Source organism: Cervus elaphus, chromosome 9 (genome assembly GCF_910594005.1).
Source record: "Cervus elaphus chromosome 9, mCerEla1.1, whole genome shotgun sequence".
In the NCBI taxonomy this organism is placed as follows: domain Eukaryota; kingdom Metazoa; phylum Chordata; class Mammalia; order Artiodactyla; family Cervidae; genus Cervus; species Cervus elaphus.
The window spans coordinates 86,678,669-86,750,757 of record NC_057823.1 but is presented as its reverse complement, the minus strand read 5'-3'; the positions used below and the strand labels follow the sequence as shown (position 1 = coordinate 86,750,757).

At 37.7% G+C, this 72,089-nt stretch overlaps 1 long non-coding RNA gene across 1 annotated transcript; it reads left to right on the top strand.

Annotated features, from left to right (window-relative positions):
- The first annotated feature begins 20,820 nt into the window (after positions 1-20,820).
- Positions 20,821-50,435, top strand: LOC122699110. Its single transcript, XR_006342554.1, has 3 exons — positions 20,821-20,928; positions 35,498-35,584; positions 50,388-50,435. It is a non-coding gene; the product is annotated as an uncharacterized LOC122699110 (long non-coding RNA).
- The last annotated feature ends 21,654 nt before the right edge of the window (positions 50,436-72,089 follow it).

Sequence of the window (72,089 nt, the reverse complement as noted above, 5' to 3'; positions counted from 1 at the left end):
ATGCATGAGTGCTAAGTTGTATCAGTCGTGTCCAACTCTTGGCGACCCCATGGACTCTAGCCCACCAGGCTCCTCTGTCCATGAGATTCTCCAGGCAAGAACACTGGAGTGGGTTACCATGCCCTCTTCCTGGGGATCTTCCCAACACAGGGATCAAACCCTTGTCCCCTACATCTCCTGCATTGGCAGGTGGGTTCTTTACCACTAGCACCACCTAGGAAGCCCCTGAGCATCTCAATTGAAAGAAATCACCCTCCTCTCTACCTGTCTGGCCAGTCTTCCCATACTGTCTGCTTACTTGTTATTTCTTCCTTACCTCTCTGCATCCACTAACTTCATTAAGACACGTGTGAATGTGTGGGGATAAAATCCAAGTTAGCCTTTCAGAGGTTGAGCAAGGCCCTTTCCTCCTTCATTCCCTTTATTTCCTCAAAATATGTTTTAAAAACCCAAAACTAAATTTTAATATTATAAGAAATAATATCTTAATGAATTATGATGTAATAATTGTTATTTATAAAAATTGTTTGGGTTTTTATTTAAAAATAATTTGTGATACACTATAGGTAGCTGGTAATGAGCTATTAATGTTTTTTGATGAATGAGGTTGTAGGTGTGTATCAAAGACTACAGGTATAAAATAATTCAGAGAGATTATTAGAAGTTTATTTTGAGGCCTTGTTAAGTGAGACCCAGGCTTCGTGACACTTTATTCCACACCCCATGATATATCCTGCATGTGGTATCAGGTGTATATAAAAATCAGTAAGTAAAACGTTAGTTGGGTGAAAAATGAGAGCGATGACAGGAAGATGGAAAGATACAGGGGTAGAATTCTGGGGAAGGGCTGAGACAGTTTTGGGTGATGGTGTTTGTATTAGCTCAGGGTGTAGGCATGTTTTGGGGTTTCATAGAATCAGGCAGGCAAAGAACAAAGAGACCTAGAAAGAAGGTCTCCCCATCAAAAACTGGATTTTGGATTTTTTTAGTGATGGAGGAAGGGTATCAAAGGGGAGACCTACCAAGAACACAAAGAAGAGATTTAAGAACTTAACATCTTTGGTAGATCTGCTTTGGAGCATCTCTGCTCATCAACCCTTTCTTTGAGACTCTGTTCTTTATATAGCATGGGTAATAAACAGTCCCAAGTAACCAGTGACTGCCTTGCTAGAAAGCTGGTCTGCAAAAAGAAGGAAGGGGACAGAGAAACTGTGCAGAGAGAAGTAGAAACTAGAAGCCATGGTGAATGTCAAGAGATGAAATAAATTGTCTCAGGTCCTTGATGACTTCAGTTCCACTGAATCCTCTTGGTTCTTTGCAATGGCTTCTGTGTCTAAATGGCATTATTTTAAGCTCCCTTGCTTTATAATCTGCAAGTGAGTGTATTCTGCAATGAAAAGGATCCTGATTAATGCAATTTAAATGCATTAAATATTGATGGTCTCTTCTTGTCCCAAGAACTTAAGCTCTTAGGCATAGATACTTGTTTTGTTCAGTTGCTCAGTCATGTCTAACTCTTGTGACCCCATGGGCTGCAGCACACCAGGCTTCCCTGTCCTTCACCATCTCCCAGAGCCCACCCAACTCATGTCCATTGAATTGGTTATGCCATCCAACCATCTCATCCTCTGTTGTCTGCTTCTCCTCCTGCCTTCATTCTTTCCCAGTATCATAGTCTTTGCCAATGAGTACACTCTTTGCATCAGATGGCCAAAGTATTGGAGCTTCAGCTTCAGCATCAACCCTTCCAATGAATATTCAAGGTTGTTTTCCTTTAGGATTGACAGGTTTGATCTTGCAGTTCAAGTCACTTTCAAGAGTCTTCTCCAACACAACAGTTCAAAAACATAAGTTCTTCAGTGCTCAGCTTTCTTTATGATCCTAGCCCCACATCCATACATGACTAATGGAAAAATCATAGTTTTGACTAGACGGACCTTTGTCAGCAAAGTGATGTCTCTGCCCTTTTATACACTGCTTATGTTTGTCATAGTGCTTCTTCCAAAGAAGCGTCTTTTATTTCATGGCTGCAGTCACCATCAGCAGTGATTTTGGGGCCCAAGAAGATAAAGTCTGTCACTGTTTCCATTGTTTCCCCATCTATTTGCCAAGAAGTGATGGAACTGGATGTCATGATCTTCACTTTTTAAATGTTGAGTTTTAAGCCAGGTTTGTTGCTCTCCTCTTTCACCTTCATGAAGAGGCTCTTCAGTTCCTCTTTGTTTTCTGCCATAAGTGTGGTGTCATCTTCATATCTGAGGTTATTTATATTTCTCCTGGCAATCTTGATTCCAGTTTGTGTTTCATCCAGTCTGGCATTTCTCATGATGTACACTACATATAAATTAAATAAGCAGGGTGACAATATACAGGCTTGATGTATTCCTTTTCCAATTTGGAACCAGTCCGTTGTTCCATGTCCAGTTCTGTTTCTTCTTGACCTGCATGCAGGTTTCCCAGGAGGCAGGGAAGGTGGTCTGGTATTCCCATCTCTTCAAGAATTTCTCACAGATTATTGTGACCCACACAGTCAAAAGCTTTAGTGTAGTCAATGAAGCAGAAGTGATGTTTTTCTGGAAATATCTTACTTTTTCTATGATCCAATGGATGTTGGCAATTTGATCTCTGGTTCCTCTGCCTTTACTAAAACCAGCTTGAATATCTGGGAGTTCCTGGTTCATGTACTGCTGAAGCCTAGCTTGGAGAATTTTGAGCATTATCTTGCTAATGTGTGAAATGAGTGCAATTGTGCAGTAGTTTAAACATTACTTGGCCCTGACCTTCTTCAGGATTGGAATGAAACTGACCTTTTCCAGTCCTGTGGCCATTGCTGAGTTTTCCAAATTTGCTGGCATATTGAGTGTAGCACTTTAACAGTATCATCTTTTAGGATTTGAAATAGCTCAGCTGGAAATCCATTGCCTCCACTAGCTTTATTCATAGTGATGTTTCCTAAGGCCCACTTACTTCACATTCCAGGATGTCTGGCTCTAGGTGAGTGATCACACCATTGTGGTTATCTGGGTCATGAAGATCTTTTTTGTATAGTTCTTCTGTGTACTCTTGCCACCTCTTCTTAATATCTTCTGCTTCTGTTAGGTCCATACCATTTCTGTCCTTTATTGTGCCCATCTTTGCATGAAATATTCCCTTGGTATCTCTAATTTTCCTGAAGAGATCTCTGGTCTTTCCCATTGTATTGTTTTGAAAGGCTTTCTTATCATTCCTTGATATTCTTTGGAACTCTGCTTTCAAATGGGTATATTTTTCATTATCTCCTTTGCCTTTGCTTCTCTTCTATTCTCAGCTATTTTAAGGCCTCCTAAGACAACCATTTTGTCTTTTTCATTTCTTTTTCTTGGGGATGGTTTTGATAACTGCCTCCTGTAAAATGTTATGAACCTCTGTCCATAGTTCTTCAGGCACTCAATTAGGTCTAATCCCCTTGAATCTATTTGTCACTTCCACTATATAATCATGAGAGATTTGATTTAGGTCATACCTGAATGATCTAGTCATTTTCTCTACTTTCTTCAATTTAAATCTGAATTTGTCAATTTGGAGTTCATGATCTGAGCCATAGTCAGCTCCCAGTTGTGTTTTCGCTGACTGTATAGAGCTTCTCCATCTTCATCTGCGAAGAATACAATTAATCTGTTTTCAGTGTTGACTATCTGGTGATATCTAAGTGTAGAGCTGTCTCTAGTGTTTTTGGCAGAGGGTGTTTGCTATGACCAGTGTGTTTTCTTGGCAAAACTCTGTTAGCCTTTGCTCTGCTTCATTTTGTACTCCAAAGCCAAACTTGCCTGTCATTCCAGGCATCTCTTGGAGTGTTCAGTCCATGAGTCAAGGTAAATTGTAAGTGGTCAAACAGGAGATGGGAAGAGTGAACATTGATATTTTAGGAATCAGTGAACTAAAATGGACAGAAATGGGTGAATTTAATTCAGGTGAATTTAATTCAGTCATAGATATAGGAGAACTCTATCTATTCACCTACTTATTTGGAACTAGTTTCCCATTTTCAGTAGCGTGGAGTGTTTGGAAAGTCTACTTACAGTTGGGTTTGATTAAGGTAAGGCAGAGGGAGTTTCTTGTGAGGCTTTGATATAGATTGATGGATATAACATTTAGGGCAAAGGATAATCCTTTGCTGAAACAGAAGGACCCTTCAAGTACAATAGCTCCAATACGATTAAAGTTTATCTCTTCTGTTGAAGTCATAGTAATATGTGAGTTCTTCAATGTAAGGTCAGTTGTCCTTGTCTACATGGTCACCAGTATCATGATCATTTTCCAACCTACAAGAATGGAGAAAGGGCACCAAAAGTGCCCAAAGCTTTTAACGCCAAAAGCTAGAATTATCACACACTACCTACAGCCATATCCCATTGGCCAAAATTCAGTTTTCTGACCATATGTAGTTGCAAGGGAGGCTGGCTGGTCTACTTATTCTCCAGCTTTGTGGCCACATAACCTGCTGGATAATTTTTGATATTCTGTCATAAAAATAATGAAAGAGCAGGTTGGAAGAGCAAGATGGTGGAGGAGTAGGTAGATGTGGAGTACATCTCTCTCTAGGGATACATCAGGAATACACCTTCAGATCCAGAAGTGCATGCAGACCACCAGCTGACAGCAGACAGGAAATACCTGACCAGTGGAAAAGAATATATAGAACCATGCAAAACTTGGTAGGATGAAGGAACTAGGGGGAAAAACAGGAGTATTAGTAGGACTGGACCTGCCCTCAGTGAGTGGGGGAACAGAAGCAGGGGTCTGATCCTCACATCGGGGCAATTATCTGAGTCAGAGGAGAAACATTTAAGGCAGAGAGTGAAACAACTGATCTGCGACAGCCTAAATGGACTGAGAATCAGACAATCCTTGCTGCACCCATACATACCCCAGACAGGGATGTAGATCCCCTGGAAGGTGCAGTGGCTGGGAGCTGGAGTTTGGGGATTGCGGAGCAATCTCAGGGCAAAGGCTGCTGTTGGCTGCAGACAGACGGGGTCGAGGGGATGTGAGGGAGGAGATCCTGGTGGGAAATGCCTGTGGAGTAGAGCCAGGCAGCCAAGGAAGCAAGACAATACTGCTGAGTCATGCACAGGGAGTGGGGCCATCACCATAGCCTCTCTCCCCTCACAGGCCAGCATTGACAGCTGGACAATAGAGAGGCTGGCCCGTCAAATGCCTGATGCACTGAACTACAGAGTGGGACCCCAGCCAGGGGGCCCCCTCTGTGTGTCTGATGTGCCAAACAACAGAGAGGATCCCAGGCAAGGACGTCCTCTAAGTGCCTGAACAGGCGGAGCTACAGAGAAAGACCAGCCAAAGGGGCCTTCTGATCACCAGCTACAAGAGGCTCAGAAAAAGACTGACCAGGGCCATAACCCCTGTGGCAGAGGCAGTTTGTGTCCCTGCACACTTGGTGATGACAGGGTCCCTGCAAGGCCAGCAGCTGGGCCACCTTCACGCTCAACTGTCACTGGGGAAGAGCTGCCACAGGCGGAAAAGGCAGGCAAGGACACAGAGGAGTAGGACCAGATTAGAATCTGAGCTGCCCCATGACAGGTCCAGAGAGCAGCACAGTGTTGGAGGGCATCCAAGAGAGGTAAGGTGGATTGCGACTCCCAGTGAGGGAAGGGACTCGACTGTAGTGACTCAAATATTCTTATGTTTTGACTTGTTCTACAGATTCTTTTGGATTCCCCCCCTCCCTTTTTTTCCCCTACCTCTGTTGTTGTTGTCAGTTTTATTGGTACTATGAAATCTAATTATGTTTTTTTCCTTTTCTTTTTTTTCCCTCAGTCACATTTTTTATTGTTGTTTTATAACAACAATAACCCCTGCCTCTACTTTGGGCTTTTGCAGTTCTGAGGAGTTTTCCTTTTCTCTCTCTCTCTTTTTAAAATAATTTTAATTTTTAAAAACCTATTATTTTTTTTCTACTTCTCTTCCTTTGTTTGCCTTTCCTACTGGTCTTTCCCCCTTGCAGTTAATTTTTAATGTATATAAATCTTTTTCATCTAGCTCTACTTAACTTTGCATAACTATTCTTTCTTTCTTTCTTTCCTTTACTCTCAACATATTTGTTAGTTTTATTTTCATTGCTTTATTCCCCACTTGGCACCTTGCTTTAGTTTTGTTTTCCACTCTGTGCTTTAGTTAGTTTTGTTCTTAACTGGTAAATATAATTTTTGGTTTCTTTTGTTCACTGGATCAATCTATCTTGCTTTTTTTTGTTGGACTGTTTTCACTTTGCTCATGACTATATACATATATGTGTATATTCCATTATTTTAATTATTATTTGCCTGATTTTATAACTGCCATTTGTCTGGGGTTCATCTTTGATTTCTCATTTTTGGATATTTGCTTTAATCTCACTTAATGCCGTTACAAACCACTTGTGGAAACTTTGTTCCTGACCAGAGATCAAGCCCTGAGCCTCTGGAGCGGGAACACTGACTCCAAGACCCTAGACTACCAGAGAATTAACCCTAGGGAGTATCAAATAGTGAGAACTCACACAAGGGAAACCACTTGGTACAAGATCCAGCATCACCCAATCACCAGCAGCACCCTGTGCAGGACACCTCATCTAAACAACAAACAGAACAAAAATACAAACCCAGTCATCAGCAGACAGATTACCACCTCACTCAGCCCTGCCCATGAGAGGAAAAAAGAAGCAAACAAAAACTCAGCACAAATCTCACCCTATACAAAGCTTACACAAACCACTGGACCAAAGGAAGAAAGAATTCAACCTTGAAGGATGGGGAAAGGAGACCGCAAACACAGTAAGTTAAAAAAAAATAATGAAAAGGAAGAGAAATACTACACAAATGAAGGAACAAACTAGAAACACAGAAGTCCAAATAAATGAAGAGGAAACAGGCAAACTACCCGATAAAGAATCAGAATAATGGCATTAAAGACGATGAAAAACCTTGAAAACAAAATGGAGAAAATAGAAGAATCAATTAGCAAAGACCTAGAAGAATTAAAGAAGAGACATACAGAGACAGACAATGCAATTACTGAAGTTAAAAATACTCTAGAAGGACTCAATAGCAGAATATCTGAAGCAGAAGAATGAATCAGTGAGCTGGAAGATGAAATGGTGGAAATAAATTCTGAAGAGCAGAATAAAGTAAAAAGAATAAAAAGAACTGAGGATTGTATCAGCGATCTCTAGGACAATATCAAACACTCCAATATTCAAATTATAGGGGTCCCAGAAGAAGAAGAGGAAAAAAAAGGGTATGAGAAAATTTTTGAAGAGATTATAGTTGAAAATGTCCCCAACATGGAAAAGAAAATAGTTAATCAAGTCCAAGAGGAACAAAGAGTCCCATACAGGATAAACCCGAGGAGAAACATGTCAAGACACATACTAATAAAACTAACAAAGACTAAATACAAAGAAAAAATATTAAAAGCAGCAAGGGAGAAACTATAAGTAAAAACAAAGGAAACCCCATATGCTTAACAGCTGATCTTTCAGCAAAAACTCTGCAGGCCAGAAGGGAATGGCAGGATATATTTAAAGTACTGAAAGGGAAAAATCTACAACCAAGATTACAGTACCTGGCAAGTATCTCATTCAAAATTGATGGAGAAATAAAAAGCTTTTCAGACAAGCAAAAGTTAAGAAAATTCAGTAACACGAAATCAACTTTACAATAAATGTTAAAGGGACTTATATAGTCAAGAAATACAAGAGAAGAAAAAAGATCTACAAAATCAACCCCAAACAATTAATAATATAGCAATAGGAACATACATATCAGTAATTATTTCAAATGTAAATAGGTTAAATGCTCCAACCAAAAGACAGACTGGCTGAATGGATACAAAAACAAGACCCATATATATGCTGTCCACAGGAAACCCACTTCAGACCTCAAGACACACATAGACAGAAAGTGAGAGGATGGAAAAATATATTCCATGCAAATGGGAAGTAAAAGAAAGCTAGAGTGGCAATCGTCATATCAGACAAAATAGACCTTAAAATAAAGATTACAAGAGATAAGGAAGGACACTACATAATGATCAAGGGGTCAATCCAAGAGGAAGACATAGCAATTGTAAATATCTATGCATCCAACATAGGAGCACCTCAATACATAAGACAAACAGTAACAGACATAAAAGGAGAAATTGACAGTAACACAATAATAGTAGGAGACTTTAACACTCCACTCACACCAATGGACAGATTATCAAAACAGAAAATTAATAAGGAAACACAAGTCTTAAATGTCACATTAGATGAGATGGATCTCATTGATATCTTCAGGACATCCCATCCAAATGCAGAATACACCTTCTCAAGTGCACATGGAACATTTTCTAGGATAGACCACATCTTGGGTCACAAATCAAACCTCAGTAAATTTAAGAAAATTGAAATCATATCAAGAATCTTCTCTGACTACAACTCTGTGAGACTAGATATCAATTACCAGAAAGAAACACAATCACATGGAGATTGAATAACATGTTTCTATCTAAATAACCAACAGGTTCCCAAAGAAATCAAAAGTGAAATAAAATAATTTCTAGAAACAAATGACAGTGAAAACATGACAACTTAAAACCTATGGGATGCAGGAAAAGCAGTTCTAAAAGGGAAGTTAATAGCAATACAATCCTACCTCAAGAAACAAGAAAAACATTGAATATACAACCTAACTTTATACCAAAAACAGCTGGAAAAAGAAGAACAAAAACCCCAAAATTAGTAGAAGGAAAGAAATAAAGATCCAAGTAGAAATAAATGAGGGGGGGCGGGGGAGAAAGAAACAATAATAAAGATTAATAAAACTAAAAGCTTGTTTTTTGAGAAGATAAACTAAATTGACAAACCTTTAGCCAAATTCATCAAGAACAAAAGAGAGAAGAATCAAATCAACAAAATTAGATATGAAAAACAGGAGGTTACAACAGACAATGAAGAAATGCAAAGGTTTAAAGGAGATTATTATGAACAACTACATGGCAAAAAAATGGATAAGCTGAAAGAAAGGGACAGATTCTTAGGTAAGTTCATTCTTTCAAGACTGAACCAGGAAGAAATACAATTATGAACAACCCAATTACAAGCACTGAAATTGAAGCTATGATAAAAAAAAATCTCCCAAAACACAAAAGCCCAGGACTAGATGGCTTCACAGGAGAATTCTATCAAACATTTAGAGAAGAGCTAATACCTATCCTTCTAAAACTCTTTCAAAAAATTTCAGAGGAAGGAACACTTCCAAACTCATTCTACAAGGCCACCATCACCCTAATGTTGAAACCAGACGAAGAAAGACAACATACAGAAAAGAAAACTATACGCCAATATCACTGATGAACATAGATGCAAAAATCCTCAATAAAATTTTAGTTGACAGAATTGAGCAACACATCAAAAAACTCATACACCATGGTCAAGTTAGGTTTATTCCAGGAATGTAAGCATTCTTCAATACATGCAAATCAATCAGTGTGATATACCATATTAACAAACTGAAAGATAAAAACCATATGATCATCTCAATAGATGCAGAAAAAGTCTTTGACAACATTCAGCACCCACTTATGATTAAAACTCTTCAAAAAAAGGGCATAGAAGGAACCTACCTCAACATTGTAAAGGCCATATATGATAAGCTTACAGCAAAAATTATTCCCAATGGTGAAAAACTGAAAGCACTCCCCCTAAGATCAGGAACAAGACAAAGGTGTCCACTTTCACTACTATTATTCAACATAGTTCTGGAAGTAATAGCAACAGCAATCAGAGAAGAAAAAGAAATAAAAGGAATCCAGATCGGAAAAGAAGAAGTAAAGCTCTCATTGTTTGCAGGTGACATGATACTGTACATAGAAAACCCTAAATATAGTAACAGAAAATTACTAGAGCTAATCAGTGAATTTAGCAAAGTTGCAGGATACAAAATCAATAAACAGAAATCACTTGCATTTCTATATACTAACAATGAAAAATCAGAAAGAAATTAAGGAATAAATCCCATTCACCACTGCAACAAAAAGAATTAAATATCTAGGAATGAACATTGCAGAGTTCCAAAGAATAGCACGGAGAGATAAGAAAGCCTTCCTCAGCAATCAATGCAAAGAAATAGAGGAAAAAAATAGAATGGGAAAGACTAGAGATCTCTTCAAGAAAATCAGAGATACCAAGGGAACATTTAACGCAAAGATGGGCTCAATAAAGGACAGAAATGGTATGGACCTAACAGAAGCAGAAGATATTAAGAAGAGGTGGCAAGAATACACAGAAGAACTGTACAAACAAGATCTTCATGACCCAGATAATCACGATGATGTGATCATTCACCTAGAGCCAGACATCCTGGAATGTGAAGTCAAGTGAGCCTTAGGAAGCATCACTATGAACAGAGCTAGTGGATGTGATGGAATTCCAGTTGACCTATTTCAAATCCTAAAAGATGATGCTGTGAAAGTGCTGCATGCAATATGCCAGCAAATTTGGAAAACTCAGCAGTGGCCACAGGACTGGAAAAGGTCAGTTTTCATTCCAATCCCAGAGAAAGACAATCCTGAAGAATGCTCAAACTACCACACAATTGCACTCATCTCACACGCTAGTAAAGTAATACTCAAAATTCTCCAAGCCAGGCTTCAGCAATATGTGATCTGTGAACTTCCAGATGTTCAAGCTGGTTTTAGAAAAGGCAGAGGAACCAGAGATCAAATTGCCAACATCTGCTAGATCATCAAAAAAGCAAGAGAGTTCCAGAAAAATATCTATTTCTTTTTTTATTGACTATGCCAAAGCCTTTGACTGTGTGGATCAAATAAACTGTGGAAAATTCTTAAAGAGATGGGCATACCAGACCACCTGACCTGCCTCTTGAGAAATCTGTATGCAGGTCAGGAAGCAACAGTTAGAACTGGACATGGAACAACACACTGGTTCCAAATAGGAAAAGGAGTATGTCAAGGCTGTATATTGTCACTCTGCTTATTTAACTTATATGCAGAGTACATCATGAGAAATGCTGGGCTAGAGAAGCACAAGCTGGAATCAAGATTGCGAGGAGAAATATCAATAACCTCAGATATGCAGATGACACCACCCTTATGGCAGAAAGTGAAGAGGAACTAAAAAGCCTCTTGATGAAAGTGAAAGAGGAGAGTGAAAAGGTTGGCTTAAAGCTTAACATTCAGAAAACTAAGATCATGGCATCCGGTCCCATGACTTCATGGAAAATAGATGGGGAAACAGTGGAAACCATGGCTGACTTTATTTTTCTGGGCTCCAAAATCACTGCAGATGGTGACTGCAGCCATGAAATTAAAAGACGCTTACTCCCTGGAAGGAAAGTGATGACCAACCTAGACAGCATATTAAAAAGCAGAGACATTACTTTGCCAACAAAGGGCCGTCTAGTCAAGGCTATGGTTTTTGTAGTGGTCATGTATGGATGTGAGAGTTGGACTATAAAGAAAGCTGAGCACTGAAAAATTGATGCTGTTGAACTGTGGTGTTGGAGAAGACTCTTGAGAGTCCCTTGGACTGCAAGGAGATCCAACCAGTCCATCCTGAAGGAGATCTGTCCTGGGTGTTCATTGGAAGGACTGATGCTGAAGCTGAAACTCCAGTACTTTGGCCACCTCATGCGAAGAGCTGACTCATTGGAAAAGACCCTGATGCTGGGAGGGATTGGGGGCAGGAGGAGAAGGGGACGACAGAGGATGAGATGGTTGAATGGCATCACCGATTCGGTGGACATGAGTTTGGGTGGACTCTGGGAGTTGGTGATGAACAGGGAGACCTGGCGTGCTGTGATTCATGGGGTCGCAAAGAGTCGGACACGACTGAGTGACTGAACTGAAGGAGACAAAAGAGCTGTACACAGAAAATTATGTCACTGATGAAAGAAATCAAAGATGACATAAATAGATGGAGAGATATTCCATATTCCTGGGTAGGAAGAATCAATATTGTGAAAATGACCACGCTACCAAAGGCAATCTACAGATTAAGTGTGATCCCTATCAAATTACTAATGGCATTTTTCACAGAAATAGAACAAAAAATTTCACAATTCATATGGAAACACAAAAGACCCCGAATAGCCAAAGCAGTCTTGAGAAAGAAGAATGGAGCCGGAGGAATCAAGCTTCCTGACTTCAGTTTATACTACAAAGCTACAGTCATCAAGACAGTATGGTACTGGCACAACAACAGAATTATAGACCAATGGAACAAGATTGAAAGCCCAGAAATAAACCCATGCACCTATGGGTACCTCGTTTTTGACAAAGGAGGCAAGACTATACAATGGGGCAAAGACAGCCTCTTCAATAAATTGTGCTGGGAAAACTGGACAGCTACACATAAAAGAATGAAATTAGAACACTTCCTAACACCATTCATAAAGATAAACTCAAAATGGATTAAAGACCTAAATGTAAGACCAGAAACTATAAAACTCTTAGAGGAAAATATAGGCAGAACACTCGATGACATAAATCAAAGCAAGATATTCTATGATCCATCTCTTAGAGTAATGGGAAAAAAAAAACCCAAAAGTAGACAAGTGGTACCTGATTAAACTTAAAAGCTTTTGCATGGCAAAGGAAACTTGCACGACAAGGTGAAAAGACAACCCTCAGAATGGGAGAAAATAATAGCAAATGAAATAACTGACAAAGGATTAATTTCCAAAATATACAAGCAGCTCATATAACTCAATTCCAGAAAGCAAACAACCCAATCAAAAAGTGGGAAAAAAAACCATAACAGACATTTCTCCAAAGAAGACGTACAGATGGCTAACAAATACATGAAAAGATGCTCAACATCGCTCATTATTACAGAAATGCAAATCAAAACCACAGTGAGATATCATCTCACACTGGTCAGAATGGCCATCATCAAAAAATCTACAAACAGTAAATGCTGGAGAGGGTGTGGAGAAAAGGGAATGCTCTTGCACTGTTGGTGGGAATGTAAATTGGTACAGCCACTATGGAAGACAGTATGGAGATTCCTTAAAAAAATAGGAATAAAACTACCATATGACCCAGAAATCCCACTCTTAGGCATATACCCTGAGGAAACTAAAGTTGAAAAAAGCACATATAGCCCATTGTTCATTGTAGCACTATTTACAATAGCTAGAACATGGAAGCAACCTAGATGTCCATCGAGAGATGAATAGATAAAGAAGTTGTGGTACATATACACAATGGAATATTACTCAGCCATAAAAATCAATGCATTTGAATCAGTTCTGATGAGGTAGATGAACCTAGAACCTATTACACAGACTGAAGTGGTCAGAAAGAGATAAATATTCTAGTCTAACACATATATAAACGGAATCTTGAAAAACGGTACTGAAGAATTTATTTACAGGGCAGCAATGGAGAAACAGACATAGAGAATAGACTTATGGACATGGGGAGAGGGGAGGAGAGGGTGAGATGTATGGAAAGAGTAACATGGAAACTTACGTTACTGTATGTAAAATAGATAGCCAACAGGAATTTGCTGTATGGCTCAGGAAACTCAGACAGGGGCTCTGTATCTACCTAGAGGGGTGGGATGGGGAGGGAGATGAAGGGAGGTTCAAAAGGGAGGGGATATATGTATACCTATGGTTGATTCATGTTGAGGTTTGATAGAAAACAACAACATTCTGTAAAGCAATTTTACTTCAATTAAAAGAAAGAAAGAAAGAAAGAAAGGAGCAGCAATTACCCTGTGGTTTCTGGGGCCTGATAGGAGAATTTGAAGCAAGCAGGATCCTAGCTCCTGAAAGATGAGCATGGCTTGTGTTCTCCTCTCCCTCTAGTACTGACTGGGTTTTTGAGTTTCATTCATTTACAATTTTACTTAACTGATTGATTTTATTTGTTATATTTAGTATGTGTTTTTTTTTTTTTTTTTTACTAAATGTATTAAATTTCTAATTCACTAAAAGACAAGCAAAACTTCAAATTATTATTTTTTTACATTTTACTTTTAAATGACCACTAATAGTTTGATTGGGTATAGATAGTGTCAATAACTTTCTGAATGAAAGGGGGGGTAGTTATTGCTGATTTTGCCCTCCGGATACACTAGCAAGGAAAGTGTGTTTCACTCTGATAAGCCTCTGGTGATCAAAAATTGCTATTTCAAAGCAGAAAGAAATGCCAGCTAGTGGCTGCAGGTGGGGGATAAGTGTGGAAAGTGTGAAACATACTTTTATAATTTATTTAACTGTTTTAAAAATAGTTGTGTGATAATTCTGCAGGAGGTCCTGGTAGGGCAGGCATCTAATTGAAATAAAGGCAATCAGACACAGTGAAGCGTAGGGAGTACACAAGCATCCAGAGTTGAAAAGCTGGAGATATCCACTCTTTCATAAATGTGTGTGCACTCAGTCACGTCCGACTCTTTGTGACTCCATGAACTGTAGCTTGCCAGGCTCCTCCGTCCATGGAATTTCCCCGGCCAGAATACTGGAGTGGGTTCCCATTTCCTACTCCAGGAAATCTTCCCAACCCAGGGATCAAACTCAGCTCTCTTGCATCTCCTGTATAGGCAGGCAGATTCTTTATCACAGTGCCATTTGGGAAGTGTTCCTTTATAAATAGTGTGCCAAATAATACCTTAATAGTACATTAAAAATAATATGATTTTAAATATGTACAAAAATATTACAATTTCCCACATTCTTTTTTTTTTCTTCAGATTGGGCTTGTGAATCAGAAGTAGAAACATAAAAGTGCTCTGCTATAATCCCTGCTTTTAGGGGCTTACTGCCCCACCATGGGTGTGACAAAGTCACGGGACCTTCTATGTCCTCTTGGGAGAGACTGAAAAGAGTAGGGGCTGTTAAGGGAAAAGAATGGGGAACTACTTTAGATACACGGTGTCACTTAATATTTACAACACAATCTACCCCTTTTAGAATCTCTCTGGATTCCAAAGTTTGTTGCCGGCTCTAATATACAATACTTTCCTGTCCTCTTGGCCTTGTCTGATTGATGGTTCTGAACTACCACTTTGACCTCAGTCTTTGGTCCAACTGTTTAGCAAGTGTTTCCTTTCTAGCCACTTCCCTAGTTGCTCAGACAGTAAAGTGTCTGCCTACAATGTGGGAGACCTGGGTTCAATCCCTGGGTTGGGAAGATCTCCTGGAGAAGGGAATGGCAACCCACTCCAGTATTCTTGCCTGGAAAATCCCATGGATGGAGAAGCCTGGTAGGCTACAGTCCATGGGGTCGCAAAGCATCGGACACGACTGAGCGACTTCACTCACTTCACTCCTTTCTAGAATGATTCATTAGTTCCAGGCTCCACCTGGTGATCACCTGTATCTGCATTTCTACCAGAGCTGAACCACTCAGTTGCCTAAGCTTTATTTGCTATCCCAGCCTTGTCTCAGGTTTTCTGAGTCTGATTTTCATCCTCTTTTTATAAACTGCTATGTTAGCAGCACAAGTAGTCAGACAGTCAATTTAGTTGATCAGAAGAGCCCTGAAAATGGTATGGGAAATCAGACTAGAAAGATTATTGGGAATTGACTGCAGCCATGAAATTAAAAGACGCTTACTCCTTGGAAGGAAAGTTATGATCAACCTAGACAGCATATTAAAAAGCAGAGACATTACTTTGCCAACAAAGGTTCATCTAGTCAAGGCTATGGTTTTTCCAGTGATCATGTTTGGATGTGAGAGTTGGACTATAAAGAAAGCTGAGTGCAGAAGAATTGATGCTTTTGAACTGTGGTGTTGGAGAAGACTCTTGAGAGTCCCTTGGACTGCAAGGAGATCCAACCAGTCCATCCTAAAGGAGATCAGTCCTGAATATTCATTGGAAGGACTGATGCTGAAGCTGAAACTCCAGTACTTTGGCCACCTCATGCGAAGAGTTGACTCGTGAAAAGACCCTGATGCTGGGAGGGATTGGGGTCAGGGGGAGAAGGGGACGACAGAGGATGAGATGGCTGAATAACATCACTGACTTTATGGTCATGAGTTTGAGTAAACTCCGGGAGTTGGTAATGAACAGGGAGGCCTGGCGTGCTGCGATTCATGGGATCACAAAGAGTCGGACACAACTGAGCGACTAAACTGAACTGAACTGAAGGTGAGGAATCAGGCTAGAGGTGAGCTCTTAGCAAGGCCTTAAAGGATGAGGTGTGTCCGAGGTGCAATGACACCTTTGTAATGCTGGAGTGAAAGCAGCTGGTGACCCACAGAGAACAGTGTGGGGTGAGGTGGAAGTGCTTGGCAGAATGTGTCAAACTGCCCTTCATCTGAACGCTCCTTCTCATTTCCGAATATCTCTGTATATTTCCTGCTTCCAATTTTGGATACCTCCCAGGATGAGAGCTTTTGAACTTCCTTGTTCCCTTGCTTTCAGGGTCTTGAGAACGATTAGCAGCTTTTAATATACAAATCTGTTCTTCAGATAATAGCCTACATCCACCTTTGCTCATAAAATACTTAGTATTGACCCTGCATTCCTCTGGGTTTCATTTTTATTTAGTCCTATGTCAAATAAGATGAGTGAAAAGGTGGGGAAGAAGACCTTTTAGAAGAGAAGTCAAAGGCAATCTGATACAACATTTAAGGGATCTGGAGTCTTGGTGGATAAAATCAAACACAGAAAATAAAACCGACCTAAACTGTAAGATGTGAAACATGAAATACATTAGACTAGAGTCCTCCTACCAATGCAGGAGATGAGGGAGATGTGAGTTTGATCCCTGGGTTGGAAAGATCCCTTGGAGAAGGAAATGGCAACCCATTCCAGTGTTCTTGTATGAAGAATCCCATGGACAGAAAAGACTTGCAGGCTACAGTCCATGGGGTCGCAAAAGAGTTGGACATGACTTAGCGACTAAACAACAATTCGATTTTATCATGTAACATCTCTCCCTTTTAATATTGTGATTTAATTATCCACTAAATCCTATCCTTTGAATAGAGTACAATGTCCATGATTTAGCTGTGGAAGAACAATAATGTGGCACTCTCTAGAAGATTAATTTTCCCAAATGCTCAACACATGGACCCTGAAAGCCAGCTGCATATTTATTTTTCATGTTACATTTGCAGATGAAAGTTATATCTGGAATTAAAAAATATTTGGCAGATTCATAAGGATCTTTTTTAAGCTAAAATTCAACAGTGTCCTTTTAGCATTTAATGTCATGCTCACTATGTGTAGAGATGTGGGGATGGAAAATGTCTTTCTGGGGAAAACACTGATGCCTGGAAGGCTTCTGTCAACTTCCAATAAAAGCACTCTGAAAAACTGCACATCAGATGCTACGCAAATATGCTTCTGTTTAGCATACGTGATCAAGTACATTGTATCCTGTTATTTTGAAACACATCGGAAAATAATTTTAATATTCATTTTAGGAATTTTTACATGGATTCTTCTCATAAAAAGAAATGTCTCTGATGACCTTTTATAATTATTGTTTATTACAATAGCAGAGGCTCAGTTCTAGTCATTCCTAATCACATTGAGCTCTCCTTCAATCCCTAGTGCCTTGTATTACCTCGCTGATGCAGTTTGTCATTTTTAGCTTTCTTTACCTTTTTGCTTCCTCTCTCCTATTTGACTATGCACTCCTAAAAGACAGACTCCACATTCATTTCTCTCATCTCCTGTATAACATTTTGCTTAACATTGGTACTCAAGGGAAGGAATTATGTTGTGATACTATGCTTTTTCATTTGTTACTGTAACCTCCTTGAGGTCCTGTAGCAATATCTCATTCATAACTCCCAGCACCGGTTCAATTCTTTAGTCTTCAGAAGAACCCAATAAACAACTGTCCCATAAATCAATGGGAATTGTATGCAGATGCTACATTTTGTCTTACATGCCTGTTTTTCTTAGTGCTTTCAAGGAAAGAGATGCTGTGTTCAGACAGACCACAGGAATCACATGAAACAGTCCCACTGGTTCTCCAAGTCCAACAGAGGTAGCTGTATAATGTTGCCAACAGACCACAAAGCTCCAAAGAATGATCTGGGACAGGTGCAAAATTTATACGGAGACACAGGGGAAGATTCTAAAGAGTAATTATACTGTTTTCACATTCATGTGTGGGAGACAAATATGATATAAACAAGCTCATTAACATTCTTAACTACAACTATGAAAATTAATTTGAAATCTCTTCACCATTGGTATATAGGCAGATGGAAGAGATATACTTAAAGGCAATCTTCTTGTGATATTATGGGAAGTATATCAAGTGGGTTGGGTTTGCCAGCTGCCACACAGTTGAAACCACAGATGAATGTGAAAATTATACCAATGAATTGTTACTGATGACCTTTTATAAAATATAATTCACATAGGTAATACGGTAGAAAATTGCAGAAAAGATTGCAAAAAGAAGGACAAAAGTGAAAACTAATGGAGAAACCAGTAATAGAGAAGAGGCTGTTTGATAAAGAAGGCAATGTAATTTTGATTTCATGGTCTAATTAAACCTGTGAAAGGACCTTACTGACTTATTCCATAGATCACATAAATCTCTTCTGATTTGTGTGGAACTGTATCTTCAGGTCTGTGTTACAGGTAAAATTAGTAACTGTAACAGAGTTTCTGGTCATTACTGTTGATGTTAGGAAGATAAAACACATAATCCCATTTTGCATACATCGAGAGGCTAATTTTTTAAAAACAAGTAGGCAGCTTTTCAAAAATGAATAACAGAAGCAAGGCCTTTATATAAAGGCAAACTAAGTTTGGTATAAAAGGAAAGGGAATTTTTAGAAACACAGATGCATGACAAGAAGACAGCATAATATCATTCCAAGATTTCAACAGGAGATTATTTTACTTAATTTGTTTTGAAATCAGCCAAACTTGTTTCAGATTTGGGGGAGATGAAGGGCTGAATGAATTTTTAGAATCTCTTTTATAACTATCATATGGGCTTGTTGAGATCCTCACCCTATGAAAAAAGAGGATTTTAAAGTTCATTCTAAATTTTGACAAAGCTGTGTCTATATTATTCTTTCACACTTTTACATTTCTTTTTTTTTTATTGGAGGATAATTGCTCTCATATCTATATTCTTGAGCAATTATTTTGATATGAAATGGCAAAGGAGAGTAAGTAATTAAGAAATGAGTGTGGTTTCAAGCTACTGGTGCTCAAGTGCTGGCATCCACCATGACATCTGGTTGTAGTGAATGGGTCAGGGCCAGACCTTGGGTGGAGAGCTACAGTAGGGTGAAGTAAAAGAGAGGGGGGGAAGTAATTTTGACTCCATTTGCCATCTCAGTGTTATTGTGTCATGACATCTAAATTCTGATCTGGAGTTATTTTGTGATAAACTTCTTTCACTTTATTCTCTGTTTTTTCCACTTCTTATAAAATATATGACAAAAAGCATGAGTCCTATTTTTGATCTCTGAGGCTTAATAATGATGAGCTACTAATTCAGTTCATTCTGCATGTTATTCCTACTTTCATTACTTACTCAGAGGGCCAGGAATCGTTGAGAATTCAGCCCTATCTTCCTTTTTCAGCCAGATAGGGATGGGTCTGTGAAATCCATTTTTTGACAATATTTTCAGGTGATTCTGACAGTCAGCTAGGATTTTAAATCCTTAAATGTGTCATTTGCTTCCCACCCCTTCCCACCTCAGGGAGGAAGTTGAGTAATCTTTTCTTTGAGATTAATTGATCTCAATAATTGTATCATTAATGTATTACACCTTCTTATATTTGCATTTCAAGATATGTTTCAATGTTTTAAAACAGAGCATCAATTCTCTTTGGAGATTCCACCTCTTCCAGAATTTTCTGAGAATCAAGATATTTCTGGGGGGTGGTTTACTTAGTCCAAAAGGTTCTATCCACTTCCCAAGGCCAGCTGGACAGAATACCAAATGGTGGAATATGTTCACTACTGCATGTGCTTCCGGTATTCACAGTATTAATGGATGCTTGCAGTCATGACCTTGGTGGGGAGATCCTTGCCTATACCCAAGCTTCACAGTTAGGCTTTCTGATCAGAACTCTCTTGATTTAATACTCACATGCTTAAGAAACAACACCACTTCTGAGATCTTCTAGATTAATGTTTCTGTGAGTGTGGGTGTATGTGTTTGCCTTCATGCACCAGATATAATCCTCTCTCAAAAATCTGTAGATTCTCATGATAAGCTATCACCTCAGCCCAGACTACCCTTTCCTTATGGTAAGATGGTGTCCTTTCTGGTTAGCAAAGTAGGTCTCAAATGTTAACTTGCATTAAAGTCACCTTGAGAATTTATTAAAACACAGATGGCTGGGCCTCCACCTCCCAGTTCTTTACTCAATACATTTATGGATTGAGTTTTGTCTCCCCAAAATTTATATGTTGAAGCCCTAACCCTAGTACCTTAGAACATGACTTATATTTAGAGACAGGGCCTTTAAAAAGGCAATTAAGTTTAATGAGGGACTTCCCTGGTGGTCCAGTGGCTAAGATTCTGTGCTCCCAATGCCAGGGGCACGTATTTGATCCCTAGTCAGGGGACTAGAATGTCACAACTGAGTTTGCATGCTGCAGCTAAGACCCAGTGCTGCCAAATAAATAAATACTTTTTAAAAAAGTTTAAATGAGGTCAAAAGGGTGGGATCCTAATCCAACATGACTAATTTTCCTTATAAAAAGAGGAAGAGACTGCAGGGTTGCCCACACACAGGGGAAAGGCCACAGGAGGACACAGCAGGAAGTCGGCCATCTGCAAACCAGAGAGACAGAGAGAGAGAGAGACCTCAGGAGAAACCAGATCTGTGGGTACCTTGACCTTAGACTTCTAAGTCTCCAGGACTGCAAGTCGACAAATTTCTTATGTTCAAGCCACTCAGTCTATGTTGTTTTGTCATGGCGGCCCTCGCTGACTAACACAGTAAGTTTGGGCTGGGCTCAAGAATTTGCCTTTCTAACAAGTTCCCAGATGCTGCTGATGCGGCTGGTCTGAGAACCACATTTTCTGAGCTGGCAAATCTTTGGCTTGTCTCGAAAACTAAAATTAACTATTAATGTGAAGATGGTACTTCCTATTTGAGTCAAATTATGTGATGTAAGCTTTTTTCCCCTCTCTCCTCTTTATTTCTGGGGTGCTCAGTTTCTCTCCAAAATCCTAACTCTGAACTGAGAACAAAAGGGAAATGTATTAATTTAAAAAGAGAGAAGAAAAACTGAGAATGGATCCCTGATTTAGAGTGGTACAACGGTACAGCAGGGATCCAGGAGAACATCAGATTGGGAGTCTGAAAATTTGGACTGTGTCTTGATTCAGTCCCTAGAGGGACTAGGATGCACTTAAGTCTGAAGGTTCCTATGTGTATACAGATGGCATTGGATTAGATGGTCTTTAAGGTTCCACACTGTTCCAGTGTATCATAATTTATCCAACAAATGTTAATAAAATCCTGAGGAATGGTGATGAAAAGTACTCAACAATTTCAACCCTTTCCTCTTTCCCCAACCACTGAATGACCAATCATAGTAGTAAGAATCTAAAAAATATTGAGATCTCCTAAGGGGCACTTCCTCTTCCCCACTGGGCTTCCAAACTTGTTAAGAAATAAGTGAGAGAAACAGAGGGGTAAGTGTCATCCTGATTAATAGTAGAGGCCATGTTAGAAGACATGGCTTTAAGTCTTATTCACCAGTCATGACAACGCTGAGCTGGGCCAAGCCTCCCGTGTAACACTGAAGGCATGGGAGAGCACAACACACTTTTGTTCTCCAGAACTTTGGTGGCCATGCTTGCTCCTTGAAGCTCAGTGTAAAGGGTTATCCTTTCCAGATTTACTAATCAGAAGTCTTTCCCCAGAGGCAGAGCAAATGGAACATGTAGAGAGGCAGTGAAGGTCTTTGGACCTGAAAAAACGCTCAGTAGCAAGGAGATAAGTTTTGTCTCCTACAGTTCTCACCATCCCATGAAGCTGATGAGGTTTGCAAGGTGAACCACTTAGCTAGGGTCACGCATCTAGGAAGATGCATAGTTGGGCCTGCAGCCCAGTTCTGATTGCCTCTGATTATTAGCATCCTTAACGTCTCTGCCAAAGCTTTAGTTGTAGACATGAAACCTGGTGATGTGTATGCAAATATCACACTGATACATACAGAAGCTAAGCCCAGTCTAAGAGCCTGGACATTTCAACTGTGATAGTCAACCATCACAGCAGTCATTTTCCTTGGGTATATCTTCACTTAGTTTTAAGGGAAGAAAAACATTCCCTGAACTTCCCCTCCATTCAGTCCTTGCAAGGCCTGCAGATGATTCAGGTTTAGCTGGTATATTCCTGCTATCCAAGAGCTCTAATGCTCTTTGGGTTTTCACAAACACAAGACTAGGTTATTTATTAAAACTGGGCTAAACAAGCATAGAAGCACATTATTTCTCAACATTCACATTTATTCTTCTTTCTAGTTATAGTCCTTAGAGTTTGGGAAGGAACTACTTCCCTTTAAATCTTTCCAGAACTTTTGAGTTTGGAAATTAGATGGAGAAAGAAGCTTAAGAAAGTGAAATTCTTATTCGATTCACATTCACACATACACGAAAAAATGCTAGTAACAACAGATGCCCCTCCTTACAGGAACAGATTTACCCTAAATCTGGATACAATGAACTCATTTTATTTCTTTAGAAAAGCAGATCCTTGGCCAGATTTGGTAGAATATTTCTCTCTTGGTGAGTTAACAAAATTATTTCAGCCTATAGTTTAATTATGCAAAATGATGGAAAATGAATTCTTCATCACTTTTAAGGTATTATTTATATAATATTCTCTAGTTCCAGCACAAAGTTGACATAAGAACTCCCATTCATTTAGGTATTCCTTAATTGATCTTGGCTTGGTTCTCTTAAGAAAAAAAAGTAATGTTTTAATATTTATATCATCAAGCATTCAGAGAATTCTAGGTTTCAAGACATTCACAGATTATTACAGTATGCATTACTGTTAGGTTAATTAGCTTATTGATAATACAGTAGATGATGATAGATTTTTACTTTTTCTCTGACTATATACCTGTCATTTATGTTGCTAGACATTTTTTACAGGTATGAAATGTTGTAAGAATTAGATAAATGAGGAAAAATATATTATTAGATAGCAAAAACTTGATCTTTAATATATTCACACATCTAATTTGTTCCCATTAAGTGAACTTCAGGTATAATTTTTCAGAGAAGTTTTGCAAATAATTGGCATTATCCATTTTATTCTATGAAAAAGTGAAAGTGTTAGTCTCTCAGTAGTGTCAGACTCTGCACCCTATGGACTTTAATCTGCCTGTCTCCTCTGTCCATGGATTTCTCCAGGCAAGAATACAGGAGTGGGTAGCCACTCCATTCTCCAAGGGATCTTCCCAACCCAGCGATTGAACCTCCATCTCCTATATTGCAGGCAGATTCTTTACTGTCTGAGCCACCGGGGAAGCCCCACTCAATTCTATACACTATGCTAATTTGCTTCAGCTTTAAATCATACAACTTAAAAGGGCAATAGTTTATATAAGGGTTTTAGCAAGTACTGGGTTATTGGATTATCAGTTGTACTATTTTTTATTTCTCCCCCAGTCATTGCTAATTCTTCCCTCTTGCTGGGGAAGTCAGTTTAGGTGTTCCTTTCCATCCTTCCCTTTCTCCTTCTTCTCTTCCTTCCTTCCTTTCATCTTTCCTTTTTTCTTTTCCAACACTTTAATTTTTAAAAAAATTTCTCTATCATTTTCTTACTGATGTACCAGTTTTCACATACCATTGTTAGCCTTAACAATTATATCTTAACTGAATAAAGTCAGTTTTCTATTTAAACCTGCTTGCTTGGTGTTTGAATATACTTTTCTTGTTATTAGACGTCAACTGTCACAGAAACGGATTCATTCTGATGAAATTAGCACATTTACCCTTGCTGATTCTCTGCTTGGAATGCTCTCCTCAGAGCTCCCCATGGCGGCCTCCTTATCTTCAGGTTCCTGCTCAAACATCACCCAGTATGACCATCCCCAACTGCTATTTAAAGTAGCTCCTCTGCTTTCTGGTCACTCTCTATTCTCGTGCAAACCCAGGTTTGCCCTCAGATCCCATCTTTGTCCATTTCCCACTGGACTGTGGGACACTAGGACTGGCTATGAAAGAAGTGAAAGTGAAGTCTCTCAGTCGTGTCCGACTCTTGCGACCCCATGGACCGTAGCCCACCACGCTCCTCCGTCCATGGGTGTTTCCAGGCAAGAGTACTGGAGTGGGTTGCCTTTGCCTCCTCCAGAGGGTCTTCCCGACCCAGGGATCAAACCCGGGTCTCCCGCATTGTAGGCAGATGCTTTACCATCTCAGCCACCGGGGAAGTCCTGGGACTGGCTATGGCAGGGCTATATTTTCCAGTCTGGCCTGTCAGCGGGCTTCCTGTTGCATTTGGCCAGTGAGTGGCGCTGATGCAGAGACGGAATCCCTCCGCCCCCCTCTGGCTGGAGTGTGTCTCCATGTCTCCAAGCAGCGCCTATTTTTCTCTCTGTGGCTCCAGGTCACTCCAGGCACACTGTAGTTTCAGCTTCATCCAGATGACCCCAGTCCTTAGAATCTGGTTAGCACCACCTCCCTCCTTCATTCTTCCCGTCTAGGAGTGGTAATGACAAGTGCTCTCTTGCTAATCTCTGGAAAGTATGTCCTATTTGATGCTTCAGCTCTATCAGTAATTTATTACCTTTGTTTTAGAGTATTTCCTTGATTGTATGCTAATTTATTCTTAGTGCTTTATTTTCTTAGAAGTCCTTATCAGTGTCTGCAATTAGTCTTGTTACTCTGTGCTGTCTGTACTTCACCGCACTGTTACTGGTTTACGTTAACAGAATGTAAAAGCCAAGCGGACAGACACTTTGTCTTGTTTATCACTGTCCTCTCAGTAGCCAGCACAGTACCAGGCATATTGTTGTTGCCAGATGAACATTTACTGAATAAAATAAGTCTGGATGAATTTCTGCGGATCTCAAATACAGCTCGAGTGACGGCACACATAGCGTTCTCATACTCTGAGTTTTTCAAACACCAGACCTCACGGAAAGACCCTTATTTTTTTCCCAATCCACGGGAAATACAGGTATTTAAATTTGTTTGAGAGGAGGGTGAGAAAAAGAATTTTAATTCTATGAGATTCAGAGTTCTATGCTGGATCAAGACTTTTATAAATCCAAATGGATTATTCCTAAAACACTGTGGTGTCCCCATTCTTGACAAAATGGTCTTTCATATATGGAAGCATATATCTTTTTGAATCACAGTGCTAATAAGGTCCAATTGTTTGCTTGATTTGACAATACTGTGAATCCCTTTGGTTTGGCTGGTATTAACAAAGACATAAGGAATTTCTTACTTTGCAGACAAAATTGGCATATCACTTTTTGCTCTAAGCAATATCCTAATGAATATTAGACAGACTTTATTCTGTTGATGATCTCAATTTTAATGATTCTACTACTAAAGGTGTTTTCGGTTTGGTAAAGACAATGCTGCTTTTGGACACTTGCATAAATTTGTGTGGAATAATCAAGACATAAACATATTAAAACTAAAATTTACTGTTTGATTAGTAGTTGTAGAAAATCAAGTCTTGCCATACTATATTTATTTATTTGTTTATTTATGGATCTATCTATTCACCTATCTAGTCATCCATTAGTAAACATTTCTGCCCTATTCTCCAATTCAGAAAATAGTTCTAAATGTACTTACAGCAATACATATCCTATACAGGATAAAGAGAACAAATGAATGATTATGACAAGAAGAACAGAAGTAAATAGTGAATAGTAAGGGAAATGGAATGCAAATGTAATATACAAAACCACACCATAAATTCTTAATAGTTCCTAGAGGTAGGTTAGTTTTGAGTTTTTAGATTCTGAGTTTTCTAACAACCAAAACAAAGAAACAATGTGATAATTCACAAGTTCACCAGTGTCTATAGACCTAACATATGAAAAATTATTTAAGCGAATTCAAGGCTTGCATGGTATTGAAATCTGAAAGGCTTTTCCAGTGGATTCTTATAAGTGGGACACTGTAAATCCTTAAAAAGAAGAACCAACATTGGTTTGTAAAGAAATCACATGGAATATCTGAGACATGATTTCAAATATGGTGGGACGTCAGAAATGGGTAGATATGGAGCTTGTCATTGTGCCAGCACAGAGGGGCTGAGGACACATCCCAGAGAGGGAGAAAGTGTTGCTATGTACTGTCTAGTGAAGCTCTCTAATTTGATAGGTAAGGCCTCTGGTTTCAGAACAGATTAACAGCTTTCTAAAAGACTTGCAAGGTGTATGAAATTCAGAACTTTGGATTCTAATCAATGTCTCTGACTCCATACTCAATGTTTTTCCAGCTAAGTGAAAAATGCAAACTGCTTTTATTTCCACAGTTCCATAAATCAGTGGTAGTTGGAGAAAGGCAGGACATAGGCATAGTCAGGCTGTGAGTCATAAAATTGATAGGAAGTGAGGAGTTTGGATGCATAGGAGTTAAAAAGCAGGAGTTTGAAAGTTAGTGTGGTAGTGGAGGAAAGAAAATGGAGGTTGAATCAAACAGAACTGGTATAAATTCTATCTCTGCCATCTACTGGATGTGTGAACTAGACAAGTTATTTATCATTTTAGAGATCTCATTTTCTTATCTATGAGATAGGAATAATGCTACCCACACTGGAGGATTATTTCAAAAATGCAATAATGAGTGTATCTCAACTTCAGTTCAGTTCAGTCACTCAGTCGTGTCCAACTCTTTGCAACCCCATGGACTGCAGCACACCAGGCCTCCTTGTCTATCACCAACTCCCGGAGTTTACTCAAACTCATGGTCATTGAGTTGGTGATGCCATCCAACCATCTAACCCTCTGTTGGCCCCTTCTCCTCCCTCCCTCAATCTTTCCCAGCATCAGGGTTTTTTTTTTTTTTTTTCCAAATGAGTCAGTTCTTCACATCAGGTGGCCAACATATTGGAATTTCAGCTTCAGCATCAGTCCTTCCAATGAATATTCAGGACTGATTTCCTTTAGGATGGACTGGGTGGATCTCCTTGCAGTCCAAGGGACTCTTAAGAGTCTTCTTCAACACCACAGTTCAATAGCATCAATTCTTTGGTGCTCAGCTTTCTTTATAGTCCAACTCTCACATCCATACATGACCACTGGAAAAACCATAGCCTTGACTAGATGGACCTTTGTTGGCAAAGTAATGTCTCAGCTTTTTAATATGCTGTCTAGGTTGGTCATAACTTTTCTTCCAAGGAGCAAGCGTCTTTTTATTTTATGGCTGCAGTTACCATCTGCAGTGATTTTGGATCCCCCCAAAATAAAAAGTCTGTCACTGTTTCCATTGTTTCCCCATTTATTTTCCATGAAGTGATGAGACCAGATGCCATGATCTTAGTTTTCTGAATGTTGAGTTTTAAGCCAACTTTTTCACTCCCCTCTTTCACTTTCATCAAGAGGCTCTTTAGTTCTTTGCTTTCTGCCATAAGGGCAGTGTCATCTGCATATCTGAGGTTATTGATATTTCTCCTGGCAATCTTGGCAGACAGTAAATTCCTTGTAATGTTAGTCTTTACTGTAATTTATGATTATTATCAGGCCAAAGAAATAATTAAGGAAGTAAAAAGTTCAGTGAATATATAGAATTTGAAGATCAGGACAGGCAAGAAGTAAAAGAACAGTTTGGATACCAAAAGTCAAAACCAATAAAGGACAAATCCAAATTTAAGATCAAAAAGCCACGGGGACAGAAAGCAGCAGAGCCAGGTAGTCAGGGCAACACATTCTAATAACCAGGATGGGAAAAGCTGGATTTGATGTACCATTAGGTTTGATTCAGGAATTTTCCATTTGCTTCCATCTGGCACAGGAGACTGTCCCAGCACTTAACCCACGGGGGCAGGAGTGATGTTCATTAAAGTGAAAATGAGAGCAGATCCTTACCCAATGGCACAAAGTGTGCTATTGAAAATCTCATCAAAGGAGACACCTACTTCCCAAATGCTAATTTCAGTGCTTACACATCTGAACTCAACCAGGGAAGTTTGTGGCACACAGTTCGACCCTTGGGGTACCACATGCTGTGCTAAAGTCCAACTGTTCATAAAATCTCAGGTAAAGAAAACAGTGACCAAGAAGAAAGCACAAATCAAGCACTGTGCTCTATCACTCATCATTTAAATATTAGATTGATTTTGTAGGTGCCATGAACAATATCAAGAATTTTGATTACCTTTTAAGTAGAAAAAAAATCTTCATATTGTTCCCCAAATTTGTTAAAGTTTATTTAGCATTGCTATTTCTATTCTTGAGATGAAGAAAAACAGAGATATATATAGAAACAAAAAACTTTATGACTAAGTGCTATAATATCAAGTGCCAAAATTTCTAGTTTGTCAACCAGAACTTCTACAATTATACTTCCCTCACCTCCCTTCAGATTTTTTACTTCCTTTCTCATAAATGAGACATTCTAATCTAACACACTATTCTAGAATTATGCCTTGCATTCTCCACTGTTTCCGTATTTGCTCACATTTTCCATACAACCCGTGGGGATATAGTTAGTTGTTCCCTCCACTTTGGCATATTGAAACTCTAGTTATCTAAATTTCTTTTCCTCTGTGGACTTTTCTCAAGTCTCTCCAAATTAATTAATTGTACTTTCTTTACACTTCACTTTTGGTCACTGAGTAAAGGTTTGTAAGCATCCATTCCTCACTCCCTGCTTTCACTGTGCTAAGCATTTATGCAAAGTTCTAACAGTGAGAAAAAGGAAAAACAAACAAACAGGAAGAACCATTCCTGCCTTCCTCTAACTTATAGTTAGAGGCAGAGTAAGTGGCAGAGACAAATATTAAACAAATTAATATGAGACAATATAATTGCATATTATGGCAAGTGTTATGAAGGAAAACCAAATCATACCAGTGGGAGAGCCTTTCTGAAGTAACATTTAAGCTGAAAACTGAAGAATGAGTATCTTTTTACTGCAGTCATTTACATACTTGGGTTTTCCCCCTGCTAGATCTAAGTTCCTATATGCATATTCATTTTTATCTCCTCTATAAGATCCTACACAGGACCTTGCCTGTTGGCTGCCTCAACAAATGTTGCATGCATTGAATGCCCATGTAGTAGAAATCCAACTTGATAAATTCATCTTGGCTCTGAATAAATGTTTTAAGATTTCTCTTGAACCAGATACTTTGGACTGAGTACTTGGCGGTTCAGGAGGTACTGGAATGGGGGAAAGGGAAAAGGAAAGTTTGCAGCTAGCCAGGTCTTTGCCACAAGATGAAGCTGAGGAGATATACACACCACGTCTACTCATATTAATTTTCGATCCCTTCTTGGGAGGACATTCCATGGGTAATCTTCATCTTTGCAAAAGATTAGGGGATTCAGTTATGAAATTAGGGAAGATCAATTTGAAATTCAAAACATGGAGACTGTTGTTAACTAGAACACATTTAATATTTCTATTTTTTAAGTGGGAATCTCTTTAATTTATGTGGGGTTTTAGTAGTATTGCCACTGTGATAAGCATATAAATCACATGCTATCTAGCCATCGTCACCAAAATTGATTTTCCAGTTGGATACCTCTACATGTCCAGCTTCCTCTGGCAAGAGAATAAGATTGATTTCAAATTAGAGTTGGTAAGTCCTAAGGCATTGATTTTGGAGATGACTGAACAGAGAGATGTGAAGTAGTTTGGCTACAACACTAACTTTTCATTGATTTCTAGGGTGGATTCAACTGGTCTGGCTCATTTGTCTTTACTTCAACTTCAATTTGACTTTTAGGATAACACATCCAGTGCTCCTCTTCTGCGACTGATGAAAAAACCCAAACAAGCAATCTGGGGAAAGAGTGAATCTATAGTTACAGCAGGAGGCCATTTGTCACATAGGACATGTAAGATAGTGAGTTCACCTGGAGAAGAGCCCAGGCCTCTCTTGCCCAAAGCAAATCACACCTTCATGGTCCTCTAGGCAGGGCAGGCATCAGGGTATGTTTGGAAGATTAGTAATTATTATTTTTAAGTAATTTAATATGAGAATATGATAGTGTTAGAACTAAGTAAGAGAACTTTAAGAAAGAAGAATGTTACTAAAATAGATGTGGTTTCAGAGTGGCAGCATTTCTGCTATATCTAGGACTGGAAAATAAATATTTATCCATACTAGGAGACATACTTAATGATTTGTATGGACTGAATAGAAAATTAGCATTGTTTTCTATTATTCTTTATATTAAAAAACATAACTGGGTAGTCTATTGTTGCAACACATTGTGATCTTTCTTAAGACATTTTCCAATTAATGGTATTGCTTGCTTAGGTGTGAGCTCCACAATTTAAACAGCAGTCTGTGTTCAGAGATGTATATCATGCTGTGTCACTTTATCAGAAGAGCAATCTGCCATTTTTGACAGTCAGTGACAAGTGGCTGAATCAGTGATACCTTAAAAAAGAACTCATTATCAGCCTAGTGAACAAAACATGCCTTATAAAATAGTGCAGGATTTTAATTTTCAATGTCAGTGATTTTTGTCTGCATAGGCGTGATGGATTGGGGATCAGCTAAAGCAATTTCAAATATTTCATATCAGGAGATTAGCAAATTTAGACAGTCAAGGATACCCTCCATTCTTCTTGGGATTAGGACACGTTCTTCATGGGATAAAAACACAGGTGTTCTTTTCTTAAGAGTAGTGCTACTTTGAAGAGATATTAAGAAAAAAATTAAGACGGTCTATGACCGAGAAGTCATCTTTTGAGGAACAAGGGAGCATTAGTAGCCATGAAGACATCATTTATAAATATCATCAGCAGACTTCATTTGCAAATTAAGGATGAATGAAACATGGGCTATGCTGTACGGTCTTCATTAATTCTGAAAGGTTCTTCATGGTTCTGTGTCACTGCACTCAATTTCATATCCTGTGAGAAGTCAGCAAATGGAAAAAACAAAACAAAACCAAACCAGAATGGGAAGAGGTTAGAAGAACAGCATCCTGCTAGTTGACCTAAGGACATTTTTAGACAAACAGTCCTAATCACTGACGGCCTGTGGCAGATTATTTACACATCTCTAGGGTTGGTTATTATATGAATGCCTCTAGTTATTTCAGCTATGGAAAGGTGACACTGTGATGGTGTCAGGGTGAAACCTCATTTGAGAGAATCCCACATTCCACAGTGACTAATGACTGGAAATTCAGATTTGATGAGGAAAGAGAGAGAAGTGAGCACAATGAAATAGCACTGACACCAGAATACTTGTCATTTTTCAGAAGAACATTTGAAGTTGAGCACTTACATTTAACCCCCTACAGGCATGTCTAGGTCTCTGTTATGGGATATTCCATCTGGCCATATGCTGTTTATAGGCCTCTAACATGTCCGTCAGAAAGTATTTTCACTTATAGTGAGTGGAAAAGATTTTAGAAATACTGTGAGAATTTTTATGTTAAGTTTCTGGCTTTTTATAGAAGACGCAAAAAGGAAAAAATAAATGAGGCGAATCTATTCTTTCTGTCATCTCCCACCAAAATGCCTTCTCCTAATATTGGTACATGTCAGTGTCGGCTGCTAAGCAGTGGGAGGCAGTGATTGTTTATTAGGCTTTGGCATTATAGTGGCTTGTGTTTAAAACTCAACTTTTCCACTTGTGTGGAATCCATTAAAAGTTTAATATGGAGAGTTATAAATATTATTACGGCTCAAGTGAGGAATCTAGGCAGCATTTGTTACCTTTCTGCTTATACACTTTTCAAATCTGCTTGGTTACCAAATCCTGACCAACTGATCTCATAAGTATTTTCCAGTAATCATATCCTAACCAGCAATATTGCCACAGCCTCTGCGACCGCCATGGGCCTTTATCACTGCTTGCTCAGGTTCCCGAGATAACGTCTTTTTTGGACTCCTGCCTCCTGCCTGATTCCCTTATAATTCTTTCTCCAAATTACTGAAAAAATATAATTTTATAAAACTCAAATCTATTCACATCATAACATGTATTAGAAGGCTTTAGTGGTTTTAACTTCCAGCATAAAGTTTAAACTCATAAAATTGTACCCAAGACTCTGCCCTTCCTCTCTGACAAGACACTTATGGATCCCCCGTGGACCAGTTAGATGGAAACATTCATTATTTTCCTCTCTTTGTTGTTGTTTAGTTGCTAAGTCATGCCCGACTCTTTTTGACCATATGGATTATAGCCCACCAGGTTCCTCTGTCCATGGGATTTTCCTTTTCCAGGGGATTTTCCTGAGCCAGGGATCGAACCTGTGTCTCCTGCATTGGCAGGCGGGAGTGGCCTGGGAGGCCCTTTCCACACCTAGAGGCCTAGAATTTACCTTCTGCTGACCTCTTCACTCGTAACCCTGCATCCTTCTCTTTACCCACACTACCCCCACAACACCCACACACGTATTTGCACACACTAACTCTTACTGGTCCTGACCCTGCCACTGAAATGGAGGTTTCTCTGGGAAACCTTCCTTTACTCACCATAATGAATTTGGTTTACCTTCCTCAAGTCTCAGTAACACAAGCCCACACATCTTTCTGAGCACCTAGACTCTATTTTTAAAATACTGTGAGTTTTTTCAGGGCTGACTTTATCATTGCAGCATAGCACACTCAAGGCAGTGATTGCTTCTTATTTATTTTTAGATCCCTTGTAAAAGGAATCACAATACCGTGAGCAACACAATAAATAAGCTATAAAGGATTGTTGAAAGGATGAAGGTTTAAGGCTTAAGTGTTACTAATTCTAGAAGTATTTGTAGTGTGAATGAAATCAAGGACTTCCATGAAAGAAATGAGTCTCAAATTGTGGAATTTCAGGCTGAGGCCAGCTGATGAATGAGGCATGTGTGTCTGCATGTGGACATGTGCTGGGCTGTGTCACTGTGTGTGTTAAGGGTTGCAGTAGGAATGTGGGGAGCAGGGATGTAGGCAATAGGGGCATTGTGAAATGCTTTGAATAATGTCAGGTAGTTGGCTATTCTATCAGTTAGGTATATGACTAATATAACTAATATGACTATTAGTCATAGTGACTTAAACACATTAGGACTTATTTTTCTTTTGTAATTAGAAGTTTGGAGGTAGGTAGCTGCTGGTTCACTGGCTCAAAAACATCAGAACAGAAGTCTCTACGATTCTTACTCTTTTTCTTAAGGTCCCAAAGTGGGTTGGGGTTTGGGTGAAATTTTCCCCAGAGATGTACAAGTTTGCCAGCACCTTCTTTCTGCCACCCCCCCCCCCCAACCCTTCCCTTTTTCTTCATCTACTCTGGTGAGACTTTAATTAGGGATTTTCTTGTAAGGGTGCATATGAACTAAAACTGGAAAAATGTCAGATACTAGCTCAGCTCTAGCGATCAGAACTAATCTTTATTTTTTCTTTTCCTATTTGAATAAGTGGTTCCATGGCTAAAAACAAATTTCAAGGTCATACATCAAAAGCCATGGATCAACTAAATGCCCTTCAGGGAACTGTACAAAAATTGCCATTCTTTCAGTTGAGATTCAAGCTGTTGTGTATTTTGTTAAGGTTTATTCCTTAAATTTAAATTCTTTTTTCTTGCCTCATAAATCACAAGGATATAAGTCTTATTTTAACATCTGACATTTCAGAGCATTTTTGTTATAGATGATTCTGTTGACTTTTAATGTCTACAGTTAGTGGCTCAGTCATGTCCAACTCTCTGAGACCCCATGGACTGTAGCCCTCCAGACTCCATGGAATTCTCCAGGCAAGAATACTGGTGTGGGTAACCACTTCCTTCTCCAGAGGATTTTCCTGACCCAGGGATCGAACCTGGGTGTCCTGCATCTCAGGCAGATTCTTTACCATTTGAGACACTAGGGAAGCCCTTTAATGTCTACAGCTTTTTTATATGATTTTTCCTGTGCAAAATAACTCCAATCAGTTAACTGGAATTTGTTCATCATAAACCATCCTGAAATGATACTCTTATAGATATATCTTAAGGCAATTTCAAGTCTATAATATGCTCAATAAATGCTTTTAATATAGGTGAGGCAGTCTGTGACTCTGTGATTGGTCATAGTTATATTTCCAAGTGTGGGACCTCTACTTTTCACTTTAGAGACATAAATTTAAGAGATGTTTGTACATAAAAGGTTTTTGCTTCTTTGCTATATGTTCACTTTTAGGGAAGCCTTAGCTGTAAATTCAGTACTGTCCTTATACCATAAAGCCAGGAGAGAATTCTTTATATTTCTTTTGCAATATTCTGTTATTTTATTTCTTATCTTCTTTCCCTGTTTCCTTCATTTTTCTTTCCTTTTCTCTATTTTGCAGCAGATTTTTCTCAGTTCACTAAAGACTCTCCAAGAAAAATTATGGTCTTTATTTAAATAGCAAAGGGCTAGGTGTTAGACTATGGCTAGTGTTATTCAAAATTTAAAAGCCATTACCTAAAAACATTATTTCAGAAAAAAATGAAGCATTTTTTAAAAGGCTACATTTGTGGTTCCATCATGAAAGATGTGATAATGTGTTACTAAAATTCTAGTAAAAGAGAATATTCAGATTATATAACTTTTCAGTGTGTATGCAAATATGTGTAGTCTTATTGCTTGCTGTTCCAACAAATTGCAGTCATTCAAAATGAAATGTAGTAGGCTTCTTTAGAGGATTTGTGGAAATAATTTTCAAATCTGTATTTGTGAAGGATGAACTTTTCAAATCTAAATATGGGAGACAGAACTTGGAAATATTTTTGTAGACATTTGGACTGATCTTCCACAACAGGAGAGAAATAAAATTAACTTATTCAGATTGTGCTTATGTTTAAGATAAGAGGAATGAAAGTGGTTTCTGCTATTAGATCCAGCGTTAAAGTGCAACCACAAGAGGAGAAACAGTTTCAGAATGTTCTGTGAAAGTGGCAAAAATGAAATGAAAATCTAAATGTGTGATGAAAAGTGAGCTATCTCTCAAGGGCAGGATTTTCAAAAGGGACTTACCCTAAAATCTCTTCAGACGTTCAATCTGTAGGATGAACATTTAATCTTTTCTGCTCAGCTTTGAAATTATACTCATTTAAATCTGCCTTGTGCCATTTTAGAAAGATCTATACATTTGAGAAGGTATCTGAGTAATTTCTCAAATTAATGCCAAAGGCAAGAGACAAAGTCTTTGAATGTATCTTACTGGGACAAAATCAGAAGGTTTGGGGTCGCAAGTTCAGAGACACAGGGAAATACATAAGCACCAACCAATTCATGTATTCTGCTTATGGACTGTTTGAGGGATAATTTAGCTTCTGCTATTATTCTATGGAACAATCAAGTAACTGCTATGTATGTATTTTTAAATGACTTAATTCAGATTCCACATATTGACTATGAAAGATTCTCTCCCTGACTTGTTTAGATGTGTGATTTTTCAGAACTCTTTCTAGCAACCTTGTGATATGCTTGGATTTTCCACAAAGTATGAAGGAGGATGGAGCGAGAATGTCCAAGGAGGAGGAGAGGTGAGAATTAAAGTAGCACACTGCCTATCAAGCAAATTATATTGACATCTATGTGGAAACTATTTGCCATTATCCTTTAAAATAGCCTAGAATTGTCTCTCAACTTAGTGCTCTATAGTTCTACTCTGTCTTGGAAATAGAAAATGCGTGTAGAAAATTATATATGTATAACTGCCTTCAAATTAACATGGGAGAGATATTTTAAAACTATTGTTTTTAAAATGGATTTTTTTTCTCCTTCCTAACGTGAAAAAAGTTCATAAATCTATAAGCTATTCAGCTAGATGTCTCTGTGATTCTTTCCTGAACTTAGGTCACCCAACTAAGCATATTGTTTGAGATCTGTTTTTAACATGGTACCTCTTAACCTCCTTTTTTTCTGGATTTTACTCACTGTATCTTTGCTGTTGTTATTGTTTAGTCACTAAGTTGTGCCAGCTCTTTTGTGACTCCATGGTCTGTAGCCCACCAGACTCTTCTGTCCATGGATTTCCTAGGCAAGAATACTGGAGTGGGTAGCCATTCCCTTCTCTTGGGCATCTTACCAGCCAAGGGATAAAACTTGCGTCTCCTACACTGGCGGGCAAATTCTTTACCACTGAGCCACCAGGGAGGCCCTCACTATATCTGTCAGTTCAGTCCCTCAGTAATGTCTGAATCTTTGCGACCCCATGGACTGCAGCACACCAGACTTCCCTGTCTGTCACCAACTCCTGGAGCCTACTCAAACTCATGTCCATCGAGTCGGTGATACCATCCAACAATCTCATCCTCTTTTGGCACCTTCTCTCACCTTCACTGTTTCCCAGCATCAGGGTCTTTTTCAGTGAGTCAGTTCTTTGAATCAGGTGGCCAGAGTGTTGGAGTTTCAGCTTCAGCATCAGCCCTTCCAATGAATATTCAAGACTGATTGCATTTAGGATGGACTGGTTGGATCTCCCTGCAGTCCAAAGGATTCTCAAGAGTCTTCTCCAACACCGCAGTTCAAAAGCATCAATTCTTTGGTGCTCAGCTTTCTTTATAGTCCAACTCTCACATCCATACATGATTACCAGAAAAACCATAGCTTTGACTAGATGGACCTTTTTTGGCAAAGTAGTGTCTCAGCTTTTTAACATGCTGTCTAGGTTGGTCATAGCTTTTCTTCCAAGGAGTAAGCGTATTTTATTTTCATGACTGCAGTCAACATATGCAGTGTTTTTGGGCCCAAGAAGTTAAAGTCTCTTACTGTTTCCACTGTTTCCCCATCTATTTTTCATGAAGTGATGGGACCAGATGTCATGATCTTACTTTTCTGAATGTTGAATTTTAAGCCAACTTTTTCACTCTTCTCTTTCACTTTCATCAAGAGGCTCTTTAGTTCTTTTTCACTTTCTGCCATAAGGTTGGTGTCATCTGCATATCTGGGGTTATTGGTATTTCTCCTGGCAATCTTGATTCCAGCTTGTGCTTCATCCAGCCCAGCATTTCTCATGATGTACTCTGCATATAAGTTAAATAAACAGGGTGACAATATACAGCCTTGATGTACTCCTTTCCTGATTTGGAATCAGTCTGTTGTTCCATGTCCAGTTCTAACTGTTGCTTCTTGATCTGCATTCAGATTTCTCAGGAGGCAGGTCAGGTGATCTGGTGTTCCCATCTCTTGAATTTTTCACAGTTTGTTGTGATCCACACAGTCAAAGGCTTTGGCATAGTCAATAAAGCAGAAGTAGATGTTTTTTTGGAACTCTCTTGCTTTTTCGAGGATCCAGTGGATGTTGGCAATTTAATCTCTGGTTCCTCTGCCCTTTCTAAATCCAGCTTGAACATCTGGAAATTCATGGTTCACACACTGTTGAAGCCTGGCTTGGAGAAATTTGAGCATTACTTTACCAGCGTGTGAAATGAATGCAATTGTGCAGTAGTTTGAACATTCTTTGGCACTGCCTTTCTTTGGGTTTGGGATGAAAACTGACCTTATCCAGTCCCGTGGCCACTGCTGTGTTTTCCAAGTTTGCTGGCATATTGAGTGCAGCACTTTCACAACATATTCTTTTAGGATTTGAAATAGCTCAACTGGAATTCCACCACCTCCATTAGCTTTGTTCATAGTGATGCTTCTTAATGCCCACCTGACTTCGCATTCCAGGATGTCTGGATCATGTGATCAGTTTGATTAGTTTTCTGTAATTGTGGTTTTCATTCTATCTTCCCTCTTGATGGATAAGGATAAGAGGCTCGTGGAAGCTTCCTGATGGAAGAGACTAACTGTGGAAACTGGGTCTTTTTCTGATGGGCAGGGCCATACTCCTTAAATCTTTAATCCAATTTTCTGCTGATGGGTGAGGCTGTGTTCCCCCTCTGTTGTTTGACCTGTGGTGAAACTACGGTGGAGGTAATGAAGATAATGGCGACCTCCTTTAAAAGGTCCCATGCAAACATTGCCACACTCAGTGCCCCTGACCCTGCAGCAGTCCACCACTGACCCACACCACTGCCAGAGACTCCTGGACTCACAGGCAAGTCTGGGTCAGTGTCTTGTGGGGTCACCGCTCCTTTCTCCTGGGTCCCTGTGCACACAAGGTTTTGTTTGTGCCCTCCAAGAGTCTGTTTCCCCAGTCCTGTGTAAGTTCTGGTGGCTCTATGGTGGGGTTAATGGTAATCTCCTCCAGGAGGGCTTATGCCATATCCAGGTCTGCTCTACCCAGAGCCCCTGCCCCCACAGCAGGCCACTGCTGACCCGTACCTCCTCAGGAGATACTCAAACACACAAAGGCAGGTCTGACTCAGTGTCTCTGGGGTCTCCTGGTGCGCACAAGGTTTTGTTTGAACCCTCTGAGCGTCTGTGGAGGGTATGTAATTTGTCTCCAAACATGATTTTGCCCCTCCTACCATCTTGCTGGGGCTTCTACTTTGCCCTTGGACGTAGGGTGTCTTTTTGGTGGGATCCACCAAAAAATGGTGATCCAACATTTTCTGGTTGATGGTTGTTCAGCAGAAAGTTGTAAGTTTGGATTTTTCACAGAAGATGAGCGCATGTTCTTCTACTCTACCATCTTGAAACTCCAGGACCTCTCAAGAGTTCTCTTCACTCTTGAAGTAAAATCACTTTACTTGTTAATTGAACTCATTCCTTTAGGTATTTGTTGAATGTGTAAATATTCAGGAATTTATTTATTCATCTATTTATTACAGTAAACCAAAAGGATACTGAACACCTACTCAAAATAATGTTTAGTCCTGGGTGCTTGTGGTTTTCATTAATGACCAGCACCTGACTCTTTCTTTTGAATAGCTTGCAATGCACCAGAAGATGTAATATGTATTCAAAAATAAGTGTAATACAAGAAAGAGAATGATGCCTCTGGAGAAGACAGGATTGCTACTTAAGATAATTCAAAAGATGAAATTAGCTACATATTGGTTTAGTATTTCATTTGCACTAACCTCTCCATCTAGTAACCAAGAATCATTTCAAACAGATTGTTTTAGGAGGGAAAGATGCACAAACGGAACCTGCTTAAAAGAGACTTTTTTCATCTAGCATCTTCTGAATAATTCTGGACCTCAGGCACGTTTTTCTATTTCTAGGTATTGAAACTCAGATTTCTTCCTGTCTTCTTCTTTCAGAAGTCAGCTTCCTCCACCATATGGGGGAGGAGGCGGAAAAGACTCAGTTTGGGTGTCTCTCTTCAGTCCTCTTTAGGGCTACATGTTTTTTTCCACAGCTGCTCCTTGTAGTCTCCCTAAGGTTACCACACCAGCCAGAGAAAATCTACAAAATTTGTGTTAGTATACGTATGGAGTCATTTTAAAAGGGAAATGGTAAGGTAGGATAGGACTTGATAACTAGAACTTACCTAGCGTACCAGAGAGACAGTACTGCAGTAAGTTAGGCCCTTCCCAACACGGCCCTATTGAAATTCAACTTTTCTGAGATTCTGGCTCTCATTCTAGCATCTTCTTCACTTCTCTATGAGAATCTCCAACCACACCTCTCCTTAACTGCCATCCTACTTACAGGAATGCTCCTACTCTCTGCCTCCAACTCCTCCCTCCATTTGTTCAGTCCAAGGTCTTCATCTGGAGAAGAGCCATTAGGATGCCAGAGACACACCAACCATTGATGCTTTTTGTCTCTTGTTTTCTTATTCCTTGGACAATTGAGCCGACATGAACTGCAGATAGCAGTTTTTAAACTATGACATGCTAAGGGCAAATATAGGCATCTCTCTGAGAGACAAATGTTAATTTTCAGGAACAGCAAAAAGTCCAAACTCATACTGAAAAATGAAATGTTTCCTTAATTAACAAGTTCCATTTCCCTTCCCATGCAGTCAGTATATCTGTAAGATTTCACTGAGTCATAAACCAAAACAAAATTTAATGGCTTCACAGCAACTGTTTATTTAGCTTTTTGTTTCCACAGTCACGATGGTGATTTGGGCCGGGGTTCTAAGATCATTTTGCTCCTGATTGTAGCTGATTGTGTCTCACTCTTGTGTCTGCTGTTTGCTGATAACCCAGCTAGGGTACCCCTGATGTGGCATCTTGCACATGCCCAGGGGTTAGCTCAGTGTTAACTGGGATGACAGGACTGCCTGGACTGTGTGTGTCGCGTCATCTGGGACATTCGCTCACAACATCCAGCAAACCTGCTCATTTCACATCATTGCAAAGACAGGGCCTCCTTCACATGGCAGCTAAAGTGTTCCCAGAGCATCAGGAAGTCAGGTCCCAAAGGGCAAAGCCCTGTCGACCTTGTGCTGCATCACATTTGCTAAAGTAGCATCGAGCAGTGCAAGTCAGTGACTCATCCAGATTTAAGGGGCAGAGAACTGCGTCCTATCTACTCTCGGGAAGGTCTACAAAGTTATGTGGCAAAGTTGTGGATGTGGGGAGGGAAAGAACTGGAGGCTATGTTAAAAATCCGTAAGACCTATTTTTGTGTAGAGTAGGAATTGTTTTTTTCCTGCTTGAAGTCTACCAGAATGAGAAAGAAACTACATTATGTTGTAATGACTGGCTCCTTCTCTAGCCTAAGAAGGAGTTCAAGTTGACAGTCCTTCACTTCTCCTGAAGTCCCCCTCCACATAAAATGGAGAAAGGATGAGATTTGGGGGAAGACAGGAGTTATCCAATTTTTCCTTTTGCCATTGGCATTGATAGAGCCCACTCTAGAGACAGTAAAAATGGAAGACTGATATGGTCATGTTTTAAACTGTGGAGGTGGTGTACAGGAAACCTTAAGTTACTAATTAACTATGTAAAATAACTGCTTGTTTTTGTAGCTGCTGTTTTTCTAATTTTTAACTTGCTTGAAAATATCTCCACAAGCCATAGATCTTTAGCCAAGTAGGTACATCAGTAACTTAGAAAGTTGACACAATTTGAAAGATTTCAAAACCCCTTGGTTTAAGAAGTTATATCCTAAAACACCTACTAAAAGGCAAATGTAGTTCTAGAAAGTGATGCCTGGAGAAATGAAGTATATAGATAGAGAACAAACTTTGACACAATGTAATTCAGCAGATAAAATATTTTATGAGGGAGGTAGAAGGAAAATATAATGATATATTCCACTGGGATGTCCTGAGAAGTCAGGAAGTAGCCTGGGGTGCTGGATTCATACGGATTTCAGAAAGAAGATGCAGCCGGGGATACTTCATATTCTAATCAAACCCCACATGCACATTTTCTCCTAATATGGTATTCAAGTCCCACTTTAAAAAAATAGTTTGTAACAATAGAGTAAAAAATGTTTCCAAATTGCATTCTAGTAGGAAAGCTTCCTGAATGAAACATTTTTTAAACCATGTTTCTTCTTTTATTTAAAGGATAAGATTTACTGTGTTTGTCTCTCACATGTTTTTAAAGGAAAAATTCATAGAAAACTGAATGTGATATATTCTTATTGATAAGTAGTCCAGTAAAACTTATCACAAAGAGCCTTGGAAGTATGGCCAGAGTCTGCATTTTTATGTATTTGTATTTCCCTCTACTCTGTCATTATATTAAAAACTTCAGAACACTTACTAAATGATGATTAGAAAATGTATATGTTAATAAGGTTTGTGGCCAATAATCTTGCAGTTCATAATCTATCAGAGTTCACACAACACATCCCACAGATATATGGCCAAGTAGATAATCTGAAAATTGAACGGATGAAGTTGGGAATTTATAAATGAGTAATGAACTAAGTATATTTAATGGGATTCTCAGTGACAAAGTCACACGCTATGTGCATGTTTAGACCACCTGGGATGGGATCAAATGGCCATCGTTCTGAAAGAGGCAAGGGTTTATAGAAGAGATGGTATTTCATGAGTTTTTTCTATGAAAGAAAGGGGAGAGTTTGGTCATCTGATAATACTCTAGGCTCTTAACTCTTCAGGTGTTGTTGGTAGTTTGAAAGTAGTCTTTCTTAATGATTATTTTTTAGCATATCTTTTTCAGTTTTATTGAGATATAATTGACATGTAATTATATATATATAGTGTAAAACATAATGATTTGATATATGCATATATTCTTAAATGCTTACCACAAAAAGTTCAGGCCTTTTGTCTTAGTTCTGAGTTCTTGATATCTTTATAATGGTATTAAACTGAAAATGGGTATATAATTACTTAATTGGAAAATACATAAATATAATTGAAAGTAATTTGTGTGCCTTTTCTCTTCTTTCTTCTGTCTACCATTTGTATTAATATATACAGATTTCAGACTCTGCTTTTCAGGTGTGACCTTCTAAGTCAGAGAAGGCTTTTTCTACAGAAAAGGACCAGACCCTCTTGCCACTGAGGTGTTTTGTTTTAGGATCTAGTTTCCTTGTACATCTGTAGGCAGCTTTTGCTTTTATCTTCTCAGCTAAATTAGTTCCTGCATGTTAAAAAAGGGGAAGTGGTGAACCGCCCCCACGGAAGACTTTATTTGGTTTTTAAAAGAGGGTTTGTTAGGATCCTGCTGTGGTTATTATAGGAGACAATTTTAGCACTTTGAGCTGTGTGTTTTCCAGAGGAAGTGTTTAAAGAAGAATTTTGCAAAATGTTGAAGGTTAACATTTCAGCCTTGCTAGTTGTTAAAGGTCAGGATATGTTTTGTGATTAAGTTTGAGAGAATTCTTGGGTAATATGAGTGATAGAAATTAATAAGGAAATATTATATAGGGCATCAACACTTTCATTCCTTCAACTTACTATTCAATATACCTGAAAATTCTTTGCATTTCTTTTTTAGTGAAATATGTTGTTGGAAACAACTCAAACGGCTTTCCCAAGAGTTAGTGGGTGGTAATTTTAAATACAAACAATATTACAGTGTGTACAGTGGTGGAAAAGGGCACTGACAAATGTCTAGATCTTTTTTATATTACGGATCTATGTGGCTTATATTTCCATATATGCAAAATTCCTTGACACAATACAGTATTAGTGGTTGTTCAGGACACATGAATGGAACAATCTACTTGTTGGTACTATGATGTAATAACTTGAAATTCCATACATGTTACAAAAAATCTAGATAGGTAAATTGGTGTTTTGACAGTGAAAGAAATACTAGTTAATATTGAACAAAGTTAGTTTCATTGTTTTTAATGGTGTTCTTCAAACCATTGCTGTGAATTTTTAATTGCTTCCAGTTTCTTAACTAGGTATCGGTTGTTGTGATACATGTAGAGAAATCATATGTGAAACTGTATCACTGCTTCAGTCCTGGAACATGGCAGTTACTCAACTACTGTGGAATGTATTATAGCTAAACAACACATAGTGTGCAGGAAATATTATCTATAAGGAAATATTAAGTATTCATTAGGCCTAGAAATCTGCTTCCAGGAGAGCAAAAGAGGAAACTGGAGAGAGCCTAAAAATGTCAAAATGTCAAAATCTTTTCTCAAAGGTCATCCAAAGGGAACTAAAGTGCTCATTATCACATATAGGGTCCTCATTTCAGATTGGGAAACTGGGAAGGAGGGTATTTGCCAATAGGCCTTTATTTAAGCAAGTAGGAAGAAATTCTCCAAACAGTAATTATGGAACACCTCAAAAGCTCTTGCTATTTGCCACTCAGAGTGCTAAGTGACTTACAGATGGTATCTTAATTCACCCTAACAATGACTGGATGAGGTAGATAAGGATAGTCCTACCTTTGAAGCAGTAACTGTTGAAGGCACTTACAACTACTTCAAAGTTAGTTTATATGTTCTGGTTAGTAGCTGTTGTCAACTTTGAGATTAACAACACTGAAGCTCCATCCTGTGCTTGGCCGACTCATCACTGATTAAGCCTGAGTTCATTCCCTTTACTTCTTAACAGAATCCCGTTTCTGTGCTGGTTGGCACAGTAGCTTAATTTTTGTCTTTATTGCTTTGTTTTTCTGCCACTTTCCTACTCTTTGTCTCCTCCTCCCTCCCCGCCCCCCCCCCCCCCCCAACACACCAGGAACTGTATAGATTAAAAAGCAAAATTGCACCTGTTTACAATCCATTAACTTTTTTTTTCAAGTATAAAACTTTCTATAGCAATTTAAACGTGGCATTTTTCAAGAAGTGCTTGTTACAATTATTAACATTTCTTCTTAATAGAACAGAGAGTGTGGACACAGTCTCCATCTCTACGGAGCAAACACGTGCGTATGAGATCAGGAGAAATGACTGTTGGTCACCTCGGTTTTATTCAGTAGTTGGTAACTGTAACTTGTAACTTGCAGTTTGCATGCACGTTGCAAACCTCCCTTTAAGGCAGGCTTCTTGCAACTGTTACTTAGTATCACTTTTACTTCTGCAGCCTCGCAGCCTCAGGGCCGCGTTCTGACAGCTCAGCAGATTCCCGCCTTGGCTGGCTCGACCTCAGTTCCTCCTCCTGGATCTCTAATCTCTCCACGCATAACTCAAGATTGGGCATCCTGCTTCCCAGTTGTGACATTTTAATCCACTGCCCCCACTTCCTGTGTTATCCCTTTATTTTCAGTTCTGTCCGTGATAAAAATATCATTTATTCATTATCATAAATTTTACATTTAGTTCTGTGTTGTTTCCTACAGCAGTCTGCCTTGCGTTTTTTGCCTAACTATATTCTCAAAGTTAGAATGTTCCTTTCCTTAATGCCAGCCAAGGACAAATGTTGAATGCCAATAGTTACTGCTTTGAATGGTAGTAGATACGAAAAATAAATGAGAGTGCACCCCCAGCCCCCACTTTAGACCTCATTTCTCAGCCTCTCCATTTCTCCCAGGAGTTTTCTAGTAGTATTCTATAGGCCTGTGTACTTATAAAAGGATTGATGTAGTTACACTTGATATGTGTCTTATTCTTCTACATCCAGTCTATTACGGACTTGGGTTTCCTCCTCTTTCACCATTTCTCAAATTTATCCTTTTGTTCCCTTTTCAAGTGCCCCACTATTAGTCAGATTTTTAGCATATCATGCCTGAATTAATGGATTTAGTCTTATGGCTAATATGGAAAATTAACTCATCTCTCCATAGACCCAACCTACCTAACTTATTAAAACATTCTGTTCATATGTCACCCCCCAGTTATAGAAACTATAATGTCCTTCTAATGTATCAATTTCAAGTTCTTCAGCCATATATTTAAGTCTCAGACTACCTGACTGTATAATTTTTCTCATTGCTCCATAATATATTCAGTCTATTTTGCCCCAACTGATTTTATCCATTCTCTTTCCACATGCATTATACTCATTCCTATCTCTTTTCTTTAATTAAGTTGCTTCTGAGGATTGAGGATGTCTTGGTTACTATCCTTTGCTTACACTCCAATTAGATTTTCCTGTGTCCTTCATGAAACATTATCTAAACATTCAATTTATTTTTAAACACACACACATAACTATCTTTCCCAAATGTTCAAGGCAAAGATATTTATTCTGTAATTTAACTTTTAATGGTTTGTAAATTATTCTGTTTTAACATTAAAATGTAATGCCCTTAATGTCTAGATTAAATATAATTTTCTTATTGTTTAGATATTATTAAATGTTTAAGAAACATCTTGGTTCAAAATTCCATCATGGTCTTCATTATCAACAAAGGTCTTCTGTATTTTGAGAACAAGGAAAAAAGTAGTCAACTTCTAAAGGCTTGGATTTCTCTTTGCTGAGGGATAAATATATTCTAGACATAATGCTAAACCTTCAAGTTGTAAATTGTCTTTCACTTTTTCTGCTTCTAAAATAAATAGTGTTTTTAGCAGCAATTTAAGATTGTTCATATCAGACAATATTTTGTAAAATCAGATTCATGCTATTTTATAAAATAGCTTTTAGGAAGTCATATACTATGTTCCCTGGGTCAAGAAGCTCCCCTGGAGAAAGGAAATGGCAACCCATTCCAGTATTCTTGCCTGGAAAATCCCAATCTATGGGGCTGCAAAGGAATCGGACATGACTGGGCAACTAAACAATACTATGTTTACTGTTAGTTCAAAAACAAGAAGGCTCTTCCCTCGTTTTCTTCAAGCAGAGCTCTGGGCAATTAAAATACATCCAAGTGTCTGAAAGGACAGAACCTATTTCTAGCTCCCTCCTGATCACCTGAGCAGTATATTCTCACCATTGGGGGCCATTGGTCTTGTGGCTTTTGCTTCCTGCTCACTAGACTGTTAGACTGCTGGTTGATGGGCTGAGGGTGTGACTTTGTTCATTTCCTTTCTGTCACCTCTCAAAGCCCTGGTTTGTTGCTTTACCTAAGACCTCTCTGCTACCTAGCTAAGCCTGGCTTCCTGTCCATGGTCCCAGCTCAGCTGGAAGAAACTTGAAAGAGGGTCTGAAAGTCTGCTGAGTGTTTGAGGCCTTCCTCAAACTTCTCACTTACCTTCAGTGCTGGCAACAGCCAGGTCAGAGGAGAAAGTACTAGGGGTGACTTAAATTTTAGCACAGTAAAAATGCTAAGCATTCTGCTGGCTGAAATTGCATGGGGTAAGGAAGGGAATGGAAATTTTAGGGCAAAGCACTAGTTTATATTGTGTGTATGTGTTTGGGTTTAATAATATTTCTAGTACCTTCTGTTGGTGAGGAACAATAAGAATTTGACATCCTTTCATGGTGGTGCTTGGGTAAATCGCTCCTACTTACTCTAAGGAGAAGTAGGATGATTTTGGAGCTGGTGCAAGTCAAAAGTCTGGATTTAAAAAGGATATTGGTGAGTCCACAGTCAATATTAGGGACAGGCAGAGGTTTAATAGTGAAAAATGAATAGTCATCCTAGAAGAGATATGCAGGACCTATTTCCTATATAATGAATATGAATATTTCTTTTCCAAACAAAAGTAGAGTCTGCAAGAGAAGTTTCTTTGGAAAGAGTTAAACCTGGGGTAAGGGTGGACTATTCTAGCAGGAGGGACTTTTCAGGTGTCTTCCTTGCAATGACATCTCTGAAAAGCCTGGATGTGAATTCCAGAGACACGGCCATAGATATGATGGGACAGGCTTATTCCATCCAATTTTAGGGTGAGTAATCAACTCTCTGAAAACAGCACACATCACCCAAGGGCAAACAAAAACCACTTGTGAGTAACCCACATCTGTGAATTCTCTGAGATTTACCATAGACCTAGGAATGAAAGCTTAGAGAGTCTCCATCAATCTGTAAATTGGCACAGTTACTAAGGTAAACAGTATGGGGTTTCCTCAAAAAATTAAAAATAGAGCTACCAGGGTAATGGTGGAGGGGATAAATTAGGAGGTTGGGATTAACACATAAAAATAGATAATCAATAAAGACCTACTATATAGCACAGGAAACTCTACTGACTACTCTGTAATGACCTATACAGGAAAATAGACTGAAAAAGAATAGATATATGAATATGTATGACTAAATTGCTTTGTTGTACACCTGAAAATACAACATTGTGAATTAACCATACTCTAATATAAAATAAAAAAATAGACCTGCCATATGATCTAGCAATCCCACTGCTAAGTATAAATCTGAAGAGTATAAGATCACTATCTCAAAGAAATGTCTACATTCCCTTGTTAAATGGAATATTATTGACAATAGTCAGGACATGGAAACAATTGTCCACAGATAAAGGGATAAGAGAAAGATGTGGTATATATATAATTGGTATATTATTCAGCCATAAAACAGAAGGCAATCTTGCTATTTGTGACAGTATGGCTGGACTTTCAGGGAATTATGCAAAATGAAATGAATAAGACAGAGAAAGATAAATATTATATGAATTCGCTTGCATGTGGAATCTAAAAATAGGAAACTCACAGAAACAGAAAGTAGAGTGGTGGTTAGTATGGACTGAGGGATGAGGAAAATGGGAAGATAGTGGTCAAAGTGTACAAACTTTTGGTTATAAATAAGTTTCAGAAACCTAATGTACTGTAACTATAGTTAATGGCGCTGTTTTGTACACTTGAAAGTTGCCGTGAGTGAAACTTTAATGTCCTCACCATAACAATAATAACAAAATGGCAGTTATGTGAGTAAAGAATGTATTAGCGAACCTTATTCTGACAAACATTTTGCAATATATAGTTGTATCAAGTCATCACATTCTATTCCTTAAACTTACACAAATTAATATATCAAGTACATCCCAATACAGCTGGAAAAAACCAAGCTGAGTTACTTCTGGGTGTCTTGACTGAGGTCACTGTCAGAGTGCTACTTCTTTACTTTTGCTTTGTCACTACATACACACATACACCACTATTATGAGTTATTTAATATACATGTCATATATAATCACATATGTGTTCTAAGTTGCTTTAGTCATATGCCTGATCCTGTGTGACCCTGTGGACTGTAGCCCACCAGGCTTCTCTGCCATGGGATTCTCCAGGCAAGAACACTGGAGTGGATTCCCAGGCCCTTTTCCAGGGGATCTTTCTGACCCAGGTATTGAACCCAGGTCTCCTGCATTGCGGGCAGTATTTTTACCATTTGAGCCACCCAGGGAAGCAGCCTTCCAACTGTAATTATGTATCATTGGGTATAGACATACATATATAGGACTTCCCTGATGATCCAATGGCTAAGGATCCACCTGCCAATGCAGGGGACGCAGGTTCAATCGCTGGTCTGGGAATACCCAAACACCGCAGAGCAGCTGAGCCTGTGTGCCACAGCTAATGAGCCCATGTGCTGACCTACTGAAGCCCATGTGCCTGGAACCCATGCTTCAAACAGGAGAAACCACTGCAACAAGACGCTCATGCGCTGCGACAAAGAGTAAGTCACACTTGCTGCGACTAGAGAAAGCCTACACCCAGCAACAAAGACCCAGCGCAGCCAAAAATAGAGAATTAAATAACCAAGCATACATGTATATATCTTTATTAGGCAGTGTTTTGCCACAAGAGCAAACATCCACAATAAACCCTTCTCAGATGATATTTTATATTTTAACAAATTGGGAATTAGAGGAGTGTCCAGAATGAAGATATTTATATATTAGAATTTTTGAAGATTGACTTGATGGTTTGGGGTTGCTAAATGAGTATAAATTTTAAGACCACTTGACGTTAAACCCTCTCCAAAGAGTGATCTGAAATTCCATTTCTTAAAGAAGTAGATGAAGCTGAAATAAGCGGAAATTCTGAGGTACATGTGGTATATACCAAAAATATCTGCATTTTCTACACAAGGAATAAACACTCTCTAACCCCTTTGCTTTTTCATAATTTAATTAACTGACAGTTATAGATCCTTATATGAATACAGGATAAGATAATAAAGCATAAAATTCAAAGAGTTCAAGCATAATATATGGGGAGCTGTTTCAGAAACAAACGCATTTTTTAAAGAGTATGAATTTATTCTTCTAATGAAACTTAGAAGTCATTATTTAGGTAGGCTTCTAGTTTCAGTTCAGTATTTCACATTGAAAAAGTTAATCATAAGCCAAATGGGAAGTGATAGCTGAAACATAAAAAATATACATTTTTTCAAAATTTTACTTTTAGAATATTCAATAAGCAATACAATCTTAAAATTTCCCCTCTTCCAAACTGGAATCTTTAGAAGCAATAATGGCTTATGAAATTTTCTAAATTTTAAAAAATGACTTTAGAAAAATAATTATATGGAAATACATCAGTATAGAGCCAGAAACCACTAATTCAGTTCTATAATTAATGAAATACTTATAAGCAGCTCTGTGAAGGGGAAATTTTCTTATTGGGACACTTCAGTGTGTGAGAGTGTGAACTGTGGAACAAACCTTCTCCTTTCAAGTCGCCTCTGCCATTGACAACTGTGTGAACTTGAACAAGTTATGGACTTGCTTATGTCTCAGTTTACTCATCTTGAAAACGGAGATAAAATAGAACAAACCTCAAGCGGTTGTCAGGAAGATGAAACAAGGTTATGTAAAGTACTTGGAGCATATCCCTGGCACATAGGGAGTTTGAGTAAGGGTTTGTTATCATTATTAGTGCAAACTAGTTTCCTGCAGGCTGTTTACAACTTTTTTCCACATTTAAATATCAGAAGAATGATACAGAATTTTTACTTTCTCTTGACCAAAAAAAACAAAACTGGCCATATGGTAGCAGTGGCTATAGCCCTTCCCACTCCTGGTCCTGCTTCTCCCGTTCAAGTTGACTTCCACCCTTGCAGTCCTGGGTGGGTCACAGCACTTCAATGCCAAGAACCTTTATGGAGCAGAACTTGTGCTGATGGGGCCACTCAGGACAGGGCATTTCTGTTCTCCCCTCACCTCTTGAAATTAAGGATGTGTTTTTTAATAAGTAAAAATGCCAAAGTTAAAACAGAAGTAAAAACGTTTGAGGATGTCCTTTTCTTTTTCTTTTCTTTTATGCTCTTGGAGCTCATTGCGTTTCAGCTGTCCTCGCCTTTGGCCCCATCCTGTGGTCATTCATTCATGTTCACTCTCTATGTCTTCAGTGAGAACCACCCAAATTGTAAATAGCCTTTATAATTGCAGGTGACTTAACATGAGATAGCATCTAACATCTATCTTCATCCATTTTTAATACTCCCTTTACCCTTGTTGTGCTAAATTAAACTGACACTTGTTTTTTAGGTTGTTTTTCTGTAGAAAACACTATAAGCCAGCTAGATCAATAAAAAAAGTAACCATGAAAATAAATCCTTTTACAGAAAATATTAATGTTGAAATATTTCATTTTCATGCCATTACAAATGTTGTTTTAGTCCATGATACTCTGAACATCTAGATCCTATAATGACAAATACATCATTCATGGGTCTGACATTATTTAATTTACCTGAACAAATAAGACCATTTTCAGACACCTTCTTGTCATCTGATATAATGAATGGAATAGCTCAAACATTTGTGCATTAACACTCTGATGTTAAGGTGATAAAATTCTCAAATTTGTCTAAACCTATACTGTATTTTTCTTCATTATATCTTTTATAAGATCTTAACAGAGACAGTATTTTCCTTTAAATCAGTGACAAAATGTCACTCAGTCTCATAAGGCTGACTCATTTTACAACTTGCTTCAGAAATGTGTTACAGTGTTAGGCATTAAATTACAGATTTAGGTGATATTCTATGTGGGTTTTCTGAATTGCAAGAAATAGATATGATAATAAAATGTTATACATTTCAGTATATTCTGCTTCAAGCTGTCAGTTGATCATTTAATGATCAGCCTGTTTTTTTTAGACAGATGATATTCAGATTAATTTTAAAGTTGATATTTTTGCACTGCATGGATTATTTTCACTACTTTAGCTTCCTATAATTTGTTTCATCCCTTCATAGTCTCTTTTAGAAAAAAAATGTTAAAATTTATAATTCCTGACCTGAAATATCTCAGGAAACTTCATTCATTTTGACAAACAAAAATAGCAGAATACTAGAACTGGGCACCACTTCCCACCGTATCTCTGAAAGTGTGACTTTTCAAACTCAGATAGGCAGAAAGATAGCCAAAAGCATCATTTTTATTGCTTGGTTTCTATTTTTTAAACTAAATTAATATTAATTTCACTTAATCTAAAATAAATTGATTTTTAAATTTAATCCATTGAATAGGTAATAAGATCATCTTTCAAAATAAAAAAAACATAGAATTATGTGTATTGTGCAAAGCCTGACTTCTATTATCTCTTTTTTGCATTTTCCTCCTCTCCGCCTTATACATACATTGGTAAATACCATATTTAATTGTGCATTCTTCCAGAGATTCAGTAGACAAATATGTCAATAAAAACACAAAAGCAAAAATCACAAAGAAGAATGACAATTTGATGCCGTCAAAAAAAGAAGATAAAGAGAAAACAGGTACACATCAGAAAAAGCCACAAATAAAATTAAAAGATAAGTCATGATATAGAAGAAAATATTGTCTCACATAAAGCAAATGATAGATTGTTTTCTAGGAAGTAAAAAGAAACACTAAAGTTAATCAATATGAAAAAGACAAACAATAAAATTTTTTTAAAAAGTAGGTAAAAGATTAAAACAGTAATTTCACAGAAGAGGAAATCCCAATGGTCCTTAAACACATAAGATGATATTTCAGCTGCAAAAATCAGCGAAATGCTAACTTAAAACAATAAGATGTTATGTTTCTACCATTAGATGGACAAAGATCAGAAAGTTTGAAAATATCAAGTACTAGGGAATCATCTTTATAGATATCTAATAACGGATACTGTGGTGGGTAGCCTTTCCCTTCTCCAGAGGATTTTCCAACCCAGGGATTGAACTCAGGTCCCATGGATCAAACCTAGGTCTCCTTTTTTTTTGGCAGGCAGATTCTTTACCAGCTGAACCACAAGGGAAGCCCAAGAATACTGGAGTGAGTAGCCTATCCCGTCTCCAGGGGAATCTTCCTGACCCAGGAGTCAAACCCAGGTCTCCTGCATTGAAGGTGGATTCTTTACCCACTGAGCTATCAGAGAAGCCCAATAATGGGAGTATGAATTAAAGTCCCTTTAGCAGTGTTTGGTAACATTTAAACATTTTCTGTATTTGAAATTTATGTTGGTGTGCAGTATGAAGTATGGATTTTACTTAAAAAAATATATTTCAAAAGTTTACACAGCTGCTTTCACATCTTTTGTTTAAAAAGTCTGTCTTTTTCCCTGACTTGAGATGCCATCTTTGCCATATACTAGATTCATGTGTGTATTAGGGTCAGCTTCTGAATTTACCAATTTGTTCATTGATCTGTCAATTCATGTGTCACTTCCACACTGTTTTAATTATTAAAAATTTATGATATGATTTATAGTGTTGTGGGAGTTACTCTTTTTTTTCTGTTTTTTATTCTTGTTGGCTGCATTTTTCTGGTGAGATTTTGTTTTTGACATTTTTTTTTCTTATACTACCTTTTATTGATTCTGTACTTACTCCTTTTATTAGTTATTATCAAATGGGTTGAATTTTCCTAGACCAGATATTTTCCATAGATTTCATTATGGTTAAACAGAGGGAGGGGTCACCACTTAGAATACTTCTGCTTGTTTGCTGCCACTGAAGCAGACTGCTCTTGCAAATAGTATTAATCAGTGTGATCCTTCTTCAGAGTTGCTCATGTTCCGCTACTCTGAATCAAATTGCTACCCGTATTGCTCAACACGGTTCCTGCACCTTTGTCGCAAACAAGGATTACAGTTTTGGATTTCAGAATGGACCTTTCATTTTCAGAAAGTTGTATTTTAGTTGGTACTTTTGGGGATAACCTCCAACATCAGGCATGCTACAATTTCTATAATTTCTCTTATCATGAACTTTGGTAATGCTTCTGACTAATCATAATTGTATTTGTCAATTCATAGTTATAGTCAGGTTTTCTTTCCTACTTTATTTTAAAAGATTTTTTATTAAGTTTTCATTTTTTATTCTTATTGATTTTGTGTACTTCTTAAAGAGGAGGATGAGAAAGGATTTCAGACTTTTTTAGCCTTTTTCTCACTTAAAAGGGCTTGTGTTGCCTTTTTCATGTGCCTCTCCTAGCTAACATAACATGTTTGCAGTTCTAACCACAGAAAGTCACTGTGCACAGTAAGCCTCTTTGAACTTTGCCCATGACTGAAAAGCCTTTCTGAAAACTCCACCACTGACTTCTCCCTTTCCACTTGGCTTACTCAGACTCATTCTTGGAGATCATTTGATGTATCACTTCTTTGTAGAAGCTTTCCCTCATGTAATAAGGAAGAATGAATCTGACTCTATATTGACTATTTCTTTTACTTTAATCTTTGTATTCTCTTACTTTTGCTCTAAGTTAATAACTGGAAGAATATTGCCTATAGACTGAAATATACAGGTTAGTCCATTATCAAGTTCTGACCTCTAAAGCGAAACACTTTTCCATTCATATTGAGACAAAAAATTGTCTTCTCTGAGATAAACAGAGAATAACATTGGTCTTGTTGGAACTTTATAGGAAACACTGTGACAGCTACAAGAACAAAGGATTCTGGCACCAAGAAGTTTGCAGTAACTAACCATACACCCCCTCCCCTTTCAGTATTGATACAAATTGAATTGCGTAACCTAATTGGGTAGCCTAACTCGGGTTAGATGGTTCTTTGGGACACTAGTCCACCTCTTCCTGGTCTGCTGGCTCTCCAAATAAAGTCACTATTCTTTGCTCCAACAACACATCTCTAAATTATTGGCCTGCAGTAGTATGAGCTTGGATTTAATAACATACACTCTCAGTCCTTGAAACCTTTGTTTGTAGCTGTATCCCACCCTGTGATGCTACCATAGGTCTTATTTTCTTAAACCACAATTATCTGTTTGTCTACAAATTCTAGAGCAGCAGTCCCCAACCTTTATGGTACCAGGGACCAATTTCATGGAAGACAATTTTCCTACAGACTGGGGTTGAAGGGCATGATTTTGGGATGATTCAAATAGAGTACACTTACTGTGCACTTTATTTATAATCTAATACCACCAGTGATCTGACAGGAGGTACTGGTACACAGCCCAGAAGTTGGGGAGCCTTGCTCTAGAGGGTATTTTGCAAAGTATTCTCAACTACTGCTTCTTTAAATTGCACGGTGAAAACAGTTTGGTGTGATCAGGGAAGTTTGGGAAATAATACACAATATATTTTGAGTCTTGGAGAGTCACAGATTACATCTGAATATTAGAAGTTTCAAAAAGTCCTAAGGAAAAGATATAACTCAGAGTGACCCTAAAGTATTTGTTTATGAAACCCTTATTTACATGTGATACATGTTAATTCATTCCAGTAGGCTACACAAGAAGAGCCTCCTTGGTGGTGTCAATGGCAGAATCTTCAATTCTTAGCATAGTGCCTAGAACATAGGAGTTACTAAATATGTGCCTGTTGAATAACTTAATCTATCTTATATACTATCCAAGATGCTCAGTTATTTAGACAAACATTTTTATAAGATGGTTTTACACCCAAGAGATTATAATAAACTCTGGAGGCTTTTGCAGGCAAGCCTCAAATAAATAGATTTGACTTCAATATTTGATGCTATTTTTGAGGCCTAGGGGGCATTTGCTAAACAAAGAGCATGTAGAGGAGGGTGAGCAGATTGTTTAAGGAACTTGGAAAACTTTGGGAAGTGGCAAGACATATTATACATGTTTACTTTGGAGAAGAAAGGAAGAAAATTCTAGCTTCAAATATTTGAGGAATGACTAAGATAACCTTTCCCCAGCCAAAAATTTCACAGTAGAATGAAGAAAACATATACTTGTTACAACATAATGAAGCAAGCCCTGGTGGAGTCCTTTGGAATAGAGAAATGGGGTGGCTGCTCTACTTGGAGGGTGGGTGAGAGGTGGTCAGGGAGATCCCCTAAGGAGGAATCATCTTAGCATACTTTCAAGGGTGAGCATAACAGAATGCTTCCTGACACAGCCCACCTCCAGAGTTCTGTATCATCAGAAGGGCTAAATATATTCAGAAAATAGTTTGCTTTACAATTTCAGGGGTGGAGATCATTGCATTTAATAAAAATAAAAATACAAATGATTTTAAGTATGCTTTTATGAAAAAGAGAGTCAAATTTAAATTTCTTATTTCTAACAACTCTTTCATGATACAACTTCTTTTATACAACTTTACTTTTAAAATTCCAAATAAATTGTGTTCGCTAGTTGTTTTTTTCCATATGAAACTGATAGGCTTCACCCATTTTGAAATTACACCGTGTACTCAGCTATTTATGTTTTTAAGATTCTGACAATAATTGTTAAAAATTAACGTAAGTTGGTTACCAAGTGAGACTGTGGATAGTCCTTCTTTGACGATGTTTAAACATATACTGTCTATCTGGGCTTGATTCTGGAGTTATTTGACCTTCCGTTCATTCATCCAGGAAATATGTTTTTAGTGACTATTACTACAAAACACTGGAGGTTCCCATTATTTATAAGATGTTAGAAACATATATACAAAAGAGAAGCTAGTCCTCTGAGCATTTGTCAAACAAGTCATTTCAGATGGCAGTGTAGTTTAGGAGAAAGGCTATAGGGCTTTGAATCTGGGCTTCTCTACACACTAGCTGGTAATTTTTGGCAAGTTATTCAATGTCCCAGTTTTGAATATTGAACAAGATAAAACTTGTAAGGGTGGCTCAGTGGTAAAGAATCTGCCTGCCAAGGCAGGAGACACAGATTTCAACCCTCATCTGGGAAGACCTCACATGCCCTGAAGCAATTAAGCCTGTGTACCACAACTTTTGAGACTGTGATCTAGAACGCGGGAGCCACAACCACTGCTAAACCACAGGCTACAGCCACTGAAGTCTGTGTGCCCCAGAGCCCACCCAAGGGGAAGCTCATGTACTGCAACTAGAGAGTAGCCCCTGCTCGCCACAAGTTACAGAGAAAAGTCCATGCAGCGAGGAATACACACCACAGCCAAAAATTAATAAAAAAGTAACATTAAAAAATTTTTTTTAAAAAGCATAAAACTTGCAAGTACCTATAACAATGTCTAGTACCAGAAAATATTCAGCAGTCAGCATTACAACAGTGCAAACAGGAATGATTAATATAAACCTTAACTTATTTTCTCCTGTTCTAGGAATGACTAGTCTCAATCCATCGGGCTATTTCCAGCATTATGGAGTATTGACCAATAAACAATATCATAGAATGATGGTTTTTCATAATTATTCATATTTAAACAATTTGAGCAAATGTTCATAATTGTTTCACACTTTAAAAAGCTGTTTTCAAGGTGTGAGCAAAGACGACTACTTTCGACACTAGGGGAAAAGCTGTTAATAGTGTTACATTCCATGTAAGCTTGTATGTTTTAAAAATGCTATATTAAGAAACATGTCAAATAATTCTTTAATTTCTACTTATTTAGGTGAGGAAAAAGAAATGTAAGTAAGTATGACATTTCTTTTTTTTACTTTTTTAGTATTTTCTATAACTCGCTAAAACCTCATCTATTACAACAACACTTTTTCATACGTGTCAGGAGTTAATCTCTCCATGCTATACTCAGTTTCTGACATTTCAAGTATTATTTTCTGCTTTCACCCTTCACCTTTGGGAACAGCCTGTATGGAAATAACAGCTATAGAGTATTAATGTGCTGTAGTCACATATGTCCTTTTTTCTCCATATCGATAATTTACCAGTGATGAGGAAACAACGACTAGATCGATATTCTTTTGTCTGACAAGAGGTTAGTGTAGAATCAGACAAGGGGCTGAAGTGGTCTAAAGAATCTTGGATTAGCTGAGTCCTGGTCATTTCAAGACTACAGGCTCTGAAGTAAATTAGAGATTCAAATAATGAAAATAAATCTGCGTTTACTCTACCCATTGACTTGGGCTTATTCCAGAGTCCTAACATCACCCATACCTCTCTTGCAAAGAAAGCAATCCCCTGATAGTGGCACCTTTGTACTAAAGGATTATCTACATGCACGTGGATTTCTAGAGGCCTCTCCTGACAGAAGACTATCCTGGCCCTTCTGAGCCATTTTCTTTGGTGTTGGTGAGCAACTGCGGGGGCATTTCAGTTTTGCACTTTTCATTGGTAACATCTGCTTTTCTCATAAGCTTTAGTGATATAGAAAAGATCTCTAGAGGATGTCAAATGCTCTTATTCCTTTCCTGGATATTCTTTAAAGTATATTTTCAAACTTCCCCACTAATTAAATTCTTCCTTTTCCTTTTCCTGTTTAAAAACTTCATTGTTTTATGCAAAATGGAGGCCTTGATTTCACGGAAATGGAATACATTATCATTTACTCCTTGAATTGTCAAAATAGGAAGTGATTCCACCAAATAAGACAAGAAATATGTATAAAATCTGTACTTTTTGGGAAACTTTAGTCAGAAAAGCTCAGCATGAAGTAGAAGTTGGAGTTTGTGGAGAAGTGGGAAAGAGACCAGAGTATACCAGCCTATTACTTACATGGAGATGCTTGGTCTTTGCTGACCAATTTTTAAAATTATGGTCTATGCTAAGCTGAAGAAAACAACCTAGATGCTTTGTTATCAGTTTTGTGGTCTGTTCAATTCATTTATGGTTAAAATGCATCCAAAATCTAAAGTTGGGCCTGATCACTTTTTCCTCTCCTAACTGCTGCTTAGGTTACTAACCACTGTTCTGAATGGATTTCCAAAATCATCCAAATTTAGTATGTCATCTATATATTTCTCCAAATTGTCTAAGGACTCACCATCACTGGTCAAAACGCTACCTTCTTATAATCTGTATCAGTCATTTTAAAAGAAAGATTAGCCATTAGAATGCCATTCTAAATTTAATTTTTAGGATGTGAATAATAATTTTTCTCACATTTGAACTAATATTCTTTAGAAGGGTATCAACCATATGTCAATCAGAATAGGACTAAAGGACAACAAAGTTAAATTTACTTTTAAGCAACAGAACTGACCTGATGTCAGTTTACTACCAGATTGCATTTCAGCCTGAATGGTAATATAAGCAATTAATAAAAGCCAAGTGGAGTTTATTTTGCTATATGATACATAGACCATATCTTCTATTTAAAATTGCAATTTCTGATTAGAAAACTAGCTGAGTCGCCAAACATGCCAACACTTAAAATGATTCATAGTAATAGTTTTTCTAGATTTTCTTGCCCTAATGATTTGTTTGTAAATTATTCTGTTTTAATTTTTACTATTCTTAACTCCAAAATTTTACTAAAGTTTTAAATGGTATTATTTCTAAAACTAGCGTTGTTGAGAACTTAATATTTGCCAAATTGTGTTGATAGTGAAAAAACTGTGTATGGTGTTAGCTATAGCTTGTTATGTGCTTGTGCTCAGTCGTGTCTGACTCTTTGCAACCCCATGGACTGTAGCTAGCCAAATTCCTCTGTCCATGGAATTCTCCAGGCAAGAATATTGGAGTGCGTTGCCATTCCCTTCCCCAGGGGATCTTCCAGACCCAGGGATCAAACCCAGTCTCTTGCATTGCAGACAGATTCTTTACCATCTGAGCCACCCAGAAAGCCAAACTGTTCTAATTTAGATCTTTACATGGATCATCTCATTTAAGCATCACTAAAATCCTATAAAACAAGCAAAATCATTATTTCCATTTTACTTTTGAGAAAAATTGAAAGGCATAAAAGTTAACTAATTTACATTAAAGTTATACGGACAGCAGTTAATTTAGGATCAAACTCATATCAGCATTCTTATCCACAGTCATCTTAGTTGCCAGATAAGTAGTAGGGTTCATATTTTACTAACTTGATTTTAAAGTTGAATGCATTATTGTTCACTGTTTCCATAAAAATCTTAGGAAAATCATTGTTTGGGTTTGAGAATACAAGTTTAGAAGGTCTAAAGACCTTGGGAGTTATTTCTTGCTTTTTATCAACAAATTTGTGAAAAAGATTTAATGGATAAAAAAGTAGACAAGTGACCATTATTATTAAGATCCAGTTTAAAATAGTTACACAGGGATTTCCCTGATGGACCAGTGGCTAACACTCTGAGCCCCCAAGGCAGCGGGCCCGGTCTTGATCCCTGGTCAGGAAACTAGATCTCACGTGTCACAGTAAAGAGTTCACGTGCCACAGTTAAGGCCTGGCACAGCAAAAAAAAAAAAAAAAAAAAATACATCCAGAAAATAGTTACACATACGTGTGTAGAGCAGGGAGTGTATGAAAACTACCCATGTTTTCCCTTTAATTTTGCTTTGAATATGAAACTGCTCTAAAAATCAAGTGCATTAAATAGCTGCCTATTTGAATCATGGCTAAAAATATTTGAGAGGAAACTCTTCTGTAAGTGCTTTTCAGTCCTTTCCCCAGAAGTGCCTCTAAGGGCAGAGGAGAGTGAATGTTTATTTTAGGAGTTCAGTGTTATATGAATCTGGGTCCAATTAGGAAAGAGAAACCACATAATAATTTGAATAGGGAAAGTTGAATGATTAATTATAACAGTGGATTGGACTAATGAGAGATTGGTTAAGAAGTCAAGATTCCTCTAAGAAATACAGCAATGGCAGGTATAAGGGGCAAACACTACCCACAGGACTAAGATAGAGTACCTGGAGCGTTCAAGGAGAGGCCTCAAGGCTGAGATCCAGATATTGGAGAAGGCACGGATGTGGCTACTGAATGGCAGAGACTTACTGTGATGCCAAACCAAACGGGACTGGCTGGAAACTCACCCTTGGGAATTGACTGAAATCTGCCTTCTAAGGTGCTAGGGAGTGCAGTTCATGCGAGAAATACTCTGCTACAAAATTACCCCTAGAGGATGCCAAGGAAATCTGCTGGCTGCTATGCACGGTGGAAGCCAAACACTGGAGAAGTTGGATTGCTTCAGAAGCCAGCCCAGAGTAAGCAACCAGCACCGTAAAAGCCACATGCATTGCAAGAACTTGGAAAACAAGCCACTGGAACCAGGAAAAAAATCCTTCCTTCTTCAATGTCTCTCTAACACTGAAAAGACTTAACATGATATCTGCTGGCAAAGGAAAAGTACATCGAAGACCCAGATCTGTTATCACAGAACAGGCAGTGAAGGGTGAATTTGTTGTGGGGATGCAATACGTTAATACATGGCACAGATGGTGTAACCAAAACTGCTTGCTTTAAGAGTATACTTTTTTTTGGAAGTCTGGTCAGAAATGAATTTCTGGTGAGAAACTGCCCGGATGAGCTCATTTTCGCTTCTGTGGATTCTAAAGTGACAACTGATTAGTCTCTCCTGCCATGCTGCTGGACTGGCTTTCCTCTCTACTGCTTCCTATGAGCTGGATGGTTGCTCTGTTTTTCAGCAGCTAACTTTTGTCATGCAACTTAGCATGTATGCAACTCATGCATGTAGCTCTAAGTATTTTCACCTTTTACCTAATTTAACTCCCAACTTGCTCTTTCCCCAGTCATCCATGTCTTGTTCCAACATCTGCTCTGGTGGCCTGTGTAGAAGATGAAGTGCTTCTTTCACTTACCCACAGGTACTGCACCCTAATCCCAGAAAGTGACCAAACACTACTGGGTGTGTGGATACACTTGCTTATGTACCACTTTTTAGCCAATCCCATAAAAATTAGAAAAGTATAAAAAGAATATATGAAATGGAATAATGCCCATTTATGAAGTGGTCTGGCCATCTCTAGTGGCTCAGTGGTAAAGAGTCTGCCTGCAGTGCAGGAGACATGGGATTGAAATTCCATAAGGACCACACATGGTGACTTACTTTTTGAAAAGCTTCATCATATTGTGAATACCAGACTCCTTTCCCAATGATAATTAGGCTATCTCTAAATTATTGCCAAGTACAACCAAATTATATTAGGGCATTTTGAAACTAATGTTTTGATTACATATAATTTATATAATACTAAAAATTGCTGAATGCCATAAAGGGATAAGCCTTTGTCTCAGGAAAATTTTATGACAAAGGAGTTTTAAAGGATGATTTTTTCCTGCGAGATTGTTGCCTTCCAATGTTTATTCCTATTTCCACTTTGTTGAGGAATATATTTAAAATTTATTAAAAGTCTTTCTGAAATCACAAACTCAAGATGCTTACTCCCTAAAAATAATTATTTATCAAAAATAATTTTAGAAAACATGTTCAGAATTTGATGCTTAAAAAATTAATGCTGAAAATGGCTTAATGTTTTATGAATGAATATATGGGAAATTCATTAATTTTGCTTCATAGTTTTTTTTTTTAATTTTTAAAGATCAACCCACTAATTTAGTAGTCTATTAATGCTACTAATAGAAGAGAAAGAAAAACTTGAAGAGAAATTGGATTTTCAGGAATTATAATGTAGAATGCTAAGTAGATCAGTAATATTGAGCCTGTAATTTTCACACTTAAAGGGGTTCTTCATATTTTATTTCACCATATGACATGTATTCAATTTGGACAAATGTGGCAGATGATACATTTAAACCTACTGCAAAATCACCCAGTAGCAATTTATAATTCAACAGACTTCATTTTATTAGTAACTTTGTATTATTTATATGAATTAGTTTATAGCTTCCCTTGTGGCTCAGCTGGTAAAGAATCTGCCTGCAATGTGGGAGACCTGGGTTTGATCCCTGGGTTGGGAAGATCCCCCGGAGAAGGGAAATGCTACCCACTCCAGTATTCTGGCCTGGAGAATTCCATGGACTGTATAGTCTATGGGGTCGCAAAGAGTCAGACACGATTGAGAGACTTTCACTTTCTCTATGACTGAGGCTAAGTGTATAGCCACCCTTTGTTTTTTCAAAATTAATTAATTTTTATTGAAATACAGTCAATCTACAATGTTGTGTTAGTTTCAGGTGTATAACAAAGTGATTCAGTTGTACATACTTATTTATCTATTTTTTTTTTTTAGATTCTTTTCCTTTAGCCACTGTTTGTTTTTAATTGATCAGTTAATCAAAATTTAACCTATTGGTCCTGATTATTTATTCATTGTTTCAGTGTCTGTAAATAATGCTGTTTTATGTTTTTCCTGTTTTGATTATACTGACTCAAGGCACTTAGGCTTAAATTTAAATAAGGAAGACATATTTGAACTGATATAAATGGATTAGACATTTACACATGCATATTGGCTAACTACACTTGTAACATCTATTTATTTCTGTATTTGGCCAGGAATGTGGAAACAGATGCAGCAGTAATGATCCCAAATGTTTTTAAAAGTTGGATTATTTTAAAGTATCATCTGGCTAATCTGGAGGAGAAAATGATTGACACAGTCCACACTTTGAACAAGTTACGTATATTTAACAAAAATTAAAAGGAAATACTATTTAAATCCCACATTTTTGTCAAGGATGTTGAATTTTGTTTTGTAAACATCCTTTAAAAATAAATGTTCTCTTGAGAAATGAGGAAAAAGTATCATAAAAGATGGCAACTTCAACCGTGGTTAAAATTATAGTAAGTAAAATTTGGATACGGACTAAAGTTTTACTCAGAATTTTTTTTTTAATTAAATGCTCTTTCTTAACTTGATGCAGGGAGGGTGAAGGTATATAGTTTTATAGAACAAACATATTAGCAAATAATTTTTAATATAAAACTCTATATGCCAATAATTTTTAAAAATCCAATCATTAAAAAGCCATAGTTTTCTTTAAGTCTCATAACTAATCCTCTACACACTTGAAAGCAATAGTATTAAATGTCTCAGCTATATTTTAAATTTCTGCTACTTGTCTCCAGTATTTATTTGAAAAAAGGGATTTTTCAATGTACTTCTGCTGTTTACAATGATCCAAAAAATTTATGAACAGTTATTATGTACTAAGTACTATGGGCTATATACCTGCTGCACTCAAGCTAGACTTACTTTCTGCTTGGAGGCAGCAAATGAAAAATTTTAATTCAAGATTATCTGAAGTGCAACAAAATATTTCTTGATTTATAAAGCATCACTTTCCTACTTTCCTAGTAATCAGTTTCTATCCTGCTCAGATACTGTAATCTCTTGACCTGCAGTTTCAGCATGTAAAAATTTTGGAGCACTTATAGTCAAAATGGCAGGGTTAGCTGATGTTGGAAAGAATACTTCAGCACAAATATACAGAATTGCTAAAGTCATGTAAAATTACATAGCTGAGTTTCAGGAGAAAAAAGTTACATTTTCAAGTGCTAGAAAGCAAGTGGAAATGATCGGTGAAAGGAGGGAGTTGAAGCTGTGTGATCCACAAGGGTGAATATTTTAGAAGCTGGGGTTTTAATGGCAACGCAGCAGCAGGATTCAAGGTTGTAGATAATGGATAGAGGAGGCTAGTCCTCAGTGCCTCAGCAGCATAAAACCAGGTGCTGCAAATATACAGTCCTCTTGGAAATACTCTTCCTTCTTATCCAAGGAAGGGATGTAGATTATAGTCATTAATCCTGGACTGTGCATGGAAATGTAATCGCAAAACCTTGAGCCTTTATGATTTTTGTGGAAACTAAGCCAAGAAACTAATGTGAAATCTGCTCTGAATCCAGTGAATACTTTAACCCTAAAGGGAGTTGACAACAAAATTACTCCCCCCTCAAATGTCTCCTTAATAAAAGTCATACACAGTATCCTATACAAGACAATTAGGTTACAACAGGAATATGCTTTTCCACTGTGAATGGAAAACCACTATGGAATTTGCCCTCTTGACAAACACTAGAAAATAGGAAAAATACGTGAAAACAGCTGTTTTCAAATATTGGTTAACAGACAGCACAGCACCATGAATCCTGATAGGAAGAAAGCAAACGAGATGAACTCCATGGTTGCCTTCATCTTTCCATTTGGAGGCAGAAAGTGGAGAGTCCTAACAGGTTAATGGGTTGAAGGGATCAAGTCTAGATATTAGAAAGTCAAGGTGACTAGAATCTCCTGGTAAGATTCACAGAGAAGAGATTGCTGCCGAAATCTGTAAATGAGCCCCCTTAGAGTTTTTGGCCAAACACATATCTGTGCATATAAATTTGGAACTTTATCAGGTGAGGTAAAGTAAAACTGTCAGGGAAGGAATAATTAATGGAGAACTATAAGGTGAACAACTCTCAGAATTTACACAAGGCAAGGAATGATTTGAGTTCCTACTAGCCAGAGTAGAGATCTCGTTGAGTACATGGAACATTCAAAAGAAATCCAGAAGTTACGTTAGTAGTGAGGGCTAAGCTAGACCAGAAGCAAAGGTAATTCTAGACCTGCTCTAAAAACATTTGAAAACAACCTTGAAAAATATCATGCTGATCTGAAGTAATCTAATGGCCTACAAAAACAAAGCCTAACATTCTTTAAACATTCTTTAAAATTTCATGCAGTGAAATCCAGCACTCAGCAACATCAAATTAATAACATCTCACATCCAAAGAATAATTACTAAACATTTAATAAAAGCAGGAAAATATGATCCTTAACCAGGAGGAACTTTGGTCAATTAAAGCAGACACAGGAATAGCAATAATTATGGAATTTACACACATGACTTTAAAATAATTTTATACACACACATACTCATACATATGTGTGTGTGGGTATTAAATATATTTAATGATCTAAAGGAAAACAGGAATAACATGAGAAAAAAGAAATTATTAAAAGTGAACAAAATGGAACTTTTAAACAGAAAACTTTCATAAGATAGAATGACCTACAAACTGGACACAGCAGAAGAAAAGATTAAAGATTCTGAAGTGATAGTAATATAAATATTCTAAATGAAACACAGAAAAGAAAGACTGAAAATAAAAGTTAACAGTCTCAGTGACCAAAAGCAACCTAACACAGAGCCATAGACACATACACAGTTCAAATCCTACAAAGAAAGTGGAACAGAAAAAAATGTAAATAGTAGCCAAATACTTGCAAAATTGGTGAAAGTTAGACAGGGAACAACAGATTGGTTCAAAATTGAGAAAAGACTATGTCAAGGCTGTGAATTGTCGCCCTGCTTATTTAACTTATATGCAGAGTACATAATGTGAAATGACAGGCTGGATGAATCACAAGCTGGAATCAAGATTGCTGGGAGAAATATCAACAACCTCAGATATGCAGATAATACCACTCTAATGGCAGAAAGCAAAGAGGAACTAAAGAGCCTCTTTGATAAAGGTGAAAGAGGAGAGTGAAAAAGCTGGCTTAAAACTCAACTTTCTAAAAACAAAGATCATGTCATCTTGTCCCATCACTTCACGACAAGTAGAAGGGGAAAAAGAGGAACGGTGAGAGATTTTAATTTTCTTGGGCTCCAAAATCACTGTGGATGGTGACTGAAGCCATGAAATGAAAAGATACTTGTTTATTGGAAGGAAAGCTATGACAATCCTAGACAGTATATTAAAAAGCAGAGACATCACTTTGCCGACAAAGGTCCACATAGTCAAAGCTATGGTTATTCCAGTAGTCATGTATGAAGTGAGAGCTGGACCATAAAGAAGGTTGAGTGCCAAAGAATTGATGCTTTTGAACTGTAGTGTTGGAGAAGACTCTTAACAGTCCCTTGGATAGCAAGAAGGTCAAACCAGTCAATCATATAGGATACCCACACTGAATATTCACTGGCAGGACTGATGCTGAAATTGAAGCTCCAATACTTTGGTCACCTGATTTGAAGAGCCAGCGCAGTGGAAAAGACCCCAGTGCTGAGAAAGATTGAGGGCAGGAGGAGAAGAGGGTGGCATAGGATGAGATGGTTGGATAGCATCACCAACTCAACAAACATGAGTTTGAGCAAACTCCAGGAAACTGAAAAGGAGAGGGAAGCCTGGTGTGCTGCAGTTCATGGCATGGCAAAACATCAGACCTGACTTAGCAATTAAACAATAGATATAATTAAACCTGCAGATCCAAGAAGCTCAAACAAACCCAAGCATGATAAACACAAAGAAAAACACACCAAGACACATCATAAATTGTTGTAACCTAGTGATAAAGTCTTAAAGAAAACTGGAAGAAAAACTAGAGTCACATTATGCACAGAGGAATTAAAAAGGATGACTACATGATTCTTATTAGAAGCTAACCAAGCTGGAATGACATATAATTGCTGAAGAAGAGGGTACAGAATTTTATATCCAATACTGTTTGTGATACATATTGTGATTGAAAGTTAGTGTCCCTTCTATTCACATGTTGAAAACATAACATCCAAGGAGGCAGAGATGTCATGAATAGTATTAGTGCCCTTGTAAAAGATATCCTTTTCATACTGTTCATATTGCTCATGGGGTTCTTAAGGCAAGAACACTGAGTGGTTTGCCATTCCCTTCTCCAGTGGACCACATTCTTTCACACCTCTCCACCATGACCCGTCCGTCTTGGGTGGCCCCACACGGCATGGCTTAGTTAGCCAGGCTTCAGCAATATGTGAACCGTGAACTTCCAGATGTTCAAGCTGGTTTTAGAAAAGGCAGAGGAACCAGAGATCAAATTGCCAACATCTGCTGGGTCATTGAAAAAGCAAGAGAGTTCCAGAAAAACATCTATTTCTGTTTTATTGACTATGCCAAAGCCTTTGACTGTGTGGATCACAATAAAATGTAGAAAATTCCTCAACAGATGGGAATACCAGACCACCTGACCTGCCTCTTGAGAAACTTGTATGCAGGTCAGAAAGCAACTGTTAGAACTGGACATGGAACAACAGACTGGTTTCAAATAGGAAAAGGAGTATGTCAAGGTTGTATATTGTCACTCTGCTTATTTAACTTACATGCAGAGTACATCATGAGAAATGCTGGGCTGGAGAAGCACAAGCTGGAATCAAGATTGCGAGGAGAAATATCAATAACCTCAGATATGCAGATGACACCACCCTTATGGCAGAAAGTGAAGAAGAACTAAAGAGCCTCTTGTTGAAAGTGAAAGAGGAGAGTGAAAAAGTTGGCTTAAAGCTCAACATTCAGAAAACTAAGATCACAGCATCCGGTCCCATGACTTAATGGCAAATAGATGGGGAGACAGTGGAAACCATGGCTGACTTTATTTTTCTGGGCTCCAAAATCACTGCAGATGGTGACTGCAGCCATGAAATTAAAAGACGCTTACTCTTTGGAAGGAAAGTTATGAGCAACCTAGACAGCATATTAAAAAGCAGAGACATTACTTTGTCAACAAAGGTTCATCTAGTCAAGGCTATGGTTTTTCCAGTGGTCATGAATGGATGTGAGAGTTGGACTATAAAGAAAGCTGAGCACTGAAGAATTGATGCTTTTGAACTGTGGTATTGGAGACGACTCTTGAGAGTTCCTTGGACTGCAAGGAGATCCAACCAGTCCATCCTAAAGCTGATCAGTCCTCGATGTTCATTGGAAAGACTGATGTTGAAGCTGAAACTCCAATACTTGGCCACCTGATGCGAAGAGCTGACTCATTTGAAAAGACCCTGATGCTGGGAAAGATTGAGGGCAGGAGGAGAAGGGGATGACAGAGGATGAGATGGTTGGATGGCATCACTAACTCAGTGGACATGGGTTTGGGTGGACTCCGGGAGTTGGTGATGGAGAGGGAGGCCTGGCATGCTGTGGTTCATGGGGTCGCAAAGAGTCAAAGAAGACTGAGTGACTGAACTGAACTGAAAAGATGCTCTAGAGAGAGCCTCACTTCTTCTACCTTGTGCAGATACAAAGAGAAGTTGGCAGTCTGCAACCTGGAGAGGACTTTCACCAGAACTCTATCATGCTGTTATGCTGATCTTGGATTTCAGTTCCCCAAACTGCGGGGAATAAAATTATGTTGTTTAAAAGACATCTGATCTACTATTATTATTATTTTTTACATAGCAGCCCAAATGGACTAAGACATCCAGTGAAAATAATTTTCATAATGAATATAAAATAAAGAATTTTTAGACAAAAACAAAGCTTAGAAAATCATTTGACAGCAGAGCTGCATTATAAGAAATGTCCTAATAAGTTCTTTGGGCAGAAGAAAAATTATATGAGATGGAATCTCAGATCTTGATAGAGATCTGTGTGTCACTGGGAAAGGAAAACAGATGGGTGAATAGAAAAGATAGAGTTTTCTTACCTTTAAATCCTTCAGAAGATATTTCGTTTCCCAAAACATAACAGTGACAATATGTGTGGGTTTTGCAACACTTGTGGAAGTAAAATGTATGTAGAAGTAAATGCAAAATGACAACAGCATAAAGAACAAAGGAAAATGGAAGTATATTACTGTTAGTTTCTTATATATGAAGTAGTATAATATTATCTGAAGATACACTATCATAAACTAAAGGTGTATTTTGATAACATTATTAGCAAAAATACTAAAAAATTACAGTAGGCATGGTAATAAGTCATTGTGAAAATAAAAATGGAGTACTAGTAAGATACTCAATCCAAAATAAAGATAAGAAAAAAAGAATAAGATCAGATGGGACAAATGGAAAACAAAGAAAAAGATGGTAGATTTAAACATATTAATATTATATTGTGCAGTATTACATTAAATGTAAATGACCTAAACATTCCATGAGACAAAGAACATAGTACAAGAGAAATTAGAAAAAGTTTTGAATTGAATGATAATTAAACTACATTTCATATACATATATAAATGAGATAAAGCTAAAATAGTTATTTGAGGAAAATGTATAGCTTTAAATGATTGTATTAAAAAGAAAAACTGTCTAAAAATTATTGATTCAAATTTGACTGTAGAAATCACAAAGTGACAAATTAAATCCAAGGAAAAAGAAAGCAAATAAAAAAAATAAATTTAAAAAAATCAAAGAAATTAACATCAGAAAAAAAACAGAGAAAAATCAATGAACTTCAAACCTGTTTTTCCCCCAAATAATCAATGAATTTGACATCTCTACCTATATTGCTCATGAAAATTTCAAAAGGAACTACATTGACAATATCAGTAGTAAAAGTTGGAACACTGCTCGAAACTCTACAGATCTTAAAAGGATAACAAGGTAATGTTAAGAATAATTATATGTCAATAAATTTACAGTGTAGACTATATGGGCAATTTCCTTGAAGAACATAACTGACCAAAACCAATTCAAGAAGAAATTGAAACTCTAAATAGCTTTATTTAATTAAAGAAACTAAATATTCTAACCAGGCTGAAATAGCATCATGGATGAATTCTATGAAACTTTTAGGAAGAAATAATACCAATCCCATGCAAATGCTTTCTGATAATAAAGGAATAGGGACTACTTCAAAACTCATTTTTACAAGTTCAATCTTACCTTGAGAGCAAAAACCAGACAAAATATCACAGGAAAAGAAAACTAAAGATGACTATGAACATATATTCAAAATTCATAACAAACATTGTCAAATTGAGTGCAGCAATTTGTACAACTGAAAGAATGGAAAATACATCATGGCAAAGTGAAATATATCCTAGAAATGCAGAGCTGATTAACATTCAAAAACAAATGTAACTGAACAAAAGAGAAAACATCTAATTTTAGTAACTGTGGAGAATTTGTCAGACTTCAACACCCATTCATGAATAAAACAAAAAACAAAAAACTCTGTAAAAACCAGACATATAGTAGAAGAAAACTTTTACAGTATGAAAGATAGCTATCTATCTATCTATCTATCTATCTATCCATCCATCCATCCATCCATCCATCATATAACTAATAATAGAAGACAGGATGCTTTCTCCGTTACATCAGGAACAAAACAAGGATAACTACTCTCACCACTTCTATTTAGCATTGTATTGAGGTTCCAAACAAGCTTGTGTGATAAAGTCACAAAAGAAGAAAAACAAAGGAAGAAAGAAAGAGAAAAAGATGAAACACACAGATTGGAATGGAAAAGTAAAATTGTCTTTATTCTTAGACGCCATGGTCCTGGTCCTAAAAAATATTTAGTTTTCAAATCCTAAGGAATCTACAAGAATCTTCCAGACCTAATGGGTGAGTTTAGCAAGGTTGCAGGACAAAATCAATATAAAAAACCAATTGTATTTACATATAATAGCAATGAACAATTGAAAAATAAAATGAGATTTCCTGTAGCATTTAAAATAGCATCTAAAATCATGAAATACAGAGGGATAAATGGGATAAAATGTATTTGAGACATGTACATTGAAAAATATAAAATATTGATGAGAAAAAGTAAGGCTAATTAAAATTGGAGAGAGATACATCTTAATCAGGGATTGGAAATCTCAATATTGTTGAGATTATAATTCTCTCCAAATTAATCAACTGATTTAAAATAATCTCAATCAAAAGTTCACTGTGTTTTTGGTAGAAATTGACATGATTATTTAAAAATTGTATGGTGACACAAGAAGAACTTTCGAAAAAGATCGACAAATTTGGGAGATTTAGGGTACTTGATTTTGAGTGTTACATTGAAACTACAGTAATGAAAATAATATGACATTGGCAAAGTATAGTTATATAGGCCAAGGTATAGAGTTAATAGTCTAAATATAAACTCTACATACATATTTATTTGATTTTTGGCAAAGATGGCAAAATAATTCCATGAGGACAAGTTAGTCTTTCACCAGATGGTATGGGCATTTGAATTTAATCTTTACTTCTTACCACACATACAAGTAAAGTTAAAATGGATTATACACCTAAAGGTAAAGGTTAAAGCTACAAATCTTTTAGAAAAAAATACAGGAGAAAATCATTTTGACCTTACGTTAAAAAAGATTTTTAGATAGCATATTTAAAAAATGACCTGTAAGCGAAAAGAATCAATAAATTGGATTTCATTAAACTTTTTGCTTTTACAAAGACACCTTTAAGAAGATGGAAGAGAATATTCACAAAATATATACCCATTTTCAAAAGAGTTATGTGAAGATATATACAAGACCCAACAGTAGGAAGAAAAACAATGCTTTTAAAATATGGGGAAAGTTTTGAGAGTTTTCAAGTTCAGTTCTCTTCAGTTGAACCAACACTGCAGTTCAAAAGAATCAATTCTTCAGAGCTCAGCTTTCTTTATAATCCAACTCTCACATCCATACATGACTACTGGAAAAACCAAAGCTTTGACTAGATGGACCTTTGTTGGCAAAGTATTGTCTCTGCTTTTTAATATGCTGTCTAGGTTGGTCATAACTTTTCTTCCAAGGAGCAGACATCTTTTAATTTCATGGCTGCAGTTACCATGGGCAGTGATTTTGGAGCACCCAAAAATAAACTCTGTCCCCATCTCCATTGTTTCCCCATCTATTCACCATGAAATGATGGGACCAGATGCCATGATCTTAGTTTTTTGAATGTTGAGCTTTAAGCCAACTTTTTCACTCTCCTCTTTCACTTTTATCAAGAGGCTCTTCAGTTCTTCTTCACTTTTCTTCCATTAGGGTGGTGTCATCTGCATATCTGAGGTTATTGATATTTCTCCCAGCAATCTTGATTTCAGGCTGTGCTTCATCCAGTCCAGCATTTCTCATGATGTACTCTGTATACAAGTTAAACAAGCAGGGTGACAATATACAGCCTTGACACACTCTTTTCTGATTTGGAACCAGTCTGTTATTCCATGTCCAGTTCTAACTGTTGCTTCTTGACCTGCATACAGATTTCTCAGGAGGCAGGTCAGGTGGTCTGGTATTCCCATATCTTTCAGAATTTTCCACAGTTTGTTGTGCTCCATACAG